Genomic DNA, 72,089 nt, shown 5'->3' with positions numbered 1-72,089 from the left:
CCCATACTTTGCTCCCGTAAAGCAAAGTTGGTCTGAAAACAGACCGATGTAAAGATAGTTTCCACCGGGGGTTGACTTCCTTCTTACAGAATACTGTTGATCGCAAGTGCGACTTCATTGAATTAGCTTTACTGCACCTAGCATCAATCTCACCTACTATACTACCATCCTGGCAGAACGCAAATCCTAAATACTTGAAATTATTTACCTGCACCAGTTTTGTATTCCAAATCTGATATTCAGTTCCCTTTGCTTACTTATCTATTGGCATCAATTTAGTCTTCGAAAGGGTAATTTTCACACCATACTCATTGAACCTATTTTCAATTTCGTAGATATTAGACTGCAAGCCTTCGGCACAATCTGTCATTAAGACAAGTTCACCAACATAGGCCAGCCTACTTACTACATTTTCACCTAACTGAATCCCTCCATGCCACTTTATACATTTCAGTAGATGATCCATATAAACTACGAACAACAAAGGTGAAAGATTACACCCTAGCCTAATTGCTGTAAGTACCGTGAAGCAATAACTAATTCTACTGTCGATTCTCACTGCAGCCCAATTGTCATCATAAATGTATTTGATTGATTCTAATAATCTACTTGTAATCCCATAGTCCCCAAACACGGCGAATAACTTTTCCCTCGGTACTAAGTCAGTAGTATAATAAGCGGGTTCTGCCGCACCTCCGCCGCCGCACGCCTCCGCCCGCCTCCTCCTCCGCCGCCGCCTCCGCCTCCGCCGCCGCCGCCCGCGGGAAATTTGAATTTTGGCGGGAAATTTGAATTTTGGCGCGAGATTTGAATTTGTAAACAAAGCCACGTGCTTTTTGACAGCTATCATCGACAACAACGCATCGCTAACCTCACTGCTGCCATCTTGACGGGCCTAAACCTCACTAGTGCCAACTTAACCTAACTAGCGTGAGGTAAACAAAGCCACGTGTTTTTTGACAGCCACGTGCTTTTTGACAGACAACAACGCATCGCTAACCTCAGTACTGCCATCTTGACGGGCCTAAACCTCAGTAGTGCCAACTTAACCTAACTAGCGCGAGGTAAACAAAGCCACGTGCTTTTTGACAGCCACGTGCTTTTTGACAGATTTGTAAACAAAGCCACGTGCTTTTTGACAGACAACAACGCATCGCTAACCTCAGTACTGCCATCTTGACGGGCCTAAACCTTAGTGGTACCAACTTAACCTAACTAGCGCGTGGTAAACAAAGCCACGTGTTTTTTGACAGCCACGTGCTTTTTTGACAGCTGTCATCCGCCATTTTTTAGCACTGTGCTGCCCTCTATATCGCAGTAGCTGCAAAATTCGTCACCTGTCATCGGCAGTGCTGCCATCTTGACGGGTCTAAACCTTAATGCTACCAACTTAACCTAACTAGCGCGAGGTAAACAAAGCCACGTGCAGCTGTCATCCGCCATCTTTGAGCACAGTGCTGCCCTCTTTAGCTACTTACCTTTGAAATGTGGTGGCGGATAATTTGAAAAATGCTTTTTTGACAGCAGCCATCTTGCATCGCAAACCTCAGTGCTGCCCTCATTAGCTAGATACCTGTGGTGGCAGACAATTCCACGTGACAGCAGCCATCTTTAATCAAGAGAGCACCGTGCTGCCCTCTATGTGGTGGTGGTAAATTCTACGTGGTCTTGTTTGGAAACAAACTCACGTGCTTTTTTGACAGCCGTCATCCACCATCTTTAACCAACAGAGCACAGTGCTGCACTCTATGTGGTGGCGGCAATTTGAAAAAATCTATGTGCTCTTGTTGGGAAACAAAGCCACGTGCTTTTTTGACAGCTGTCATTCGCCATCTTTGAGCACTGTGCTGCGGGCAATTTCGTCAGCTGTCATCCGCCATCTTTGAGAACAGTGCTGCACTCTATGTGGTGGTGGCAAATTCCAAGTGCTTTACAAACCTATGCGCTTTTCTGACAGCCGTCATCCGCCATCTTTGAGAACAGTGCTGCCCTCTATGTAGCGGTGACAAATTCCAAGTGGTTTACAAACCTATGCGCTTTTCTGACAGCCGTCATCTGCCATCTTTGAGAACAGTGCTGCCCTCTATGTGGTGGTGGTAAATTCCACGTGCTTTACAAACCTATGCGCTTTTCTGACAGCTGTCATCCGCCATCTTTGAGAACAGTGCTGCCCTCTATGTAGCGGTGGCAAATTCCAAGTGCTTTACAAACCTATGTGCTTTTCTGACAGCTGTCATCCGCCATCTTTAATCACCGTGCTGCCGGGTGACGGCAAATTCCACGTGCTCTTGTTTGGAAACAAAGCCATGTGCTTTTTTGACAGCTGTCATACGCCATCTTTAATCACCGTGCTGCCCTCTATGTGGTGACGGCAAATTCTACGTGCTCTTGTTTGGAAACAAAGCCATGTGCTTTTTTGACAGCTGTCATCCGCCATCTTTAATCACCGTGCTGCCCTCTATGTGGTGACGGCAAATTCCATGTGCTTTACAAACCCATGTGCTTTTCTGACAGCCGTCATCCGCCATCTTTAAGCTGTAAATCCCCGATTCTCGTGTTAGAAGTTGTAAAACAGATTCTTAATCCGAGTTGTCAGGAAGGGCAACCGGTCGAAAACAATAGTGTATGACGTGAGAGGCTAGATACTGCTAGTTTTGCGTCAGGAAGGGTAACCCAACAAATTCATGCGATTTAAAAATCTTAGTCAGGAAGGGCATCCGGCGAGCATCTAGCTGTAAATCCTCTCCGATTCTCGACAGATTCTTAATCCGAGTTCTTTGACGTCAGGAAGGGCAACCGGTCGAAAACCATAGTGTATGAGGCTAGATACTGCCAGTTTTGCATCAGGAAGGGCGACTAGTCTTAAAACAAATTCTTGCGATTTAAAATCTTAGTCAGGAAGGGCATCCGGCCGTAAAACAATAGTTCGTGATTTAAAATCTAAGAAGTGCATCTAGCTGTAAATCCCCGATTCCCGTGTTAGACGTTGTAAAACAGATTCTTAATCCGAGTTGTCGGGAAGGGCAACCGGTTGAAAACTATAGTGTATGAGGTTAGATACTGCTAGTTATGCATCAGGAAGGACAACTCAACAAATTCATGTGATTTAAACACATTTTTATTCCCAAGAGAATCGAACCCGAGACTACTGGGTGAGAGGCATGCATACTGTAGGCTATAGATTTGTTCTACAGTCCTCGAAGTATCGGCACAGTCATTCTGAGCGAGTTGTGTGGAATGCATGTGTTAGCTGAAATTGTACACGTATCTTCCGGCTCAACCTTGAACGAGGACACGGCGTGCTTGTAACTCGCGAACGTCTTCTTAGCTGAGTAGCATGTAAGCTCTTAAAACACAGTACTAATTAAGGTTGTAAAATATTCTGAAATAGTCCTCCTCTGTAGTGCAGTAGTTAGTGTAATTAGCTGCTACCCTCGGAGGTCCGAGTTCGATTCCTGGCTCTGCCACGGAATGTGTATTATTTAGCCTATGTAAGTTCCTAACGTAAAATATCATGATTGTACGGAGAGGTTAAAACACACACAGTGCCTACTCCCATCGAAAGAACCTGCACGGTACCGGCATGTAGGCTTCTCCTGGTGAAGGAGCCTGCACATAGTTTAACGCCTCCTATCAACAGCCCTTACTTAATGCTGGCTTTTTTGCACACCCCGCCTCACACCATAGTTTTACGACCGGCTGCCCTTCCTGACTAGGATTTTAAATCGCAGTATACGCGATAAATTTGTTGTAGCGGGTTTTATAACTAGATATCCCGGTACCGACACATAGCCTACTCCTACCAAAGAAGCCTGCACAAGGCTTATTGCCTCCATCCGACAAATGAATCACCGTCAAGTCTTGTACTCAAAAAATCATTTTCGAGGGAGTCTGCACAAGGTTTAACGTCCTCACACCATAGTTTTATACGACCGGTTGCCCCTCCTGACTAGGATTTTAAATCGATATCCCGACATAGCCTACTCCTACCGAAGAAGCCAGCTTAACACCTCCATCCAACAAATGAATCACCCTCAAACACTCTTCAATCATTCTCGCTACTTCGGAAGATAGCGGGTTCGAACTGGAAGCCGTAAATGTTAGGCGAGGGACCTGTGCGATCGTCATAACATGATCTAGCTAGATGCCCTTCCCGACGGCATAAGTTACCAGGATTTGAATCGCGTACCCCGACTAGAAGAAGCCTGCACATAGCTTAACGCCTCCATCCGACAAATGAATCACCCTCAACATTCTTCAATCATTCTCGCTACTTCGGTAGATAGCGGGTTCGAACTAGAAGCCGTAAATGCTAGGCGAGGGGCCTGCGCGATCGTCATTACATGATCTAGCTTTAGCTCGATACCTACAGGTAAGGAATACCGCGTATGTACCCTCGAGAAGTCGAGGATCACACGCTAACTTTCCAAGGCTCGAACTCTTAAATTCTGACACCTCGGCATCAACAGGAGGTTCGAATACGTCAGCCTGCAGGACTATAGGTGGGAGCTCTTGTTGCATTCGTTCCGACTGTACCGCAGTTGCCAGCTCAGCGATTTTTCCACATCCGCTTGGTAACAAGCAGAATATTTAGCCGCTGCAGTCTGCGCGAAGTGCTCACAGTTCTCTGTATGCGTTTATTACGTACACACACATCTCCCGTCTGCTGTGAATATTATTCTTCAGCCTTTATCTTAAGGTAAGGTAGAACTGTTAGTTACTTTTTTATTTGCAAAGTAACTTCTACGCTGGACATCTACATTCATATATGTTTATTCTTTTTTAGGTATCGTTCGAAAGTACGCAATTTTATTCATCCCAGTAACAGCCTGCAGCACGTGCATTTTTTTTAAAGGTATGTTTTCGAACTTTGAGTTGTAAAGATAATTAGGTTAGATGATGCACCCTACACTACATTCATATATGTTTCTTCTTTTTTTTTAGGTACGACCAGAATATTATCATTCGAGTTTCAAGCTTGAACGCACGCATTTTATACATCCGAGTAACAGTTTGCAGCGCGAAGATTTTAAGGTACGTCTGACCTCTATTCGTTGAAACTTGGTTTCTTCTAAAACATCGTAACTTTAGTCTATTGATAAATAGTTGTTCTCTTTAATCCTCACGCGGGGTACGTACATAGCTATGTCTGCCCTCAACAGGTTGAAACTTGGTTTCTTCTAAAACATCATAACTTTAAGCAATTGATAAATAGTTGTTCTCTTCAACCCGCATACTATAGACGTGGTATAATTTCAAACACGTACACATAGCTATGTCTGACCTCAACGGGTTGAAACTTGGTTTCTTCTAAAACATCATAACTTTAGTCTATTGATAAATAGTTGTTCTCTTTAATCCTCGCGCTATAGACGTGGTATAATTTCAAACACATGCACATAGCTATGTCGGCCCTCAACAGGCTGAAACTTGGTTTCTTCTAAAACATCGTAACTTTAAGCTATTCATAAACAGTTGTTCTCTTCAACCCGCATACTATAGACGAGGAATAATTTCAAACACGCGCACATAGCTATGTCTGCCCTCAACAGGCTGAAACTTGGTTTCTTCTAAAACATCATAACTTTAAGCTATTCATAAATAGTTGTTCTCTTTAATCCTCGTGCTATAGACGTGGTATAATTTCAAACACACGCACATAGCTATGTCTGCCCTCAACGGGCTGAAACTTGGTTTCTTCCGAACATCGTAACTTTAGTCGTTCTCTTCAATCCTCATGCTATAGGCCTAACTCACAGCCATGTCCAACCTCTATACGCTGAAACTTGGTTTCTTCCGTAACTTTCACCTAATCTCTATCGGTCGTTCTCTTTTCAGATATTCCCCTGCTGCGAGGAATGTAATGTAACGTTTGCAAGGCGTGATAACTTCATGCGCCATATGAAATCAAAACACCCTAGCATAACATCTGCTTTATGTAAAGTTTGTAGTGTGTATTTCGCTAACGTAGAGCGATATGAGGATCACTTAGCAGAGGCACATCAAATATCTACTCGCCCTCAGGTAGTAGTAGGGAAAAAGCGTGCAGCTACTGATGTAGCCGTAGAAAGTACTAGTAGTAAAAAACCTAGAAAAAATCATGAACAGATGTCCCCCTGCTGAGAGGAATGTAATGTAACGTTTGCAAGGCGTGATAACTTCACGCGCCTTATGAAATCAAAACACCCTAGCATAACATCAGCTTTATGTAAAGTTTGTAGTGTGTATTTCGCTAACGTAGAGCGATATGAGGATCACTTAGCAGAGGTACATCAAATATCTACTTGCCCTCAGGTAGTAGTAGGGGAAAAGCGTGCAGCTACTGATGTAGCTGTAGAAAGTACTAGTAGTAAAAAACCTAGAAAAAATCATGAACTTCAAACTATTCACTGCGAGCACTGTAACACTGATGTACCATCTTCGCATTTTCAGGGGCACTTACGGAGTAATGCGCATAAAAATAATGCGTGTAGAAGTGGTAGTAACGCAAACATCGAAGAAATTAATACAGCATTTAAAAGTAGGATTGCTAGTTACCGAATTCGCATCAGTCAAAAGTTTCAGAGCACTTCAAACTTTTTAAATTGCGTTCAACCGGATGTACAACAGCTTCTTGCTAAATCTTTGTCCAATCATAATTTATTTAAAGTTAATTTTGAACTTTTCGCCTTGTACATTAAAAGCACGGATGAATCCGAAATAACAGACATTAAATCATTTAATACGAAGAATTTTGTCATAAGTCAGTCGACTAATTTTGGTGATGTACTTAGGGATGTCTCTAACATTTCAACTAAGAGCGAGGAATTTCAGGAAAAGGAATCAGGGTGGGCTTTAGTTGAAATAATGTATCTAGAAGTTAACATCAATAAGTACAATCCTATGCGTGGATCTTCGCACATTGAGCTGCCGACATGGATTCAGCAAAGAAAAGCTGTTGTAAACATCCGAAACAATGACGAAGCATGTTTTGCATGGGCGGTGATGTCAGCTTTAAATCCTGCTAAATCGAATGTAGCGTATAGAACATCATCCTATCCACACTATTCAACGCAGCTAAATTTCGATAGTATAGAATTTCCCGTACAGTTAAAAGATATTAAGCGCTTTGAGGAACTAAATAACATTAGTATTAATGTGTATGGTGTAGAGAAAAAGTCTGTAGTAGGTTCTCTGTATTATACATGTCATAAGAAGAGTACTCATGTTAATTTACTCTATATTGAAAACAGTGAGAATAGCCACTTTTGCTGGATTAAAAATCTGAGTAGACTTGTTGGCAGTCAGTTGTCAAAAGATAAGTGTAAAAAGTGGCTATGTGATGGATGCTTGCAGTATTTTAGAACTGAAGACCAGTTAACGAAGCATTCCAAGAATGACTGCAATCATGTACGTACAGAGATACCTACTACAGGCAATAATGTTTTAAAATTTACAAATTTTCACAAGCAGATGTGGGTACCGTTCGTGATTTATGCAGACTTTGAAGCCATCCTCACGCCATGCAACACATGCTCACCTAATCCTGACAACTCTTTCACTAATACTACGCACATGCATGTCCCGTATAGCTTCGCGTATTACATCAAGTGTAGTTACGATAGTACGCTTAACAAGTTAGAGCTGTATCGAGGACATGATGCTGCTAAAGTATTTTTAGAAAGACTTGAAAGTGATGCAGTTCGTCTCGGTCGTATTCTGAATAGTAATATTCCTATGAAGCCACTCACCGACATTCAGTTAAATGATCATGAACGTGCTACAAAGTGTAGCATTTGTGATGGGGAATTTTCCGAAAATGACCCTAAAGTTTTTGATCATGATCATTTAACTGGTTTCTACAGATGTGCCGCTCATTATAGCTGTAATCGTAAGTATAGAGTTCCTAAATTCATCCCTGTAATTTTTCATAACTTATCTGGTTACGACTCTCATTTCATCATTTCACAATTTGGAGCTTCAGATGAAAAAGTAGATATAATCCCTCAGAATAAAGAGCGGTACATTGCGTTTGCAAAGTCTGTAAAAGTAGATGCTGAGCATTCTATAAAACTGAGATTCCTTGACTCGTTTCGCTTTATGGCGAGTAGCCTCGATAAACTTTCTAGTCATTTACAGCCTGAACAATTTACGGAAATTCGACGCGTTTTCCCCGAAGAAGCGCAGTTTAATTTACTTCGGCGTAAGGGTGTTTTTTGTTACGAATATCTCGACTGCTTAGACCACCTCGAAGAACGTGCCTTACCATCGAAACAATCCTTTTACAGCTCGCTGAATTCAGCAGATATTAGTGATGATGACTATTTACATGCACAACATATCTGGGAGCAGTTCCACATTCAAACGCTGGGTGAATACTCCGATTTATATTTAAAGACAGATGTACTTTTGTTAGCTGATGTTTTTGAAAATTTTCGCTGTGTTTGCATGAACACCTACAGCCTTGACCCATGTCAGTATTTTACTGCACCTGGGTTAAGTTGGGACGCGATGTTAAAATACACGCGTGTGAATTTGGAACTGCTAACCGATATCGATATGGTGCACTTTATAAAAGCATCCATTCGAGGCGGTCTGAGTCAGTGCAGCGGACGATATTCGATGGCTAATAATAAGTACATGCCGAGTTTCGATTCTAGTCAGGAATCTCAGTATATCGTTTATCTGGATGCTAATAATCAGTATGGGTGGGCGATGAGTCAGCATCTACCGGCGAGTGGTTTCCGCTGGCTGACGCAGTGCGAAATTGATGCTTTACAGCTACACGCCCTAGGCGATGAAGCTGATAAAGGTTATTTCCTCGAAGTTGACTTACAGTATCCTAAAGAGTTACACACTTCTCATAATGACCTACCGTTCTGCCCTGAAAATATGAAGTCCCCGTACATTGCATCAACGACGAAAATGCTCATTGCTAATTTATGCGATAAATCTAAGTATATCATTCATTACCGAAATTTAAAACAGTGTTTGCAGCATGGTTTGAAGTTATCCAAAATTCATCGTGTACTAGAATTTAATCAGTCACCGTGGCTAAAGCCATATATCGATCTGAACAATAATTTAAGAACGAATGCGGTTAACGAGTTTGAAAAAGATTTCTACAAGCTCATGAATAACAGTGTGTTTGGTAAGACTATGGAGAATGTTGACAAACGCGTTGATGTAAAATTGATTACAAACTGGGATAATATTAAGAAAAGGTATGGTGCTAACTATTTAATAAGTAAACCAAATTTCCACAGCTGCACCATCATACATGAGAATTTAGTTATTATACAGATGAATCGTGTCAAGGTTAAGTATGACAAACCTACCTACGTCGGCTTTGCAGTACTTGAATTGGCTAAAACACTCATGTATGAATTCCATTATGATTATATGATGAAGAAGTACGCGCATAATGCGCAATTGCTCTACACAGATACCGATTCGTTTATTTATCAAATCAAAACTGATGACTATTACAATGATATAAAGCCTGACTTGGGTAGGTTTGATACAAGTAACTATCCTGCAGATAATCAATATCATCTACCGCTAGTGAACAAAAAGGTTCTAGGTAAAATGAAAGATGAATGTGCTGGGAATATTATCGATTCATTTGTAGGTACTAAATCCAAGTCATATTGCATAAAACTCTTAAATGAATTACAAATAAAGAGATTGAAGGGGGTTAAAAAGAATGTCGTTCAGAATCAGCTAAGTTTTGAAAACTATAACAATTGCATTAAAAGTAATCCACCTGTTTTGCATAAGCAAATGTCTGTCATTAGAAGCAAGAAGCACCAGTTGTACACACATTTAATTAGTAAGGTAGCCCTTAATAGCGATGATTGTAAGCGGTTTGTCATTCCAAATTCTAACAACACGCTAGCCTGGGGGCATAGTAGTATTGATAAGTACTACTTTACATAAACATTATGCTAGAGGTGTGTGTACTTACGTTACGCTGAGAGTGTAGTACGGCAAGTCTAAACTTGTACATTCAAGAATTGCATCGAGAAGTACGCAAAACATCACTAGGGTAAAATGATTCGAGATAAAACTTGTACATACAAGCTGTAAATAAATAATGTAGAATTGGCATATTCTTTTATTTTAGGTTAGGTATTACCTTCCTCCCACTCCTTATTTGCAAGATAGAGTTTTTGTTTATTACTCATAGAAGAAGAAAGAAGGTGATGAGCAGTTTCGTAAGTATAGTTCGGTAAGTATCTCGAGAGCAGAATTTTTTTTTGTCAAAAAAGCACATAGCTTTGTAAAGCACGTGGAATTTGCCGCTACCGGGGCAGCACTGTTCTCTCTGGATTAAAAGCTTTGTTTCCAAACAAGAGCACGTGGAATTTGCCGTCACCCGGCAGCACGGTGATTAAAGATGGCGGATGACAGCTGTCAGAAAAGCACATAGGTTTGTAAAGCACTTGGAATTTGCCACCGCTACATAGAGGGCAGCACTGTTCTCAAAGATGGCGGATGACAGCTGTCAGAAAAGCACATAGGTTTGTAAAGCACTTGGAATTTGCCACCGCTACATAGAGGGCAGCACTGTTCTCAAAGATGGCGGATGACAGCTGTCAGAAAAGCGCATAGGTTTGTAAAGCACGTGGAATTTACCACCACCACATAGAGGGCAGCACTGTTCTCAAAGATGGCGGATGACGGCTGTCAGAAAAGCGCATAGGTTTGTAAACCACTTGGAATTTGCCACCGCTACATAGAGGGCAGCACTGTTCTCAAAGATGGCGGATGACGGCTGTCAGAAAAGCGCATAGGTTTGTAAACCACTTGGAATTTGTCACCGCTACATAGAGGGCAGCACTGTTCTCAAAGATGGCGGATGACGGCTGTCAGAAAAGCGCATAGGTTTGTAAAGCACTTGGAATTTGCCATCACCACATAGAGTGCAGCACTGTTCTCAAAGATGGCGGACGACAGCTGACGAAATTGCCCGCAGCACAGTGCTCAAAGATGGCGAATGACAGCTGTCAAAAAAGCACGTGGCTTTGTTTCCCAACAAGAGCACATAGATTTTTTCAAATTGCCGCCACCACATAGAGTGCAGCACTGTGCTCTGTTGATTAAAGATGGTGGATGACGGCTGTCAAAAAAGCACGTGAGTTTGTTTCCAAACAAGACCACGTGGAATTTACCACCACCACATAGAGGGCAGCACGGTGCTCTCTTGATTAAAGATGGCTGCTGTCACGTGGAATTGTCTGCCACCACAGGTATCTAGCTAAAGAGGGCAGCACTGAGGTTTGCGATGCAAGATGGATGCTGTCAAAAAAGCATTTTTCAAATTATCCGCCACCACATTTCAAAGGTAAGTAGCTAAAGAGGGCAGCACTGTGCTCAAAGATGGCGGATGACAGCTGCACGTGGCTTTGTTTACCTCGCGCTAGTTAGGTTAAGTTGGTAGCATTAAGGTTTAGACCCGTCAAGATGGCAGCACTGCCGATGACAGGTGACGAATTTTGCAGCTACTGCGATATAGAGGGCAGCACAGTGCTAAAAAATGGCGGATGACAGCTGTCAAAAAAGCACGTGGCTGTCAAAAAACACGTGGCTTTGTTTACCACGCGCTAGTTAGGTTAAGTTGGTACCACTAAGGTTTAGGCCCGTCAAGATGGCAGTACTGAGGTTAGCGATGCGTTGTTGTCTGTCAAAAAGCACGTGGCTTTGTTTACAAATCTGTCAAAAAGCACGTGGCTGTCAAAAAGCACGTGGCTTTGTTTACCTCGCGCTAGTTAGGTTAAGTTGGCACTACTGAGGTTTAGGCCCGTCAAGATGGCAGTACTGAGGTTAGCGATGCATTGTTGTCTGTCAAAAAGCACGTGGCTGTCAAAAAACACGTGGCTTTGTTTACCTCACGCTAGTTAGGTTAAGTTGGCACTAGTGAGGTTTAGGCCCGTCAAGATGGCAGCAGTGAGGTTAGCGATGCGTTGTTGTCGATGACAGCTGTCAAAAAGCACGTGGCTTTGTTTACAAATTCAAATCTCGCGCCAAAATTCAAATTTCCCGCCAAAATTCAAATTTCCCGCAGGCGGCGGCGGCGGAGGCGGAGCCGGCGGCGGAGGAGGAGGCGGGCGGAGGCGGAGCCGGCGGCGGAGGAGGAGGCGGGCGGAGGCGTGCGGCGGCGGAGGTGCGGCAGAACCCGCTTATTATACTACTTAAGTCATATGCCTTCTCCAGATCTACCATACGTAGCAATTTACAATTACCTGGCGCATACTGAAAGTCTGATCCTCACAGCCCCTCTGTGGTCTGCAAACACACTGGTTTTCATCAAACTTCCTTTCAACCACTGATCGCACCCTCCCTTCAAAGATGACAGTGTACACTTTGCCTTGTATACTGATTAATGGGATACCTCAAGAGTTGTTGCAATCTTTCATGTTCGCTAGCCTTCATATAGGTGCATTTACTCATGTTTTCCAGTCTGAAGGTAAATTACTAACACTTCATGCTAATCTTATTAATCTGTGAAGCTATTCTATCCCTGCCTTCCCAATATACTTCGCCATTTCAGGTCTAATTTTATCTATTCCTGCTGATTTATGACATTGAATTTTATTTAACATCCTTTGCACTTCACCAAGTGTAATTTCTCCAATATAATTGTCCTCCTCCCAATGAGCTAAGCTGTTTGCGATATCATAAGGGAGATACTCTTTCACGTTGAGAAAATTTTCAAAATAATCCATCCACCTCTCCAGTGATTCCGTGCGATCTATTATGAGGTCGCCTGGTTTACCCAAAACACTATTCATTTCTTTCTTCCCTCCCTTCATAAGATCTTTTGTTACTGTCTAGATAGGTTTCATCGCTTCTTGACCTGGCGTTTCCAAGTTACCTATTACAAAAATCTCCCCACGACTTCTTCTTGGATTCAACAATTACTTTTGTTTCACTCTGTTTATTTACTCTACGTCTGCATCAGTCCTTCTTTGGTGCCATTTCTGATACACCTTATTTTTACGTTTACAAGCTGCTCTCAGTTTATCATTCCCCCAAGATGTTCGTGTTTCCCCATCCTTACGTACCCAGATACCCCCTTGCTGTTTCTACTACAACATCCCTGTATGCCATTCATTCTCTTTCTATATCCTGAACCCGCTTACTGTCTATTATTCGGAACTTTTTACTAATCATATGCATGTACTTCTGTCTAATTTCCTCGTTCTGAAGATTTTCTACCCTTATCCGTCTACAGACAGATTTCACTTTTCGCCATAGGACCTATCTGTGTCGGTGCGACGTAAAGCCCCTAGCAAAAAAAAAAGATACCACTTTCTCTATCGTAGGCCTAGGGATACTTAGTTCACTATAGATCTGATAGTGGTCTGTATCATCAAAAATTCTTGGTCAAAATACCATCATATTCTTGACAGATTTTCTCAATTCTAAGTCCGTAAAAATGTCGTCTATTTTGGACTTGGTCCCACAACCCTCACATGGGCAGCGGTGAATAGCCTTATGCTTGAAGAATGTATTTGTAACTACTAATCCCATACTTGCACAGAAGTCCACCAAACGCTTCCCATTCCTATTAGCTTCCATATCTTCAGTTCGATTTCCAACTCTAGTATTTAAATCACCCATTAGCGCTACTCTATCCTTGCTGTTGACTCTGACTACTATGTCACCCATTGATTCATAGAACTTGTCAACTTCATCCTCACCTGCAACCTCACGTGGTGAATACACTAAGAAAATTCTCGTCCTAATTCGTCCGACCGCCAAATCTACCCACATCATCCGTTAAATTACATACCCAACACGAATTATGTTTCGTGCAATAGTATTCCTGATGAACAGTCATATCCCACACTATTCCTCTTCCCTTTTTAACACCCATCAAGTGCTTTTATAATATCCTATCTGTTCCTAGTTAATCCGAATATCATCAACTCCTAACTAATCCAGACTCATCCAGCTCTACTTTACTTCTTCCATAAGCCCCATTAATATCGATAGCTCCCCATTGAATTCCATTTCGTTCGCCAAGTTGTTTCCAAGGAATACCTCGCCTATAAAATGGGAGTGGGATTCCGTTATTTCCATATGCCCGAGGCTTGCTAAAAATATTCTGAGCGTGCTCTATGAAAATTATGTGAAGCAGGATGCTACCATTACTTACAATAGTCCCAGTGAGGATCTCTCCTCTAACGGGTTAGAGACCACGGGTGGATTGTATAGTTGAGCACAAGGAGGACCATGATTCAGAATATGTCCAAGATGCTCACTCCCATTCCATAAAACTGGTTTCGCGACTCTCAGGACCACTTACTAGGCCACTCAGCGGAGCAAAATGTGGTTATTTAATGCTTACAACTTTTAATCACGCTGCATATCACACTTTAATTATATAACATTCATATTCAAATTTCCTTACCTACAACAACATTGAAGTCAGATTCAGAACATTTTCCAACATTGTCCGTATTGGATTACTTACTAGTTGTAGTGCCCGGCGTTGTCCAAATAGTTTTAGAACGTTTGAATGTTTGTATTTTTTTAAAGTATGTGTGAAGTAAATTTCTGTAGAACTCCTTATTGAGACATCGATTTATATTTTACAATCAAATTGATTATATAATGATACAACAACAGTACAGAAACTGCCTAAAGAATGCTAAATGTTACCCAGGAGCAGACATTTATTCTGACCATATATTAGTTGTAGCAGAGGTAATGATTAAATTGAAAATAGTATGGAAAGGAAAGAAGAGAGAAGAAATTAATATTGAGAAACTGAAAGATAAAGACAAGTGTAGAGAACTAGAGGATGAGTATTGTAACAATAATACATTAGGAAATGAAACAGAAAATGTAGAAAGGAGATGGGAAACTTTTAAAAATGGGATAAAAGAAGCAGCTAAGAAAACGCTTGGAGTCAAGGAGAGGAAAAGGGCAAAGAAGGAATGGATAACATCAGAAATGATAAGTAAAATGGAGGAACGCAGGAAATGGAAAACAGTAAATACAGAAGAAGGAAAGCGTAACTACAGGAAGTTAAATAATGAATTAAGAAGAGAAACAGAAAAGGCAAAGAAGAAATGGTTAACAGAAAAGTGTGATGAGATAGAGCAACTGGAGAAAGAAGGGAAATATGACTTGATGTACAAAGAAGCAACAAATATAGTATTCAGAGAAAAGAGAAGGAACAACAGCAACAAGGAAATAGAGGCTACAGATGGCACAATGATATATGAACCCTAAGAAATAATGAAAAGATGGGAAGAATACATAGAATGACTATATGAGCGGGACAATCGACCAAATGAAGAAGAACTTGAATTAGAGGAGGAAGATATGGTTAAAGAGGATGATAAAGGGGAAACCATACTGAGAAGAGAGATCGAAGCATCACTGAACGAGATGAAAAATAGAAAAGCAATGGGAATAGATGAGATTCCTGTTGAACTGTTAAAAGCGTTAAATAATGAAGGGAGAAAGGAGTTGATTGGATTATATAATCAAATATACATGACAGGAAAATGGCCAAAGGACTTCAGTGAAATCATCTTAATCCCTATGGAAAAGAAAAAGAACAGCAAAAATGTGAAGAACATAGGACATTGAGTCTAATTTCACACGCAGCCAAAGTCTTACTGCGGACGCTCAACAGAAGGATATATGGGAAGCTGAATAATTTTATAGGTGAAGAACAGTTCGGTTTCAGAAGAGGAGTTGGAACAAGAGACGCCATTGGACTTCTGAGGGTGATAGGAGAGGAAAACAGGAAGGTTTATGCTGTATTTATTGACCTTGAGAAGGCTTTTGACTGTGTCAGATGGGACAAATTGATGACAATCCTGAAGAAACATGGAGTTGATTGGAGGGATAGAAGGCTAATAAAGAATTTGTATATAAACCAGAGAGCAAGAGTGAGAATAGGAGATGAGTTGAGTGAAGAAATTGAATTAGGAAGAGGTGTAAGACAGGGCTGCTCTTTATCACCAACACTGTTCAACATCTATCTCGAAGAAATAATCAATGAAAGTTTTAATGGAAATAGTGGAGTTTGTGTTGGAGGTAGGAGAGTAGAATGTATAAGATTTGCAGATGATATGGTTGTGATGGGAGAAAGCGAGCGTGAAATGATACAAATGTTAGACAAACTCAACATGAAACTAGAAGAATATGGAATGAGAATTAATAAGAAGAAGACCAAAAGTATGATAATTGGAGGAAAAGGTAGAAGTTGTCATATTAGTATAGGAGGAGAAGAAATAGAGCAAGTCAGTAACTTCAAGTATTTGGGAAGTATGATCAGAGATGATATGTACTGCACAACAGAAATTAAGAAAAGAATTGCCATAGCAAAAGAAGGCTTTAGGAAAAAATCAAAATTATTTTGTGGACCACTAAACAAAGATTTGAGGAAAAGACTTGCTAAGTGTTACATTTGGAGCATAGCGCTCTATGGCGCAGAGACATGGACATTGAGAAAGAAAGATGAGAGAAGATTGGAGGAACTAGAGATGTGGGTATGGAGGAGAATAGAACGAGTGAAATGGGAAGACCGGGTAAGAAATGAGGAGGTATTACGAAGAGTTGGAGAAGAACGAAGTATGTTACAAACCATTAGAAGGAGAAAAATGAACTGGATCGGACATTGTTTGAGGAGGGACTGTTTACTGAAAGAAGGAATGGTGAAAGGCAAACGAGGAAGAGGAAGGAGAAAATATCAAATGTTGGACAATATCTAAGGAAATAAATATTCGGACATGAAAAACTTGGCGCAGGACAGGCAACAGTGGAAGAGGTTCATCCCATGACAAGACCTGCCATAAGGCAGAATACCTAGATAGATACAGATGTTGTTTTAGTGATTTGCATGTGTTAGATTTGAAGTTTTAGATTTTTTCATTTCCGAACAAAAATTCATCTGTATGGAAACTCGAACTGATTGTGAAAATGTGAAATAGAGTGGTAATTGTATGTATTTTCTCGACGCGATCTTGACATGGTGTACACGAATCCATCTGGCATTAAGACTGTTACCACCCAGCCTTGCGAAACCAAAATCTGTGGATTAAACACTAATGTCGGTCGTTGTATACTATCTCCTTCTCACCCGTTCTCAGTCCCCCGTCCCATAAGGGGCTGAACACTTATTTAAACTGTATCCATAATTCATTTCAGTGACACAAAAACAATGGATTTGACATTAATATCTGTCATTTTCCATTATTTTTACTCGCTTTTGCAGTGCCTCTTTCTAAGATGGTACATGTATAGAAAGCAGACACATTTATATGTACGAAAGAAATGGAAGTCAATGATATTTTGTGTAATAAATTAAATTCGAAAATGTTTATTCAATTGCTTTGGGATGCACAACGTACAATTGACCAAATGAAAAGCATAGATTTTTCCACATTTAATCCACGCACTTCAAACAATGGACCTTGTGCTTTGTTGATGGTCATTGAGAATGAAAGACGAACGGCGAACTGCAGTCTTTTGAAATAAAATGACATGTCGGTGGGAATGATGGGGATACGTGGCTCCTAATCGCTTTTTATTTAGTGCTAGGCTGGTAGATCTATCAATTGATGTGCGTTTGGGAGACATGATTATTCAGACGGAGAAAGCAACAGCACTCAAGCAAAGGAAACATATTTTTAACTTTATAATTTTAAATGTAATAGAGCACAGTTTACAATCTATGAACAAATAAATTACGTAACATTTAAGTTTATAAATAGTGCTCCACTGTTAGATCTAAAAACTGCAATCACGAGAACCACGAACGAGATGTGCTTTCCATGTTCTATTCACAACATTGCCTAGGACCTTACTGCCAACCATCTTTAAGACGGGCAATGCTGCAATTATTTGTTTTAAAGTATATTTTTAAATATTACAATCTACATATTGCACACGCTCACCTCCTGAGTCCCAGACTAGCATTTATCTCAGGGGTGATCAGTTCGAAAACGATAAAAAAATTTATATAAAGAAATTCAAAAAAATATATATCGGCGCATCAAATGAACACAGGGATGAACGGGGCATGCAAATTTAAAGTTACGGGGGACGACTCATTCATGGATACAAATTTTTGACTCCACAATAGGACTGGGAAGTGACAACTTAAATTCCATGGGCATACTGGACTAACTACAATGAAAAGATATGGAAACTGTTTCCTATTTAAATTGCAATGAGGAGCAATTTATTCACTTATTTTGCATACTACACATGATGACAATTTTACATTGGGGCACTTTAATCCTGAAAAATAAATGACATAATACTTGGATTTTACCTCACTACTCTGGTAGTGTAAAACATCTGGTGAATTCGCCCCAATTGGTTACTGGGGATTGAATTCACATCCGTATGATTGGACGTTTCACCGCTGGAGATCTTCTTTCGGAGACGAAGGCACGACAGTAACTTTTTACTGTCGTCTCCTCGTTCCGTTTGGACATGAGACACTTCCGGTATGTACATTCTGGTGAGCCGGACACCCACCTTGGAAAATGTTATCGCCTCGGAAAAAAACGGGAATTTATAATACGGACAAACTCTAGCCTATTATTTCCAGATTCACAAACACGCCAGGTAGAGTTCATTAACTCAAAAGCTACTTTAATATTTACACTTGTCAATACGACAAGACGTACGGAAAGGTTCATTACTATGCTCTGACCATGAAAACATGTGCCGTCCGTGGGTTATTTACGTATCTACTGCTAATAATCTCCCCGTGAAAACCCAACATCTGGTTCGGAGCGGTTCGACACAGGATGACTGTCCCTATCATATCCTCCTATGATTATTAAATAATATCATTACCATTCTTTATCTGATCATTATCATATTCTTTGACTACCATCAATTAATTTTATTATTATCATTAATTTCAATTATAATCCTGTATTTGATTATTATCATTTGTCATCCGGGATGATTATATGCCAACCCTTGCCGACGTTTCAAACGAAGGGTCGTTCTTCCTCCTAATTTATCCGCACAATATAATGATCAGCTTCCTCATAAATATTTTTATTATTATTATTATTATTAGTATTATTACTATTATATTCGTAACAATGAATCATCGCCCATTAAATATCTTAATTTCCTTTCATCATAAGTATCATTCTCAAATGACTATTGCAAGTTCTTTATCTTCTGCTCCTTCAACTTTTCATTATTATTATTATTATTATTATTATTATTGGAAATCGTGATTATCGTAACCCGTAATCATCCTCGCTATAATACTTCAACTTCTCGCTCTTATTATTTTCATCAAAAAAATAAAAATAAAAAAAGTAGCTTCATTGGTTATTCTTCTTCTCCTTCTTCAAATATTTTATTTATTATTATTATTAGTTAAAAATCTCAAATCTTCCATTTCAACTCCCAACATCATTATTATGTCCAAAATATAAAAAAGTAAATTCTTCAAAAAAAAGTAGCTTAGTTTTTATTTATTATTATTATTATTATTATTATTAAAAATGGAAAGATGATATTTTAATTTCCACTCTTTAGAATTTAGTCACATATGTTAAATCCCGTTATGAACCACTAAGATCTGCTTTATATCGGTCGGGACAACACGGTATTCGGGACCGTACCTTCACTTTCGTACTGCCGTTAATTTTATATGGGGACACCTGTCCTCCCAAGACACATCTCACAACCTATGGCACATCGCGGCTGGGCAAATACCTCCAATGCCGGCGATTGCTAAACTATTCCTTCAAATTTGAAGTCCATTTCCTTTCATCGGAACTCTTCAAACATTTAATTCATAAAATAATCCTCGGTGCGTGGATTCTACCACTAATAACACCGGCATATGCATTTATATCATCTTAGGCCTTGAGACTCATCTATTTCATCATTACAAACAATACGGCTCAATTTATTTCACGCCGGATATTCGTCCCTCATGACTTCCAACTCTAAATATGGGCTCAAATCATTCTGGGCTTTTAACATATCGTGACCATTCTAATTCACGTGCCTATATCGCTTTTAAAAAATTGTAATGGTTAAATTAAAGTCCAAAAACGTAAAATCAAAAATTTACGTAAAATCAAACTGACTACGCGAATGAAAGTCTTTAACGCTACATGTCATCTCCACATTGATTATTATATTTGCACTGGCTAACTCACGAGGCACTGTCATTATTATTATTATTATACTTTAACTCGCAAACGCACAAATATTATTATTAATTTACTTTCCTTTGTCAACACACAAACATGATTATTATTAGTATTTTAATGACCTTCCGTACGCAACACAAATCTTACATACTCTGGCTCTTTCATAATCTGGCTGTCTAATAGAAATTATTCCTAATTAAATTACAAATGATCACCGCATTGATTGAAAATCAAATAAATGGGTTAGCACAATAAAAAGGAAATTAACACTTGAATTGAACTTAAGTCAAAGTATTACGAACAGCATGCATTAATTGAAAGAAATATATCCCATATTTACATTATATACAACAAACAAATGCTCAAATTAATTAATCTAACCCATTATTACGTTAATATAAATTAATTCGTCCGTCTAACAAAAAAATAAAATCATGGACTCGGGAAGCGGACCATGTTAAGTAACCATAATTAATTTACACTGAACCCCGTTTAGTCGCGATAACATCCCCCAATATCAAAATTGTGTACTCATTCCTATGTAGAATTCCATTGTCTCGTAGCGGATGAAATATAGGCCTTACGGCCCCATGGTGATCTACTCGTCCATCATGTCGCACAATACAAATTTAACACCATAAAACACTTCTGGGTGACTACCCATGATTAATACCTTATTACACTATTTTACACAAGAATACTAAATACAAAAAAAAACCCTTATAGGTGCTCCTAGACCCCTGACACTCGCACAATATAATCTTCATATACGCCCGAAACACACGTCGTGACACATTACGAAGAAATGTCGTTCATTTGAACCGGCGCGTATCGCGTCTTCAACCGGCACTTCCTGGTTTATTTCTAAGCTGTCTTGATAATCGCCTAGCTCCTATGGTTCCATGCTCGGATAGTTATTCACCGTCTACCTTGAGGTGTTTACTTCAGGCTCCGCACACTGCCTTCCAAAGGTACTATCGGCGTTCCGTTAGTTATTTATTATTTAATCACATGACATTGATTAAATTCAACATACAGTTGTACTGATTAGTTACACTCGGTACTATGGATAATTTCACTGTTCGTATTCATTCTCCTAATAATTCACGCACTTTCAGCTTTAACTGACTTCGAATGCGTCCCGAGGTACTGACTTACAGAGTCAACGTGTCAGAGTCTCAACTACTTCATACGACTGACACGACTGGTGACCGATAACGACTGGTGACTGGTAAGAACTGAGTGATGTGAGGTCCGCTTCTGGACTTTTATGGACGATATGATTTCCCGCCGGGGTCATCCGCGGTCAGTTCCTGGAGAGGGGGGTTGGTTATCCTAAATCGGCATATGCAGGCGGATTTGGATCTCTTGCTTTATCCTACTTAATACACTGGCGATACACATTCATGTGTCGTATTCTGAACTCCTATCGTTCGGTGATCATGGTAATATCACTTAATTTCTGTCCTCCACCTTTCGCGCGCTAACTCGGCGTCCCTGATGGCGTGCTCATCTCGACCAATGGCGAGATAGCGTGGGTCATTTCCACGAATTCATTACTTTAATTTATTACGATTACAATTAATCAACATGGGAACGATATCACAAAAATCCCCTCTATTCAATTATGTGGTTGGAATAATTTAATTATTGTTCTCGGAGAAGCTAACTGGAGTTCACTCTTAGTTTTTCTTATGTTGGTTTATCTGCGGGCCTGTGATAAATTTTCTCATTGGTCAACACCGCTTCGGTTAGTTTGAAATCTCTTCCTTGTAACGTTGACAACACCAAATGCCTCGGGCGTGGGGAAACTGGCACGTCACATTCTCGGTATTGGTGATACATCCGCTCGCCCTTGGTCCGAAATATATACTCTTTCACTTCCTCGAAGTCATTATTCTGTTGTTGTGAGCTCTAGATTTAATCCTCTTATCTTCTGGCCAAGAAACATTTTCCCCCTAATGACAAGCTTACTGTGTGGCGACGGACAGTCGCGATATGTCTAGCTATGTTGAAATTATCCCGTCCACACAAAACTGACACTGTATTCATTTAATATTCCTATTTATCAGTATTTCTCGTATCAAAATCAAATCATGATAGAGCCTATCTCATCAGGGTACAATATATATATAAAGTACGTACATTTTAACAGTTTTTAATTAGTTCTCCACTGGTAGATTTAATTACTTTTGCCGTCACTATCATGGATACCACGAAGAATATGTCACTCTACTTTCTATTCACGGCGTTGCCATAGTCACAGGTTTCACCTTTATTTGCACGGTCATGAACCTCCTAGCATGAAGCGTACTTTGTAAACCATGGCGACGTGTTCCCATTCTTCAATATGCAGCATTTCGTAGCTGACTAACATGATACAGAGTAAGTCGCTGTCACCTAGCGACAACCTCTATATAAGTCGATCCAATCTTGGTGCGGCTTTGCAATTAAATTAATTACATAAAATTACTCAGCTTAAAATATACACAACGTATTTCTTTCAAATAACTTCCTAAACATCCTCAGGAGTAACGAGAACAAATTGTGAAATTTTCAGCGAAATCGGTCCAATAGTTTTTGAGTCCAGTCGAGAAGAACAAACAAACATTCATTTTTGTATATTAGAAGTTTACAGCTACTCTTAGCAATAATGTGAAGAGAATGTCTTGTCATGGCTGATATTCAAGTTTCTCAAACATGTCCTTCTTATTACAAGTAGGGCAAGAGAAAAGCTTCGAAGTGCCAGTAAAACCATTACATTGAGGCGGACATGTATGCTTCTCTCTGCAATATGGGAATACATATCGTCGCTGTTCGCCAAAACGGCGAATGTTACAATGCTCTTCCTATCCATTATTTCCCTTAAGACTGGTCATGCCTTCTAGCCATATATTGATATGCGGTCCATCAGAACAATTTTAGTTGAGTTCATTTTCCTATGCGCGTGTGTAAAGGAAAATGAACCTTAAATACATCACACTCTAGGAGTGGGTAAATGTCATGCAAAGATACATTTCTTCAGTATGGTACAGTAAGGTTCATTTTCCTTTACACACGCACATAGGAAAATGAACTCAACGGAAATTGTTCTGATGGACCGAATTACAAATTGTGTCTGGAAGGCGTGACCAGTCTTAAGGGAAATAATGGATAGGAAGAGCATTGTATTATTTGCCGTTTTGGCAGAACAGGGACGATATAATTTTACCATACATGCATTAAACATGTTTTGACCGAAAATGGACAAGCGTGGTTTATCATATAACCGATTCAATAATTGTCAAGGTAGTGGTGAATCTTTTTTGAAGTCAGAAATGCTTGCAGTAGTCTACAGAAACTTACTTGTGGAGCAGATCACATTTTTCCTAACCGTTAGGATAACGGTCATCAGCTACATCATAAAATAATATGAAGTATCGGGTTTAGCCAACGAAGCAAATAATTACGTTTCGGATTCCTCTCGCACTTACCAACCATGATGTGACGACGCAGGCAGCCTCCTATTTTGTTAAAACCACTAATTGGTGATCCGTTACTTTCCATTAAAAATTTGTGTATTCTCGACGCATGCCTGTAGGAGATGAATCTTTCACTCTCTCATTACCGCAACTCATGCGTGCCGCGTTCTGATGCACGTCGGTGTTAGTATTGGATGACATGGACTGAAGATAACTTGAACGTAGTAAAAAGCTTGAGGATACAACTTTATTCCTACGAGAGGATATTCTTCATAATGTTCATTTCATTCTTCTTCTTTTTCTTCTTCTTCCGTTTACCCTCCAGGGTCAGTTTTTCCCTCGGACTCAGCGAGGGATCCCACGTCTACCGCCTCAAGGGCAGTGTCATGTAGCTTCAGGACGTGGGATACAACTGGGGAGGATGACCAGTACCTCGCCCACGCAGCCTCACCTGCTATGTTGAACAGGGGCCTTGCGGGGAGGTTGGAAGATTGGTATTGATAGACAAGGAAGAGGGAAGGAAGCGGCCGTGGCTTTAAGTTAGGTACCATCCCATCATTTGCCTAGAGGAGAAGTGGGAAACCACGGAAAATCACTTCGAGGAATGCTGAGGTAGGTATCGAACCCTCCTCTACTCACTTGACCTTCCGAGGCTGAGTGAACCCCGTTCCAGCCCTCTCACTACTTTTCAACTTTCGTGGCAGAGGCACGAATCGAACCCGGGCCTCCGGGTTTGGCAGATAATAACACTAACCACTTCACCACAGAGGGGGACGTTCATTTAATTACTGATTTTTTGTTCTGGTCGGGACCCTCGCCTGAATGGTCAGAATAGTGGAGTTCTGTTGGGAGAGTCTCAGGTTTGATTATGAGCTGCGTCGAGAAATTTAGCCCCTTGGATATTTGTGGATAGTGACAGGCAGCATGTAAGTAAGATCTATGTCATTTTGAATTTTCTAGTAATTTCTTCAATAATGTCTCTACTTGATGGTTTCAATTGATCTAAATGAACATATGAATGGAATGATTCTGACACTTCCCAATTGTACTAATTTCCTTTGTAGAACAACGCAGACTAGATACAACTTCGCTACGTGGTAAAAGATATGTTGTACGCGAACTGTTGATGATGGAACAAGGTGAATCGACAAGATCGTCTTCAAACCCGGCAGCAAAGGAAGGTTTCATTCTCGACCCCGCGGTCAGATTTGAAGAATATGCACAAATACTGTTGAAGGCGATGAAGAAGGAAAGGAGGAGATATTCACCAATCATACCCTCTGAAGGCATCGAGGTCATAGGGCTCATTCTGCTTGCAAGGGGCATCATTTCTAAACTACTGGTCACATACATACGACGCTTTGGCGCGCCGAATAAGACCACTGTGAGCTGTGGCATCATCTCTACGCTCCACCCACCTAATTAAATCAATTAAAGTAATTTATCTGCTTATTTATGACTAAGAATTGTTTTCTCTACTTTATCAATACATTCCGTTTTATTATTCTGTATTGTAATTAGATTAGCTACTAAATATGTATGTGTATGTTTAGTCTTCAGCCCTAAGGCTGGTTGGATCCTCAACAGTTCCGCCATTAGCTGTCATAGATGGCCTAGGCATCACTGAATAGGCGTACTAGGAAAATGAGGAGTGAGGTAGTTTCCCGTTGCTTTCCTCACCAAGCCAGAAGTTGCTATTACATACCAGTCCGCCAAGCCCACTGAAATGCATGTACCAACCGACCCTATGAGCAACATTTTCACACCATTCATAGCAGGGACTAGCTGCAGAAGGAATGGCATTACTAGCATCACTCATACCTCAGTCACTTTCATATTGTCAAAGCCAAGTACAAGACAGAGACAGATCAATGAAAGTAACAAAATTACTCTAGCCTATACCAGAAGACATCCAAACCAAACCAAACCAAACCCCATGGCACTACAGCCCTTGAAGGGCCTTGGCCTAACAAGCGACCGCTGCTCAGCCCGAAGGCCTGCAGATTACGAGGTGTCGTGTGGTCAGCACGACGAACCCTCTCGGCCGTTATTCTTGGCTTTCTAGACCGGGGCCGCCATCTCACCGTCAGATAGCTCCTCAATTCTAATCACGTAGGCTGAGTGGACCTCGAACCAGCCCTCAGGTCCAGGTAAAAATCCCTGACCTGGCCGGGAATCGAACCCGGGGCCTCCGGGTAAGAGGCAGGCACGCTACCCCTACACCACGGGGCCGGCACCAGAAGACATAGTGCACTGTAAACACTAGGTCCTGCCAGCAAAGGCATATTGTATGATATTATTTCGATTGCCTAGATTGAATACCTCGTATCTCAAAAAGTTCTTCCTATCCATTATTTCCCTTAAGACTGTTCACGCCTCCCAGCCACACATGAATATGCAGTCCATCAGAACAATGCTCGTTGGGTTTATTTTCCTATGCTGACGCGTAAAGGAAAATGAACCTTATAGAAATTATACTCTAGGAGTTAGTAAATACGTCGCGCAGATATACTTTCCTATACTACGGTACGGTAAGGTTCATTTTCCTTAAGACGTTGGCATAGGAATAAAGAACACAACGAACATTGTTCTGATGGACTGCATATTCATGTGTGGCTGGTAGGCGTAACCAGTCTTAAGGGAAATAATGGATCGGAAGAACTTTGTGAGATACGAGGTTTTCATTCCAGGCCATCGATTTGTCGGTTTGGCAAATTAAGTAATTTGAGGAAGAATAAAGATCTTTATCATTCAAAAAGACGAATCTAATTCAGTGAGAGGCCATTTCCTTTCACCGCAACATGCCTCCGGTTGGGAACTTTAAACTTTTGTTCTAAATTCAGTTGGTCCATTTTGTTGATATTGAGTCTATTTTTTTAATATGTTCTTCAGCTTGTATTTCTGTTCATTGTTATTAACATCTGATAATCGAAGGCAAATTAGAATTGTAGAATAATTTTAACACTATTGGAACTTATAAATGTGCATCAACATAAAAACTGTTAAACGTGCCACACTTTCCTAGGACATATATGGTAGAGTATATATGACGAAAAGTAAGAACATTTCAAAGTAATCATATTCTAGTTGCTCATGCTCATCTCTTTGCAAAACTTGTTCTGAAAGGAGATGAGAACGCCTAAGTTTGTCATAACAATCCTAGTTCTTCAGTTGGCTTCATTCAGATAATGTCGCGCAGCTGTGAGCTTGCGTCCGGGAGATAGTTGGTTCGAATCCCACTGTCGGCAGCCCTGATGAAGGCTTTCCGTTGTTTCCCATTTTCCCACCAGGTAAATGCTGGGGCTGTTCCTTAATTAAGTCCACGGCCGCTTCCTTCCCGCTCCTAGGCATTTCCTGTCCCATCGTCGCCACAAGACCTCTCTGTGTCGGTGCGACTTAAAGCTAATAGCAAAAATATATTCAGATAATATTCAACTCTACATTGTGTAATTGTTGTAAAGATTAGGGTTTTCGCCAGTCTAGTTGTAATATTTCCGCAGTGTCAAGAATTAACTTAAATAACCATTATCGGCTTGCATAATTGGGACACGGCGTATAAACGATCAGTCCTTTCCCACTGACCTATTTGGAATCTGATGAAACTTAGCAATTAAAAATAATTTCGAAACCAATATACTCGTTTTCTTTTATTGAATGTACCGGGAGGTACACCTCAACCTCGCACATTTAAAAGAAGCGCCTCAAGGAACGCTACCTCTGGACACAGATAGTGCATGAAGTTGGGGACATTAATCGGAAGATGTCACTCATAAATAACAGAGTATTGTGTTATTTTAATACCGAGCTCGATAGCTGCAGTCGCTTAATTGCGGCCAGTATCCAGTATTCGGGAGATCGTGGGTTCGAACCCCACTGTCGGCAGCCCTGAAGATGGTTTTCCGTGGTTTCCCATTTTCACGCCAGGCAAATGCTGGGGCTGTACCTTAATTAAGGCCACGGCCGCTTCCTCCCCGCTCCTAGCCCTTCCCTGTCCCATCGTCGCCATAAGACCTATCTGTGTCGGTGCGACGTAAAGCAAAATAACAAAAAAAAAGTGTTATTTTAATGTTTCCTAAACTGATTGGATTTATTTATTTTGTTTTCGTGTACAGCAAGAAGTTCGAAATTTTCTCCATAGATGTCCTTACAAAAACTGTGGTCATGCACTCTGGTGCACGGTGGAAGAACTAGTGATTTAAAGAAGTTTTGTGTTCTTATGTTTTCTCAACTAAATTAATTGTGTTGTTTCAAGGTTTTCAACACTTCCGTCTCGTCCCGCCAGCTTTGGCTCTAGCCAATGGGAAATTTTCTCAAATTATTTTTCAGCCAATAATAGGCTTCTTGTACCTTTTGAATTATCCAATAAAAGTGAGAGAATGTGTCTGGATTTAGTCCAGAGCCTTCTCGAAACATCCCCACGGGTATATAAGCTGCGGCTTTTCAAGCTACCTTGTCTTACTGATCGTCGTCTTACTGAGTGTGTGTTGAGAGAGGAGGCGGGTCGCTTAATTCTTCGGCAAGCAGTACAGCATCCCAGGTAATGGCCACCTGTTTTATCTCTCTGTAGCTATCTCCGATGTCTTACCCGAGGTGAAGTTCTAATTACTAACTCTGTAATCATCCATTTCTTAAAAAATATAAACTACTTCTTGCTAATGTAAAACTTCATAAAAGCCTTTAACTGTAAATCGGGGATAGAGAGTGCGTTACCCTCTCGAGTTTCCTTCAAGTTATCTTGAGGTGACTACGATTTTGTAACTGTTTCTCTTTCTGTAAAGCATTAATTAACCTTCTTTCTAGTCACCTCAGTAGCTTGGGATTAGCCTCTGTATCACGAGCCGAAGTAGGGTTTTAAAAACTGAGTTTTCAAGGAGCACTAGTGTACGCCTCCATACATTTTGTGTTTTGGCCAGTAATTTAACCTGTTCTTCTTTTCCACGAAGGCCCAGTAGTTAGGGCAATATATACCCCTGTGTAGCAAAATTGTTACTTGTAGGTTGAGCCTAGAGAGGCCGAGTAATGTAAATCTATACTTTATGTAAACTTAAGGGTGGAGCTTGTAAGCTCTCTCATTGTTTTGTAAGAAATTGCTGTAACATTGAGGTTTGCCTCTGGAAGGCTGTAAAATTTGTATCAGTTGGAGCTAGATGCTCTTTCTTGGGAGAATTCTCTCCTTGTCTATGTAAACGCTACATTGGCGATATTGTAAATTTGGAAATTAGGGGCTTGAAGCCGAAATGTTTTTATTCCCTATTCTGGGATTTTCTATTTTTTATATCAAATACCTGATACACTGATGTTAAGTTTGATTTTCTGGAAAGAAATATAACTTTTACTTCAAATTTTTAAAAGAATCTTTGATATTGTAGATAGACCCATTCAAGTCCACACCATCTTTCACCTCTCTGTAATCCACGAAACCCCTGTAACAGATTAATTTGTCCCGAAAGCTTTGAGCTGATAAATGTCTTGAATCTGTATGTGGGGATGGGAATTCGTTCACTTTCGTAATACCTTCAGTACGGATCGTTTTTGAAACCACATCAACTGCAAAGTGCACGATAAAATTTTCTAACAATTTCTCGTAATTTATTATTATGTAGTAAGATTTTATTACAATTTGTTTTACGCCGTACCGTCACAGATAGGTCTTATGGCGACGATGCGATGTGAAAGGCCTAGGATTTTGAAGAAAGCAGCCGTGCAGTTAATTAAGGTACAGCCCCAGCATTTTCCTGGTGTAAAATTGGAAACCAAAGAAAACCACCCCAAGGGCTGCCAACAGTGGGGTTCAAACCCACAATCTCCTGGATCCAATCTCTCAAATGTGCACCCCTAGCCGCACGCCCAACTCCCCCGGTTGATGACGTAACTTTGAAATTCATTTTAATTATTGAGTTTTTTCATTTTATTTGAGAGATAGTGAAATTTTAAAATTCTCAGGGACATATAATTACAACCTCAAGGAAATTTCCTGTTTGTACATTCAACTCTCCTGTCTATTCCCGACAAGTTTCGTTCCATAACGCAATGTGTAATTATGGTTTTATAACATTGAGAACTTTTTCACTACCACCATTAACGTCCATCAAAGTGCTCATCTGTTGATTTTAAAGTACAAAGTGTTTAAGCCGGAAATATTCCATTTTTTGTCTTGAAAATTGACTTTATATCGCACCGACATAGACAGTGCATCAGACCCCAACTTCGATCACAGCTCAGTCCGGCAGTATTTGAAGGAGCCCTGATATGTCAGCCCCGTGTCGCCAGATTTAGTGGAACGTAAGAGAACTCCTACGGGAATAAATTCAGGCACCCTGGCGTCTCCGAAAAACCGTAAAAATAGTTATTGTGACATAACGCTAATAAGATTATTATTATTATTATTATTATTATTATTATTATTATTATTATTATTATTATTGCGACGATTCAGTAAAATTGATCCTAACAGTTGTATGCTTCGTTTCTGGACTACGAAGCATGTTGCACAGCGTCATATTTTCACCAAACAATCTTTCACAACATATGAATGGGTGAAAACCATAACGGTATAAGTAGCACTTTGGTCATTCAGAGAAAAAAACATTTAAACATCTTCAACACTCATATAAAGCATGGTATTTGTAGTTATACCACCCATCACTAGAGCGCAGAATATTACCGCTATCACTTGTATCTCTTTGTTGCGAAAGGATACATCCTCCTGGAGTTACATCCTGCCCTTAACTAATTTTTTTAAAAAATGTCACTTATACCGTTATGGTTTTCACCCATTCATATATAGTAGTCTGAGGATGGTGTCCATATTTTGTAAATGCAAGGTGTCCGAATTTAACTGGAACGAACCCGAACACCGGAAATAGCCAGTGGCACCTTTCCGTTTCGTTAAAAATTCATTCTCTTTATTTATTAAATGCGGTAACATGTAACTACGCATCAAATGATATCGCTTTGTATGAAAGCTAAATTGAAAGTAAACACAGACGAGGAAAGAAGTAACATATCTGTCCTTGTAATTGTCCTTATCTGTTTTGTGGATAAATGTAAGTCTATATAAATTATCCAAAATCATATCCATGGTAATATTCATAATACAATAGAACTATAACGAGAACCGAGCTCGATAGCTGCAGTCGCTTAAGTGCGGCCATTATTCAGTATTTGGGAGATAGTGGGTTCGAACCCCACTGTCGGCAGCCCTGAAGATGGTTTTCCGTTGTTTCCTGTTTCCACACTAGGCAAATGCTGGGACTGTACCCCTTAATTAACACCACGGCCGCTTCCTTCCAACTCCTATCCCTGTCCTTTCCCATCGTCTCCATAAGGCTTATCTGTGTCGGTGCGACGTAAAGCAACTTGTAAAAAAAAAAAAAAAAAAAAAAAAAAAAAAAAAAAAAAAAAAAAAACTATGACGAGAATTTGATATCATATTAAAACGAACATGGTATTTGACATGTTTCTACAGTTAAGCATTTTTCTGACTCAAAAGTAAGTTACAATACGTTGCACATTGGTCGTAAATACAGTGAGGTGATAAAACTCCTGGTTCACGAAATTTCTCATTTTAACCCCAGAGGAAGTCTGAATTTCATTTAGACATCGTTAATATTATAAGCTATTATTCACAATTTTTTGAACTTGATATTACTTTGAAAATTTTATTTTAGATTCTTCAGTTTTTAAGTCTCAATCTGTTGTTGTACGTGTGCGAGTTTTAGAATGGCACAGACTGCTCAATGAACTACATTATGAGTCAGCTGATCTGAGACATTGAGAATACAATTTGTGAAATCAAAAGACTTACGATTGCTTTGTTTGTTTCATTTAAGAAATATTTATTCACAAAACGATCAACTGTTTAATTTTTCCTTTTCTGTAATTGACACTAAGTGTGTCCAATGAACTCATTAGGAACCTACATTACATAGTTTCTCCAAAGAAAACTTCTTTTAATACAAGGAATATATAATCAATCATGCCGTTGTCACTGTTTTCGTTCTCTTGTCCTTATTTTTGTTACCTGAGTTTGGGCGCCGATAGTGTATACAAAGGAACATGCCATGGGTAAAGAAAGTTATGGTAGTTGGTAATGTCCTCAGATTTTGCGGCAGTCAGACTGTCGTACATTTGAGAAGATGGATGGATTAACGACTTAACTGCAGAAACATGGTTCTGAGATATTGAGGTTCAGAGATTTCCTGTGAGGAACAACTGCTTGAGAGCGGGTACAATGTATAAATTCATAAAACTCATTCTATAGGGGAGGTATTAAATGAATACTTTCTAAGTCGACAAACAGGACACGCGGGATATTATTTGCGCAATAATAGGAAGAATTCCCTAGCTAAGTTAAGTCATTATTCTATCCCGCTCCTCAGTTTTCGCATATTATGTTCAAGACAGAATTCCTTAAGTCTTACGTGATTGAACTGGATACATGTTGGCTTGAGCAGCCGAAGCGGAAGGGGTAGGAGTTCTCGGAATCTGTAGACGCTCACATAAATAAAGGAGAGCCGTTGAGTTCCTCCTTCGTACTTCCAGTCACAACACCCAAAAATTTCGCTCTATTATTAATGCTCATTTTCAAAGGGAATGACGCGTAACTAAAATAAAATTCACTCACATTACCTTCTAGATGGCTGATAATTAATTTAAAGCAATGTATATTGTATTTTCGTTCCATGTTGAGTTTGCTTTTCACAGCACCTCATATGGAAAAGGGTGCAGTGTGACACTAAGTGCTGCTTGCGCATGACGTTACCAGGAGTCACTAATTTACTGTCAATGAGAAAATGATATATTGTACTGGACTGGAAGCATTCAACAATTTCAAATATTTCTAAGGGCCTTTGTAGTAACAGCATTTCTTCATTTATCAGTGTATCATTATACCCTCGTTTTTGTGAGGATTGTTTCGTCTTCTTGTACATCTTCTTCTCCATAGCCTTTCCTCAATTACCTGGGGTTGGTACTTTGTATGGATTTAGAGCTAATTTACGGCCCTTTGTGTGTTCGTTTGTTAGGGATGGATTCACTATTACTTGGTTTTTGGTGGTTTGTAGTATGATGTCTTGTAGGAAATGAAGATGTGTATTACGTTAAGACAGTTATCTAGCCCCAGATGTAAAGGAATTAACTGGAAAAAGTAGGCAAAGTATATTTGTCTCCTCGCCCCGAGGTGTACCAGCTATTTAGACGTACGCCCCCAATGGAGGTGGCCTGCATGAACCACATACCAGCCCTCCCGTCGTTCTTTAATTTCTGGCAGTATCGCGAATTGAACACGAGCCCCCCGAGGACGGCAGCTAATACTGATAACCGGAGGTGGACGTTGGAATAAGTGAAAAATCACCGACACGTTCCGGAATCGAACCCAGGGTTTTGTAAAACGAAGACCACTACACTGACCGTTGAGCCAGAGTTCCAGACCACTGTTTGCATGTACATTTCCAATACTGATGACGTTGATTTGTACTCTCCCCTAGCGCACTGTTGTAGGAATCACTCTTACTGTCTCGTCTGTCAGTAAATTAATTGTTCAATTGTTACTGGGGTACTTTAGGGGGGTCTAATCAATGCTGGCAACATTGTTCAATGTGCAACACCATCGGAGGGACGTCATTCTAGACCTAAACCGTACATGTCAGTTGTGTTCTCTGAGTACTTTTAAACTATATCCGCAGACAGTGTCTCCCTCTTTCTCTTTCTTTACCCTTCCATATGTTTGTCTCTTGCTTACTTTTAATGTCGAAAACGTTTCGTAGCAGACAAAGTAGGGGTCCCATACTACGAAAAACATAAAAAAAATCCTCAATTAAGCCGAAAGTTGAAGGGCTAAAGGGCCATAAAATGTTTCAAATTCTGAATTTAAGATAGCTCTATCTAAAACAGAACAAATTTCGAAAAATTACTTACGCCCTAAGTTCAGTTCCTGAAAAAGAGCATAAAATCGCTTGTTTAATTACACGTTTTCTTTTTGATTCAAATCCTAGCGAGAGGAACATATTTACAAAATTCTTTCTGCAATGTGTTCCTTGGTTCAATACCCTCGGGTAGTTTCTGACTTGTGACACCGAATGTAGTTATATGGGCTTAAGTCAAACTCTACATAGATTCACATTAGATTCATATTTTTTCTAACACGATGGTATAGGAAAGGCCTAGGAGTGGAAAAATCGGCCGTGGTCTCAATTAAGACACATCACCAGCATTTGCCTGCTGTGAAAATGGGAAACCACGTGAAGGCATCTTCAGGGCTGCCGACAGTGGAGTTCCTACCCACTATCTTCCGGATGTAATCTCACAGTTGCGCGCCCTTAACCGCACGGCCAACTCATCCGGTCTATTGTTTTTGGGCTGCTCTCTACCGGATGGATTCTATTTATTTCAAAGGCAATTATTTGATGTTATACAAGTGGTTTTGTATAATTTTGAGAGAAGCTTTCAAGGAATTAATTGACATACTTTCAAAATATTCGTATGTAATCCTTAACAGAAAGCAAAGTCCAGGATAAAGATGTCTATAGATATCCGAAAACTATTCTCTCCAGCGATGAAGTCGTTTCGTGTAAGACAAGTGGGACTATCATACCGCTTACCGGCAAAATGCAGCTACGACGAACTTCTGACAAAGGGAAGAAGAAAATGCAGCGAGATGAAAGTTGACTTCAAAGTCACGGAAGTTATGTTCAGTCAAAACTCGAAGAACCCAGAACAATAGCAGAGACATGTGCTAATTCGTTTCCCAACGCGTGGCTTCCGCCGTAAAATTAAATGAAAACCTCGATTCCTCCGACCAGCGGAAGATTCCTCTCTGTTCCTTGAGCGAGAGCAAATGAAGGCAATAGCACTTGGGGTTCTGCACTAGAAGAGCAAAAATCATGATTCTGTATAGCACAGAAGATTCACATTAACACTTCTACATATCCAGTATGTGTGCGTTTCTACATAGTTTATAAAATAACGTAATAATTCTTTCATTAATGAACGTGTTGAAAATGCAAGAAACGTGTACATTCAACTGGTACTCACTAACACTGAGTCGTTAAAAGAAGACATAACCTATTGTTTCCATGACTGTATTTGTAACGTCCGTTGATTTCCTCTGCGACCTTGTCTAAAATTCTCTGTCCATCGAAATGGAATGGTGATAAAAATAATTCCATTTATAACATGTTATCTCACCACTTCCCTCTTTGGTTCAAAGAGCACGTTTCACGCCAATGCACTGTCAAGCGCGGAGACGAAAGATAAAGACACTTCACACATTCTGAAGCACTAGTTTGTTGGAACTTAATGGTCGATGACATACAAATGCAGCCTGATCTGATGCAACCCACAGCTCACATTACACAAAGTGACGTGAAAATCTCAGTGTTAGGACACTTTGATTTTAATTCTGGCTGCCTTAGGTAAGATAACCCTTCAATTGTCCGGCTCCATGAATAAATGGTTAGCGTGCTGGCCTTCGGTCAAACTGGGACCCGGGTTCGATTCGTGCCTGGATCGGGGTTTTTAACCTTAATTCCGATGCCTCCTTGCTCAAATATGTTCATGTATTTGTAAAATAAATCTTCAGCTTCAGACTAGAAAATGAAGAATGAGGTACGTCAAATATATCTAAATGTATTACAAAAGACAAAATGTATGTTTCTCCAGGTAAAAGTAGTTTGGTGACCCAGGTAGGGAAATCTTCGTGACCGGGTGACACTCACAGGTCTAAAATAATATGAATCCATGTAAACTGTGTAATTCGATCTATATTTCCCGAAGCATTTTGGAACACAGAGATTATTCTGTATTACTTCCTGCCTAAACGACCCTATTATTGTTCACCTTCCATCTCCGTCTGTTTTCTCCATGGGTTTTATTTTGCTGTGCCGGGCGCAATGTCTTTGACAGCCCAGTGTAGGATTCCTGAACACAGGTCGCCAGGTTCGTTGATGGCTTTGTCTGGTGATATTTGAAGATGTTACAAAAGTCCAGTTTTGTGTTGTTATATTTACCAGCACCTAAAATAACTCCTGAAGGCCAAGCCTGCCCTTCGTCACCTGTCAAAGCCATAAGAGTTGTCTGTAGAAAGTAACACCAATCATATCATCACTACTTCTTGAAGTCTGTGCTGTTTAGTTGTTCCAAACACTTTCTTCACCATGGGTATCAATGCGCAGAACAATCGCTGGTTATCAGTATGGTTCTGAAGCATATGAGCTAAAGAAGTACATACGTAATATGCAAGAAAATATGCCCAAAAAATCTAGCTAAATATGAGCTAAAAAGTTCAACTATTACGTTAGCATTTTAGGGATAGGTAGTTATTATTGGTGTGTTACTAACATTAAACGTGCCAAAAATGATAAGCGACACGTTTAACCATGCCCTAGAACTCCTCACGGGTTATCTCTCAGACTCACCATGTCATATGTTGTGCTGTTTACTCTTTCGTTTTCTTTGCAATAATTTCTCCTTCTTTTCATTTTCATAAATACTACGTTTTTATAAAATAATGGCTTCGTTCATTATTTTATTAGTCATTTTTCATTAGTATGCCCTTTATTTTCACATTTTTACGCTGACACCCAGGCTGAGTCTAATGCACTCGCTTGTATTGTCTGGCTCATCTGAAATATATCAGCAGTATTCTGTTGTGACAATGTGATTGTTTCTATAGTAACACTACTGTACTGTACTGGCTCTCACAAGTAACCGTTCGTTCAAAATGAGTAAGAGGAAGCTGACAGAATCTGAAGTCGGTGTGATTTTAGATTGTGACGATGATTCCAGTGAAGGGGTTTTCAGTGATGATGAAGCAGACTATATACCAGAAGGTGATGAATATGGCAGTGAGGAGGAGGATCATGTCAGCGTAGTGAGTGAAGTAAACGATATGAGTAAAGTTGTTGATACTTTTCTTATTGATACCGATAGTACACTTCAACAAACAGATAATGTGTATGTGAGGGGAATGGCTTTATTTGGAATGTGTACCTTCCAGAACAAAGCAAGTTAATAAAGCATAACATCCTAAAATCTCAGACTAGAGTTGTCAAGGTGCCACCTTTGCAAACAATTGAATCTTCTATAAACACTTTTGACTTATACTTCACATTAGACATACTTGAAACTATTGTCCTTCGCACCAACGAAATAGTTTGAAATTGAATAAATTCTGTGTGTTGTAGAAGTAACTCTTACTTATGCTACTGCATGATCAGTAGAACTGAATTTTACCAATCCTAAAATAATATGAGTCCGAGAGACTCCTCTTGGGAGTTAACGTTCCTAAAAGAGCTTAAGAGTTCTAGGGTTAACCATGCAAACTGACTGACAGAGTTACAGTAAGTAAATTAACACAGTCGCAGTTATTCTATTTAAAAAATAAACAAAATGAAGTTTTCTTTTTATTATTTACTTTACGTCTCACCAACACTGTTAGGTACTATGGTAACAATGGGATATTAGTGGGAAAGAAGCGGCCGTGGCCTTAATTGAGGTAACGCCACAGCATTTTCCTGGTGTGAAAATGGTAATCCACGCAAAAAACTATCTTCAGGGCTGCCAACAGTCGGTTTGGAATCCACCATCTCCCAAATGCCAAAAATGAAGTATTAGCATGCTTTCTGGTAACTGTCAGAGTACGTTCGTAGAACAACTTTTTTTAGGAATCATGTCTTCTAAACCTGCTACCTGTTTCTATAAAAGAAGAAAATTACATCTACTACAGAATTTTGAAATCATGTATTTTAAACACAGCATTCAAAATATAACCAAATATGACCATATATCAAGCCTCCGTGGCTCAGACGGCAGCACGTCGGCCTCTCACAGCTGGGTTCCATGGTTCAAATCCCGGTCACTCGATGTGAGTTTTGTGCTGGACTAAGTTGAGGCGGGACTATTTTTTCTCCGGGTACTCCGCTTTTCTCTGTCATATTTCATTCCAGCAACACTCTCCACTATCATTGCATTTCATTTGTCAGTCATTAATCATTGCCCCAGAGAAGTGCGACAGGCTTCGGCAGCCAGCACAATTCCTGTCCTCGCCGCACTAGGAATGCCTGACCCGGTCATTGGCTAGAAAAGAGGATATAGGTTTTCCTACCTGACCTTATATCATAAAATAGAGCAAAATATAGCCCAACCGAAACAATCAAAATGCCCGATATATACATGTATATGCATTTATGTGGAACGTAAAATTGCTTTAAAAGGGGTCAGGGACCCAACATTCAGAGTTATTTGTCAGATTTCGGGTAAAATGACCTCAGGAATGAATACACCATAGTGATCAGTATGTCCATCCCTTAAGCCCATTCTCTGATACCAGGTTGGGGATGAGGTTATATTAAATTATATTGCATGTTTTACGGCTGGATGCCCTTCCTGACTTCACCTTCATTTGAGAATCTAATGACTATGAAACGAATAATGCCGAATGAAATTGGGTAAGGATGTGGAAGGAATCGACCGTAGAGATCAGTGAGCCACTCATAATGGTGGTGGCGATAAGTGTTTAAAATTGGAAAAGCAATTGAGTCAGATAGTTTTAAGACCCGTAAGTCACATTTTTTGACAACTTCGTTTTATGTGACAAACTGAATGTTGAAGTGCAGATACATCATTTTATGTAGAACTCCCGTAAGTCTGCTGTATACAATGGCCGTGAAGGTATCGTCAATATTAGGTTCGGTTTTAAAACACCGTAAGTCGATGACTTACGGAGTTTCTCAAGGTAACAGTTTTTTACCACTAGAGTGTGCTGTCTGGAGCAGCTCTTGAACACACGAATTTCACTTATCTGGGAAGCACATTGTTTCGCGTTTGTTATAGAAGCGTTTCCGATTGTGGTGCAAGAATTTCTTTTTCAGACGATGTTAGTGTCAAAAAGAAAAACAATGAATTAAAATTACGCATTTATATAAGTGTAACATAATACTAAGTGCAAGAGTGAATCAAACTTCATATGTAGGCTACAATGACAAGGAAGTGATGCATAATTTAATTGAAATTAACTTCAACCGTTCTAATTTGTCTTCTGGAAACTGTTTATAACTGGAGCACCAATAAGGAGGAGTGAATGGGGAATTTTAATTTTAATTTCAGAAACATGTGTCATGTATCGTTATGCATTAAAATTTAAAATATTATATATTTTCTTGTACAGTTTGTGCAGAATTTATTGGTACTGTAAATATTTGAAGCTTTTTATGCATAAATAAAGCAGATATGCAAATCAGTAAATCGTATGAGTATTTATTTTGGGTTTTTGTTAAGTCAGTGTACTACAGTGTTGTTCAGTTGATCTTTAAATACGGTCAGTCACAGAGTTTTAAACTGATCTATAGGCAGAGTTAATAAAGAATAACAGTTCATGCCTTAATTCTATGATATTTTTCTGTAATTATTAATCCTCGGAGTCAGAAAATGTTACGCATGGTTTCTGGTTTATTCACCAGTCAGCTTTATCTGTTTTCCCACAAGTCTACATTTCGTAACTTACGGGGGTTCAAAAATAACCGATTCAATTGATGATCTATATTTTTTCTAGCAGCCCAGATCTGTTCGTGCGTATCGCGGACTTGAATGGTTCAAAGATCTGAGATTGATAACTGCACTGTGTTCCTGTTATGTCTTTACTTCAAAGCTACGTACAAACCCTAAATGTATGACGATGGCCAGTGGTCATACATATTGAATACACCGGTTCTCGTCCGCTCACTGCAGTTAAGGAACAATGGGCGAAGTCAGTACTTGTATGGGTGACTGCTTGGGAACACCAGGTGCCGTTGGTTCAATTCCCATTACCCGGTTTAGAAATCCAAGAATAACCTCACAACCCGCAGGCCTTCAGGCTGAGCAGCGGTCACTTGTTAAGGCCATGACCCTTGAGGCCACGGGGTTTGGTTTTGTTTGGTTTGGTATGACGATGACTATGATAGAAATTTGTTCTAGGATGTAGCTGTCTATAAATGGGTACTATATCGATCTACATGTTAGCTACCAGCATGAAATAACTTGAATATTGTATACATAAAAATTAATTGTAAATTGTTACACAGTTCAGCGTTTAGTTTGAAAGCCTCGGTGATTGAACAATACGCCACCACAATCCTGTTATTTCATCTAACAGCCTCATACACTAAATTGACCGGAAATTGGTTATTAACTATTAAGTCCTAAATTCTCCGTTCCTCTCTAGCTTTCATGACTGAGTTCACTATTCTCCTATCTAACCTATAATCTTTTGTATGACTTAAAATGGTAAATATGACCTTAAAATTACAATATTACTTAAGCATTTTATGGGCATGTATCAAGTATTAGAGTATTACTAACATCAGGCGTGTCAAAAAGCGATAATACAGCAGACATATTTAAGCATGCAAACCGACAGAGTTTCAGTATGTAAATTAACACTTTGTAAATTAATTCAGTATCTTAGCTCCGAGTCGCATTTATTTTGTATTTTCAAAAAAAAGAATAACCATTTTTTACTATTTGCTTTACTTTGCACTGCCACAGATAGGTCAAATGGCTACGCTGATATAGGAGTGGGAAGGAATCGGCCGTGGTCTAAATTAAGGTACCTCTCCAGCATTTTCCTGGTGTGGAAATGGAAAACCACGCAAAAAACCTTCTTCAAGGTTGCCGACAGTGTGGTGCGAACCCACTATGTCCCGATTGCCAGAAATGAAGTATTAGCATGTTTTTTGTTAACTGTCGGAGTACATATGTACAGCATCTCTTTCTCGGAATCATGTCTTCTAACCTGCCACCTAGTTGTTTCAGGAAAAGAAAGAAAATGACATGTACTGCAGTCTTTTCAAATCCTATGTTTTAAAATCGATGTGGATAACATGCACGTGGTTTTTTAAAATAATTATCTCAAAATCTAACCAAATATGACCTTATTACACTAAAATGAGCAATATAAAATTCCTTTAAACGGGGCCAGGGACCCGTTATTCACAGTCATTTCTCATATTTTGGGTAAAATGACCTCAGAAATTGAATATGACTTTTCATTAACATCCGAACTTTAGTGATCTATATGTCCACGCCTTGGTCCAGTTTTCTGATACGAGGTTGACGTTATGTGAAATTATATATCATATTTTACAGACGGAAGCCCTTCCTGACTCCAAAAAGGTTGAGAAGCTAACGAAGTGAAATCAAAGATGCTGAACGAAATCACGTAAGAAGGTGGAAGGAGTCAGCCTTGGTGATCAGTAAGCGTCTCATAATGGTGGAGGTGATAATATTGTTTAAAATGGGAGAAGAAATGAACGATCTCTGTTTTCTCCAGCAGCCCAGCACTGTTTGCTCGTATCGCGGACTTGAATGGTTCATGGAACTGAGATCGATAATTGCACTGTGTTCCTGTTATGTCTTTACTTCCAAGCTACGTATAACTCTTAATATATGACGATGACCAACGGCCATACAATATTGCATACACCGGTTTTCGTCCGATCACCACAGTTAAGCAACATTGGCCGTGGTCAGTACGTGGATGGATGACCGCTTGGGAAGAGCGCGTACCGTTGGATCAGTTCCCTTTTTCCGGTCACCGAGGGCTTTCCCGTTCTGATCACATGACATCTCATAATCTGCAGGCCTTTCGGCTGAGCAGCGGCCGCTTGGAGGCCATGGCCGTTCGGGGCTGTTGCACCATGTCGTTTTTGGTATGACGATGATGATGATGGAAATGTGTTCACGTATGTAGCTATCATGAAGTGGATCGAACTACATGTTAGTTACCAGAATGAAATATCTCATATATTGTATACATAAACCTTCATTATAAATTGTTACACATTTCAGCGTTTAATCGGGGACCATCGGTGATTGACCTATACGCCATCACAATGCTGTAATGGCATCTAACACTGTACTGTCATACATTACATTGACCGAAAATTGTTTAGTAACTATTTTGTCCTAAATTCCCTGTGTCGGTCTCACGTCCATGATAGAGATTATTATTCTCCTATCTAACCTGCAATAATTTTTACAAGACAATTTACCTCTCTTCATACACGGAGGTCATTTCTAACTTGCCACTCCATTGTGAGTGCACTCCTGCTATTGTCCTCACCTATTTGTAAATTATTCTGGTTACATTCACGTCTGTAACGTCTGATAACATATCCTGCGTTCACCTAGCTACAGTATCCGCTCAGCAAAGACGGTCGGAAATTTTCCCTGCTTTTTCTTGCTAGTGTTGTATTGTCGCAATAACATATCCAAGGATTTGAACTACAATAGGGTGGGAAAGGGGCTAAGTTAGGGAAGATAATGACCGTGGTCTCAACTAATGTACACCCGCAGAATTTGTCTGCTGTAAAAATGGGAAATAGTGGCGTGCTGTCGCTGGATTAGCAGGATTAGCCTAGTCACATGTGTGACTTAACTGACATAAAATTACATCAGCCAGAAATGCTAAAACATCACGACTGTGAACCTCCATGTGACCGCTCTATTAGCACACCTTAGCACACGTGTAGGTCTGGACTATTCCACTCTGTAGCCCACTTGTCTGAAGCGAGAGGTATTAGTTTCCAGGTCCTCTCTACGCACCCTACGCACCGGCTTTTTGTCGTAATAATTTTTAGCAGCTCCGTGCTCGTTAATAGTAATTCTTTAGCGACAAACATTTGTGGTGGATTATTAGGTAATTCCAGTTTATATTTTTAGTGCAGTGTAACAACGATTTCAACCAGTACTATGTGTTTCACGCTGTACGGTGGACAACGAAAGGGACTCGCTACGAGGATCTAGTCTCTCTTGCTTCCTACGTCATCGGCAACGGGGAGTGAGGGCTGCTGTACTCGGACAAACACACCAGTCATCCTTGCCCATAGTCAAAATATCCAACTACATCTTTTGGCCCATTGGGTTTTTAAAATAAGCAATAAATCGTAGTACAAGGCAGGCCCACTCCGAACGTTAATATAAGTACACAAATGAAGGCGAATGTTCGTCATTTTAAGACCGAATATTATGATACTTCAAAATGGCTAACTGCATGCCAGTCTCAAAGTAAATTATTTTGCTGGTCTTGTGTACTATTCGAAACAGATAGAGGAGTACGGAATAGTATCGGTTTCTGAGCCTTCAGTAACTTTTATAAAGCAGAGATCTGCAGTAAACCAGATGGAGTACTTTCGGCAAATCAAGAACAGACTTTCACTTCAAGGCGGATGTTTCCAAGCATTCTGCTTAAGTTTACTCCAACAGAGAAATAATTAAACGGTTAGTTGATCTAACTTGCTTATTAGCGAAACAAGAGCTGCCTTTGAGAGTTCACGATGAGCACAAGGAATCCCTTAATCGGGGAAACTGTTCTGAGTTCTTCGAATTACTGTCGAAAAATGATATCAATTTAGACAGATACTTACAAAAGGCAAAATTACTTAAGGGCGCGTTCAATCGAAACCAAAATGATATTACTGAAAATGTCAGTGGCGTAATCATAAACACACTGAAAAATGAAAACCTACAACCTGTTTTCCAGTCATTGACTGGGTCAGGGATGTAATGAATGAAACATATATAGGCTCTTATTACAATGGGGTCGCCACTCCCAAGATGATTTTTATTAATGAGTGATAAATGCTATGAAATGATAATGGAGAGTGTTGCTGGAATGAAAGATGACAGGGAAAACCGGAGTACCAGGAGAAAAACCTGTCCCGCCTCCTCTTTGTCCAGCACAAATCTCACATGGAGTGACCGGGATTTGAACCACGGTATCCAGCTGTGAGAGGCCGACGCGCTGCCGTCTGAGCCACGAAGGCTCAAATAAACACACTAAAACAAGAAATAAAAGATGCACCTTTCGTTGCAATAATGCTTGAGGGAACTACAGATGTTTCAAAATTATCGCAACGTTCCACTGTACATAATTTGTTATGTAAAATAGGGAGATACTGAGGAAAGAATTTTAGATTTCACTGACGTCAGAAAAAGTCGCTTTGCTGCTGCGTAAGTGAACAAGTCTTCAAAATTCTTTCCAAGTTTCATTGTGAGGTCAAGCTCGTAGCTCAAGGGGATGACGGGGATGCAATATTTTTGGACACTTAAATGGTCTATTGAGGAAAGCAATGGGAAAATACCTCACCATTCAGCATGCCTAGTACGCCTCATTTGGGCTCTGCAATTGGCTTTTGCGGTTTATCTATAACTGCATAGCCTGTGGTATGCTATTTGAGGATCCAACCAGCCTCTGGGCTGATAACCTAACAGAAAAATGGTCTGCAGGCAATAGTGAAGACATGATGCCCCTTATCACATTTCATGCATTGCTATGCACATCGGCTTAACTTAGTCTTGTTTCAGTTAATTTTGTAGATTAATGCAAGAATATTTTTTAAGACTTTGAATAGACTCGATGATTTATTTCCTCATTCTTCAAAGCGGATGCATGCATGTCGGGTAGTTCTCACTGAAAAATGTCACCGCACGCCACTGATCGGTTCCATTTCCATACCAGGCAAATTCTGGGGATATACATTAATTAAGGCAATAGCTGCTTCCTTGCCACTCCCAGGCCTGTCCTATTCCATTGCCGCCATAAGACCTACCTGTGTAGGTGCGACGTAAAGCAAAACAAATCGTAAAGATGAACTGTGAGGTACTTTTATGTTAATGCTCACCGAACTCGATAGCTGCAGTCGCTTAAGTGCGCCCAGTAACCAGTATTCGGGAAATAGTAGGTTCGAACCCCACTGTCGGCAGCCCTGAAAATGGTTTTCCGTGGTTTCCCATTTTCACACCAGGCAAATGCTGGGGCTGTACCTTAATTAAGGCCACGGCCGCTTCCTTCCCATTCCTAGCCTTTTCCTGTCCTGTCGTCGCTATAAAACCTATCTGTGTCGGTGCGAAGTAAAGAAGATGAACTATGGTATATTTTTCAGTTACTGATCATTTTTTCACCTCCGTCATACTCCAGTTACGAAAATAATAGGCATATCAATAAAGATTCCCGTGAAATTTACATTACTTAATGCATAAATTCGGTCCCAAGTTTCATTAAAATTCTGTGAATAGTTTTCGAAATAAAATTTGTCTATGTTATGAAAATTGTGAAATAGAGAGAAACCAGAAGAAAGAAGGGGACTAAAGTAATATAGAGGAACATGAAGTAAGAGCATATACATTTATGTGAGATATTCAAACTTTCCTCCGTGCGAATTTTGCACTGGCAAGTGTCCCTCGTTTGACACAGCCTAAAAACGCATCTCTCCCAGTGATCACGGAAAACAAACATAGATACGGATAGATGAACCAGACCGGGCGAGTTGGCCGTGCGCGTAGAGGCGCGCGGCTGTGAGCTTGCATCCGGGAGATAGTAGGTTCGAATCCCACTATCGGCAGCCCTGAAGATGGTTTTCCGTGGTTTCCCATTTTCACACCAGGCAAATGCTGGGGCTGTACATTAATTAAGGCCACGGCCGCTTCCTTCCAACTCCTAGGCCTTTCCTATCCCACCGTCGCCATAAGACCTATCTGTGTCGGTGCGACGTAAAGCCCCTAGCAAAAAAAAAAAAAAAAAAGATGAACCAGATGGATCTTGCCAGATACTGCCGAGCCAGCACAGCCAAATAAATATTTATTATTAGATGGCCAAACCTACCACCTCACCTGGAGCAGTGGCAGCAGTCCTCAGTATTTACGAATATATTTTCCTTCAAATCAAGGTCAAACTACATGCTCGGTGAAATATAATGGCGAATCTAGGGGACGAATTGATCGCACCACTTCAGAGAACATTACATGAACACTGTCAGTAGGCCCAGTGTTTCAAGTACAACCTAGACTTAACGAGAACGAACATTTCCTCTGTAACCGTACACCTACATTTCAGTGACACGAACCGAACTATATACCCCATAAAATAAACACATTCAGGACTTTTTTTTTTTGCTAGTTGTTTTACGTCGCACCGACACAGATAGGTCTTACGGCGACGATGGGACAGGAAAGAGCTAGGATTGGGAAGGAAGCGGCCGTGGCCTTAATTAAGGTACAGCCCCATCATTTGCCTGGTGTGAAAATGGGAAACCACGGAAAACCATTTTCAGGGCTGCCGACAGTGGGGTTCGAACCTACTATCTCCCGAATACTGGTTACTGGGCGCACTTAAGCGACTGCAGCTATCGAGCTCGGTACATTCAGGATTAGGATTTATTTTAAAATCACATGAATAAATGAAATGGAAGGTTTCACTATGCGAATCTTAATTTGTAAATTAGAAAATCACTGCAATAGCTGTGTATGAAAGAAAATAAGGAGGTCATATTTTTTCGAAGTTTCTGTAAACCTTTACGTTATTGGTACAATTACAGGTTTCATTTTGTTTTTCTATTATTTTCATTTTTCAATCGCACTGCTAAAGATTTTGAATAAATTTAGTTTTGCAATATAGTTCTCAACCATAATGCATATCGTCGTTGCCGGGACAGAACCTCCTATGTGAAATATTTTTTTTTGCTAGGGGCTTTACGTCGCACCGACACAGATAGGTCTTATGGCGACTATGGGATAGGAAAGGCCTAGGAGTTGGAAGGAAGCGGCCGTGGCCTTAATTAAGGTACAGCCCCAGCATTTGCCTGGTGTGAAAATGGGAAACCACGGAAAAACATTTTCAGGGCTGCCGATAGTGGGATTCGAACCTACTATCTCCCGGATGCAAGCCCACAGCCGCGCGCCTCTACGCGCACGGCCAACTCACCCGCTGTGAAATATTTTAGCTTAAAACTTTGGCCGGTAATGTTCTCTCATCTAAGGTGCAATATTGTGTGAATGTTGTCAAGGCATTCTCGCTCTTCATAATGTATGTGCTGCGGGTCAGTATATCTCCAAATATATTAATACATAGAAGGTTTCGTCCCGGCAACGACGATATAAATATATATATTGAATGTTTTCTCTTTCCCTACCTACTATATTGGGTTTTAGTTACATTTATCAAATTCAGAAATTTCACCTGGGGACACCCGATTTCTATCCTGGAATGAGCAGCTGGCGCCAATTTCATAGGAAAGAAGGGTATAATAAATTACCTTTAGATTTGGCCTGTACCTCTAATGTACTACAGTTTTGTAGTGTTATGTGACTTTCCCTGTTCACTAAATTTTTGAAAATGCTATTTAAAATGTACCAGACGTCTGATGATAATGGTGATGGAGTTTCAACACCAGTGCAGACATAGATATTTACTATCCAAGTATAAAGTACAACAATAATGTATATGCATCTACCAAATAGATATACTGTATAACTTCAAATAAATAACCTAACTGATATTATTCCCGGTAAGCATGATTGTATTGTTGATGAGTTTATCGGATAATGTAGCTCGATTGTTCTGGGCGATATACGACAAAAGAGTAGCCTTACAAAAGTGTTGCAAAGTTTCGGCTGGGAAGACTTGGGAGAAAGGGGGCGAGCTGCTCGACTAAGTGGTATGTTCCGAGCTATCATTGGAGAGATGGCGTGGGAGGACATCAGTAGACGAATATGTTTAAATGGTGTCTTTAAAAGTAGGAACGATCACAATATGAAGTTAAAGTTGGAATTGAAGAAGACAAATTGTGCAAATATTCGTTAAATGGGAAGGGGAGTTAGGGATTGGAATAACTTACCATGGGAGATGTTTAATAAATTTTCAATTTTTTTGCAGTCATTTAAGGAAAGGCTAGGAAAACAATAGATAGGGAATCTGCCACCTGGGCGACTGCCCTAATTGCAGATCGGGATTGATTGATTGATTGATTGATTGATTGATTGATTGATTGATTGATTGATTGATTGATTGATTGATTGATTGATTGATTGATTGATTGATTGATTGATTGATTGATTGATTGATTGATTGATTGATTGATTGATTTTAATGTAATCCCCAAGCAACCACAAGCCATAGCTTGTCCACCTTAACTTTGTGTTATATTAGAAATGATTGTAAAGTAGCTCTTGAAATATAATATTTGAAAATTGTAATTCATTATGTACACTACAAAAATATTTGAGGTTGTTGGCCTAATTTTTTGTTTGTATTCGGTCAAAATAAATAAACCGATTTGAATACCGTTAACTTATTTCTTATAAAATAAATTGAAAATGACGTGCATTTCTGCGCTCATTTTTTCATTATTCTGTGCCTCCCTTTCAAACTCCAGTAGCGCCGCAGTGATCGAGAGTGATTGCTAGAACTTCACTCAAACCTCACGGCCTGTGACGTAAGTACAACGTCACTGTGTCTGAATACCATCGCCTGCCTCCCCACGGGACAAAATGCCGAGCGTGAGCGCCTGTAATATACAGATCATTTCAGATTTCTCCATTACTTGTGGGAAAGTCCATGTCTAGGTTAGACGAACGACCGACCGGCACTCTTTGTGAACGGTGTCTTACTTTCTCTCTTTGAACAGTCCCTGTACCAATTAATGTTCTAGTATTGGTGTCTTGTTGACATTAAAGCGCGTGTTAGAGTGATGTGATTTCCTTTCATTTGAGTCTACAAACAGGAGGACTTGAATGGTTCAAAGATCTGATATTGATAACTGCACTGTGTTCCTGTTATGTCTTTACTTCAAAGCTACGTACAAACCCTAAATGTATGTCGATGGCCAATGGTCATACTTATTGAATAGACCTGCTCTCGTCCGCTCATCGCAGTTAAGCAACATTGGGCGAGGTCAGTACTTAGATGGGTGACGGCTTGGAAACACCAGGTGCCGTTGGTTCAATTCCCCTTACCCGGTTTAGAAATCCAAGAATAACCTCACAATCCGCAGGCCTTCAGGCTGAGCAGTGGTCGGTTGTTAAGGCTATGGCCCTTGAGGCCACGGGGTTTGGTTTCCTTTGGTTTGGTATGACGATGACTATGATAGAAATTTGTTCTAGGATGTAGCTCTCTAGAAATGGGTATTGTATCGAACTACATGTTAGATACCAGCATGAAATAACTTGAATATTGTATACATAAAAATTAATTGTAAATTGTTACACAGTTCAGCGTTTAGTTTGAAAGCCTCGGTGATTGAACAATACGCCACCACAATCCTGTTGTTTCATCTAATAGCCTCATACACTAAATTGACCGGAAATTGGTTATTAACTATTAAGTCCTAAATTCTCCGTTCCTCTCTAGCTTGCATGACTGAGTTCACTATTATCCTATCTAACCTATAATCTTTTGTATGACTTAAAATGGTAAATATGACCTTAAAATTACAATATTATTTAAGCATTTTATGGGCATGTATCAAGTATTAGAGTATTACTAACATCAGGCGTGTCAAAAAGCGATAATACAGCAGACATATTTAAGCATGCAAACCGACAGAGTTTCAGTATGTAAATTAACACTTTGTAAATTAATTCAGTATCTTAGCTCCGAGTCGCATTTATTTTGTATTTTCAAAAAAAAAGAATAACCATTTTTTACTATTTGCTTTACTTTGCACTGCCACAGATAGTTCATATGGCTACGCTGATATAGGAGTGGGAAGGAATCGGCCGTGATCTAAATAAAGGTACCTCTCCAGCATTTTCCTGGTGTGGAAATGGAAAACCTCGCAAAAAAACCTTCTTCAAGGTTGCCGACAGTGTGATTCGAACCCACTATGTCCCAATTGCCAGAAATGAAGTATTAGCATGTTTTTGTTAACTGTCGGAGTACATATGTACAGCATCTCTTTCTCGGAATCATGTCTTCTAACCTGCCACCTAGTTGTTTCAGGAAAAGAAAGAAAATGACATGTACTGCAGTCTTTTGAATTCCTATGTTCTAAAATCGATGTGGATAACATGCACGTGGTTTTTTAAAATAATTATCTCAAAATCTAACCAAATATGACCTTATTACACTAAAATGAGCAATATAAAATTGCTTTAAACGGGGCCAGGGACCCGTTATTCACAGTTATTTCTCATATTTTGGGTAAAATGACCTCAGGAATTAAATATGACTTTTTATTAACATCCGAACTTTAGTGATCTATATGTCCACGCCTTGATCCAGTTTTCTGATACGAGGTTGAGGTTATGTGAAATTATATATCATATTTTACAGACGGAAGCCCTTCCTGACTCCAAAAAGATTGAGAAGCTAACGAAGTGAAATCAAAGATGCTGAACGAAATCACGCAAGAAGGTGGAAGGAGTCAGCCTTGGTGATCAGTAAGCGTCTCACAATGGTGGAGGTGATAATATTGTTTAAAATGGGAGAAGAAATGAACGATCTCTGTTTTCTCCAGCAGCCCAACCCTGTTTGCTCGTATCGCGGACTTGAATGGTTCATGGAACTGAGATCGATAATTGCACTGTGTTCCTGTTATGTCTTTACTTCCAAGCTACGTATAACTCTTCATATATGACGATGACCAACGGCCATACAATATTGCATACACCGGTTTTCGTCCGATCACCACAGTTAAGCAACATTGGCCGTGGTCAGTACGTGGATGGATGACCGCTTGGGAAGAGCGCGTACCGTTGGATCAATTCCCTTTTCCCGGTCACCGAGGGCTTTCCCGTTCTGACCACATGACATCTCATAATCTGCAGGCCTTTCGGCTGAGCAGCGGCCGCTTGGAGGCCATGGCCGTTCGGGGCTGTTGCACCATGTCGTTTTTGGTATGACGATGATGATGATGGAAATGTGTTCACGTATGTAGCTATCATGAAGTGGATCGAACTACATGTTAGTTACCAGAATGAAATATCTCATATATTGAATACATAAACCTTCATTATAAATTGTTACACATTTCAGCGTTTAATCGGGAACCATCGGTGATTGACCTATACGCCATCACAATGCTGTAATGGCATCTAACACTGTAGACGGTCGGAAATTTTCCCTGCTTTTTCTTGCTAGTGTTGTATTGTCGCAATAACATATCCAAGGATTTGAACTACAATAGGGTGGGAAAGGGGCTAAGTTAGGGAAGGTAATGACCATGGCCTCAACTAATGTACACCCGCAGAATTTGTCTGCTGTAAAAATGGGAAATAGTGGCGTGCTGTCGCTGGATTAGCAGGATTAGCCTAGTCACATGTGTGACTTAACTGACATAAAATTACATCAGCCAGAAATGCTAAAACATCACGACTGTGAACCTCCATGTGACCGCTCTATTAGCACACCTTAGCACACGTGTAGGTCTGGACTATTCCACTCTGTAGCCCACTTGTCTGAAGCGAGAGGTATTAGTTTCCAGGTCCTCTCTACGCACCCTACGCACCGGCTTTCTGTTGTAATAATTTTTAGCAGCTCCGTGCTCGCTAATAGTAATTCTTTAGTGACAAACATTTGTGGTGGATTATTAGGTAATTCCAGTTTGTGTTTTTAGTGCAGTGTAACAACGATTTCAACCAGTACTATGTGTTTCACGCTGTACGGTGGACAATGAAAGAGACTCGGTACGAGGATCTAGTCTCTCTTGCCTCCTACGTCATCGGCAACGGGGAGTGAGGACTGCTGCACTCGGACAAACACACCAGTCATCCTTGCCCATAGTCAAAATATCCAACTACATCTTTTGGCCCATTGGATTTTTAAAATAAGCAATAAATCGTAGTACAAGGCAGGCCCACTCCGAACGTTAATATAAGTACACAAATGAAGGCGAATATTCGTCATTTCAAGACCGAATATTATGATTCTTCAAAATGGCTAACTGCATGCCAATCTCAAAGTAAACTATTTTGCTGGTCTTGTGTACTCTTCGAAACAGATAGAGGAGTACGGAATAGTAGCGGTTTCTGAGCCTTCAGTAACTTTCATGAAGCAAAGAACCGTTTGGAAAAGCTCAATCGCCTTTCTCTGCAGTAAACCAGATGGAATACTTTCGGCAAATCAAGAACAGACTTTCACTTCAAGGCGGATATTTCAAAGCATTATGCTTAAGTTTACTCCAACAGAGAAATAATTAAACAGTTAGTTGATCTAACTTGCCTATTAGCGAAACAAGAGCTGCCTTTGAGAGTTCACGATGAGCACAAGGAATCCCTTAATCGGGGAAACTGTTCTGAGTTCTTCGAATTACTGCCGAGAAATGGTATCAGTTTAAACAGACACTTACAAAAGGCAAACTTATTTAAAGGCACGTTCAATCGTAACCAAAGTGATATTACTGAAAATGTCAGTGACGTAATCATAAACACACTAAAACAAAAAATAAAAGATGCACCTTTCGTTGCAATAATGCTTGAGGGAACTACAGATGTTTCAAAATTATCGCAACGTTCCACTGTACATAATTTGTTATGTAAAATAGGGCGAAATTGAGGAAAGAATTTTAGATTTCACTGACGTCAGAAAAGGTTGCTTTGCTGCTGCGTAAGTGAACAAGTCTTCAAAATGCTTTCCGAGTTTCATTGTGAGGTCAAGCTCGTAGCTCAAGGGGATGACGGGGATGCAATATTTTTGGACACTTAAATGGTCTACTGAGGAAAGCAATGGGAAAATACCTCACTATTCAGCATGCCTAATATGCCTCATTTGGGCTCTGCCATTGGTTTTTGCGGTTTCCCTATAACTGCATAGCCTGAGGTGTGCAATTTGAGGATCCAACCAGCCTCTGGGCTGATAACCTAACAGAAAAATGGTCTGCAGGCAATAGTGATGACATGATGCCCCTTATCACATTTCGTGCATTGCTATGCACATCGGCTTAACTTAATCTTGTTTCAGTTAATTTTGTAGATTAATGCAAGAATATTTTTTAAGACTTTGAATTGATTCCAGGATTTATTTCCTCATTCTTCAAAGCGGATGCATGCATGTCGGGTAGTTCTCACTGAAAAATATCACCGTACGCCACTGATCGATTTACATTTTCAAGGTTGGCGACGGTGAGTTTAAAACTCACTATCACCGGAATGCAAGATCAGAGATAATAATAACAACAATAGTAATGTTAATAATAATAATAATAATAATAATAATAATAATAATAATAATAATAATAATAATAATAATAATAATAATAATAATAATAATAAAACACATGGATTTTATTCACGTCATCGTTTTCGGTCTCCCTGTGACATCTCTTGACCATACATTGAACTATTTCGGACTTACACATTGAGTAGAATAAATCGTAGATGTATATCTGCCACTTTTGTTTTATTCGTGGCCTTCTTTTATTTTTTGATTATGTTTCGAAACGTCGACTTTCTTTCTGCCGGTTCAGTCAATGATAAGATGGAGCGCTCGCGTAAAACAGTGTTAGGTGACTACGATATTTTGGAAGAGTTGTATGCCGACGATCGTTCGAACGGATATAGTGATTGTGAATCAGTTTAAACTGAATGTGAGAGTGATAGTGGGAAGTGATATTCAAGTCCCTACACGCCGTAATTTACATAGTATGCTCATTTATCCAAGTGACTCTGATAACGACAATGATGTAAACCTTGATGGTGTATTAGGAATTGACGATTAAAATGGTTTTATAAGGACAGCAAACCAACTTTAAAAATAAAATTTACCGGGCGAGTTGGCCGTGCGCCTAGAGGCGCGCGGCTGTGAGTTTGCATCCGGGAGATAGTAGGTTCGAATCCCACTATCGGCAGCCCTGAAGATAGTTATCCGTGGTTTCCCATTTTCACACCAGGCAAATGCTGTGGCTGTATCTTAATTAAGGCCACGGCCGCTTCCTTCCACCTCCTAGGCCTTTCCTGTCCCATCGTCGCCATAAGACCTATCTGTGTCGGTGCGACGTAAAGCCCCTAGCAAAAAAAGAATTTTGACCAGTTTAATATTTATATACATTTTTATAAGCATGTGTACTCTAGTGTGCTCAGTAGAAAAATGTCCGCTTTACAGGGTTATGTAACAAGCTCAAGCATACGCTCAGCAATGATTAATAATAAGATACGTCACAATGAAACGGTTCTTAAGTCAGTACTTATTTATGCATCCGAAACCCTATCCCTAAATGCCAATAAAGGACTCCTCGAAGAACTGCAGAATAAGGAACGCAGAATTATAGGAGAATTATGGGCTCCAACTACAAGAAAGGCATCCAACAAGAAAAGGTCCAATAAGGAAGTCTTTAATAAAGTAGAGAAAATTACAGACACAATCTGCAGAAAACGGGCTCGATTATACGGAACCTAAAACCGCTAAACTTGATTTTAGAAACACCAGAGAAGACATTCAAGTGCAATCGGAAGACGCCTTTGACATAAGACTTTCCCGAAAATAAAGTAGTGAAGATCGGGCTAAACTGAGATGAACAACCGGTGAGAAGACACGGAACAGAGGAACGCAAGCAGGCCCACTCAGAAGGAATAAGGGAATTCTGAGCTTAAGATCAAAGTTTACCGCCAAATGTAGCGAGACTTAACGCAGTCATCGATGGCCCCAAAGAATTAATAATAATAATAATAATAATAATAATAATAATAATAATAATAATAATAATAATAATAATAATAATAATAATAATAATAGCCGGGCTGAGTGACTTAGGCTATTAAGGAGCTAGCTTTGTGAGGCTTTGGTAAGTTCAATCCTGGTTCAGTCAGGTTGTATTTGAAGGTGTAAAAATACCTAAGGCTGTGTTGGTAGATTTACCGGCGCATAAAATAACGCCTGCGGTACAAAATTCCGGCACCTGGACGTCTCCGAAAACCGATTAATAATTTTTTGGGACGTAAAGCCAACGATATATTAATAATAAATGAAGTTCACAGAGCAAGCAAAGCAAAGTTATCTCCGTACAGACCATGAAAGTCCTTGGAAGGGTGGAAGGTAACGGCTTCCTCTATTCGCAACCTCGGCACTTTTGGTAAAGTGGTAAGCTCAACAGCTGGTCGCCCCCAGAAATAAAACTGGTACTCATTTTTGGTGGAGGCTGAATGAACCTCAGGACCATATGCACCTCCGGAAGTGGAAACATCTTTTCTTAAATTTGTTGGCTTCCTGGCGGGCAATCGAAACCACGTCCTTCCGGGTGAACCGAGCACGCCTTAACAGCCTGGGCCAGACAGCCTCTGAAGTTCCCAGAAGGAAACGATAATTTAATATTATCCGTTGTAATTGTTACAAACATTGATTTCTTTGGGCCTTTTGAGTTTGGAAATGTGTGGCAATCCAACTGAAAATCGTACTCTTAAACTGGGGCAGAGTGTGATAATTTCAGGATAGAAAATGCCTAGAGAGCTTGACTGCTTTTAATAGTATTGATATTTGATTTAAGTCCCACTATATATTTGTTGCGGTTTACGGATATACCGAAGTGTCGAAATTTTCCCGCCGTAATTATTTTACGTACTGGTAAATATACAGACAGGAGGCTAGTGTAAATGAGCACCAGCAGATATCAACGGAATTAGCCGAAATCCAACCCGCCAAGTTGGGTTCAGAAGGTCACTGCCTATACCAGCTGAACGACACTGCCCGTATTGGACGTTTTTTAGACTCCTAGCGAAAAAATTCTTATCGTAATGAAATACATTGCTTGATATACATCCCATTTCAGCGGTGGTAGTGGTGATTATTGTTTCAAGAGGATGTAAAACAAGGCAACCATCCCCTACATAACAGCAATCAGAGGAAAAAAGCTGAGGGTCCGAGATTTCAAAAAATGAAGGTATCGGCCAAAGAAAGACAAGAACCATGAAGGGCGTGAAAATGAAAGACTCCTTAGCCCTTGGAAACCTAATAGCGTCAGAGTTGGAAAAAAAAAACAAGAGTTGACCAAGCCAGGTCGGATAAGAGAGATGAATGTGAGGAGCCTTGTACAAGTATGTGGAAGCAATGCCAGGACTCAGCTAAGGGCCCGTGGTCGCGAGCCCATGCTCCAAAGTTCAGAGCCCTTGGGGGCTCTTTTAGTCGCCTCTTACGACAGGCAAGTGATACCGTGGGTGTTATTCTACCGCCCACACGCACAGGGGTATCCCATTTCACTCTGCCGGGCAGCAATAAGCAATCTTGGCGCAATAATGAACGGCATACGTACCCGATCTACTGGGATGAAAATACCAATTTTGGATCTCACGGTCAGATATGAATTGATCAGAATTCTAACCATGACCGGTTTGGTGAGAGGCTAACCAGAGCCATGAATTGCACTCGGTACAAGCATATTGGAAAAATGCTGAAAACAAGACAGCAAGTACTATTCCGTATTCATGCTGGTAGGAGGTAATCATTAGGTATACCATCCCCTGGAGTGAAGGGAGAGAAAGGAGATGTTGAGGGGAAAGGCGAGATATTCAGGGAGAGAGATTTGTAGAGAGTTTTGTAAATCAAATCAGTGAGGAGGGACGTGAGTCAATCGGAAGCGCGCCTGACCGATAGCCGCAGAGCATTCTTATCCTCTTGAGACCCAAGCTTCTGACTAGAATATCGTAAACTTGTACGTTTGACGTAGTAAAAGGTTTCTTTGTATTCCTGCTACGCTTCATCTGGATTTCATACTGCTTTCTATTCCCCTGAGAGCCTTGAAGTTGGAGATGCAAACGAGAAACTCCAAGATTGGCTGTTAGAGATTTGACTCTCTATTATTTTCCATCCGAATGCCTTGATTAAGAAATGCGTTATTCAATCTGACAATCCGTTAATTAATATTTTCCTCGTACTAACGCAATTTCATCCAGGGAAAATGTAAGAAATGTAAGGAATGCAGAGTGATTTAATAAGATCATCAAACTGAAATGTCTCCATATCCGTAAAAAATGTAGACATTTCGTTTCCATGGCCTGAATAACTGTGACATTTTGTACCTACCATGGATTTTGAAATATTTGAGACAATCCAACGAAATTGTGCAGCCTACTCGCGAAGAAATGAGGTGATACTTTTATAACATTTTTATTGACAGTGGAAAATTAGCCTACAATCAATTTTCGTTTTTTATTTATCATGCTGTGAGCATTTTCTTGAATTGCTGACTTACTTTTGAAACATATATAAAACTCTGCATTTAATTGAAAATCTGAATATCTGCATTTAAAATGGAAATTATAAAAATTAACATTCCTTAAATAAAATACACACACGTCGGACCTTGTACTCACACTTACTTGTTACCTGCTTACTTACACATACGTTATTTGAAGGGCGCCAGCTGTCACTCAGTACAGCAATAATAGAATGAGACTCTTGACCATATCTAGGGTGTGGGGTAATAAGCTTACTTTTGACAACATACCATATAAGTTCTGGGAAAAGGAGATTGGCGTTCGGTTTCCCCATTAATTTTGAGGTTAAGATATTTTACTGTCAATGAAATGAAACTCTGAATTCGTTTGATAGAACAAGATATATTCTTTAAATAATATATCAAAAAAAGTGAGTCTTGTTGCGATAAAACAGATGAGAATATGAAATTATGACATTGCAACTGACAGAAACTAGGCATGAATTTGAATTCTTCTTGACCGGACATTTAACAATTTATACGGAATATTTCCCTCACTGATTCACTTGACTGTACCTTTAACACTTTGAGTGTAATTACGACGTAATCCATTGCTCTGGTGTTTACTGTAGATGTGTCACGCCTAACGTGGTGATACATCCTTGCGACTGCTTCTTCTCCATATCATCTGACTTCTTTGTAAGTCAATATGGTATGACCTCTTGGTAGGTCCAGGGTTGCCCTCTCTGACTCCTTGGTAAGCCTTGCGTCCGCGTCTTCCACTAAGTGACGGACCAACCATTTGGTCTCACTCTCTCAATGACCAATAATGGCTCACTGAGTCTTCACCATCTCTCGTTCACACTGGTTGGCTGACCACTTAAGGTCTCTTGATCTAGTAGACTACTTCACTGTACTGCATCCGTATAAGTAATGACTGACGCTACAATATGGAGCTACCTTATATAGACGTTGGTTGACACAACTACGTAATCTCCAGAAATAACAATGACATACTCCCACCTACGCGACAGATATTACACACAGTGGTGAAATAGCCCCGCGGCGACTAAGTCGATGCGCGCATATCTAAATAAATACGATGACATAGCCAAGGCGCGGCGATGACTTGGCAGAATCGCCAACAATATTGCAATATAACAACGTCACTTCCAATCTCTGATATATACAACAATTCTCACTGTACAGGTATTGAGTGTTATACTACACATACGTATATATGTATAAATCTAAGTGCAATCTTGCAAGCAACAGGCAATTGCAAAATTGAATAAAACGGATAATTACAATAATAGTACAATATCACAGATAACATAATAATAATACTGACATAATAATAATAATAATAATAATAATAATAATAATAATAATAATAATAATAATAAAATACAGATAAAATCATACAATAATAAAAATACAGATATCATCTTGTAACGGGATTTGAACCGTTACAATGCCACTCAGGTTCAAAAATCATTTTTATAATTGGAGGAGATTTATGGCATCAGGTGCTTCATTCGCTAGAAAAAATTATTTAGACTGTATCTTGATTAGATGCAATATGATCGGGCGAGTTAGCCGTACGGTTAGGGGCGCACAGCTGTGAGCTTGCATGCGGAAGACAGTGGGTTCGAACCGCACTGTCGGCAGCCCTGGATATGGTTTTCTGTGGTTTCCCATTTTCATACGACGTAAAGCAAAACAAATCGTAAAAATGAACTGTGAGGTATTTTTATGTTAATGCTCACCGAGCTCGATAGCTGCAGTCGCTTAAGTGCGGCCAGTATCCAGTATTCGGGAGATAGTGAGTTTGAACCCCACTATCGGAAGCCCTGAAGATGGTTTTACGTGGTTTCCCATTTTCACACCAGGCAAATGCTGGGGATGAACATTAATTAAGGCCAGAGCCGCTTCCTTCCCATTCCTAGCCGTTTCCTGTTCTGTCGTCGCTATAAAACCTATCTGTGTCGGTGCGATGTAAAGAAGATGAACTATGGTATATTTTTCAGTTACTGTTCATTTTTTCACCTCCGTCAGACTCCAGTTACGAAAATAATAGGCATATCAAGTAAAGATTCCCGTGAAGTTTACATTTCAAGTTACAAGTTACAAGTTTCATTAAAATTCTGTGAATAGTTTTCGAAATAAAATGTGTCTCTGTTATGAAAATTGTGAAATAGAGAGAAACCAGAAGAAAGAAGGGGACTAAAGAAATATAGAGGAACATAAAGAAAGAGCATATACATTTATGTGAGATATTAAAACTTTCTTCCGTGCGAATTTTGCACTGGCAAGTGTCCCTCGTTTGACACAGCCTAAAAACGCATCTCTCCCAGTAATCACGGAAAACAAACAAAAAAACGGATTGATGAACCAGATGGATCTTGCCAGATACTGCCGAGCCAGCACAGCCAAATAAATATTTATTATTAGATGGCCAAACCTTCCACCTCACCTGGAGTTTACTTCCTCACGGTGGCAGCAGTCCTCAGTATTTACGAATATATTTTCCTTCAAATCAAGGTCAAACTACATGCTCGGTCAAATATAATGGCGAATCTAGGGGACGAATTGATCGCACCACTTCAGAGAACATTACATGAACACTGTCAGTAGGCCCAGTGTTTCAAGTACAACCTAGACTTAACGAGAACGAACATTTCCGCTGTAACCGTACACCTACATTTCAGTGACACGAACCGAACTATATACCCCACAAAATAAACACTTTCAGGATTAGGATTTATTTTAAAATCACATGAATAAATGAAATGGAAGGTTTCACTATGCGAATCTCAATTTGCAAATTAGAAAATCACTGCAATAGCTGTGTATGAAAGAAAATAAGGAGGTCATATTTTTTCGAAGTTTCTGTAAACCTTTACGTTATTGGTACAATTACAGGTTTCATTTTTTTTCTATTATTTTCATTTTTCAATCGCACTGCTGAAGATTTTGAATAAATTTAGTTTTGCAATATAGTTATTAACCATAATGCATATCGTCGTTGCCGGGACAAAACCTCCTATGTGAAATATTTTAGCTTAGAACTTTGGCCGGTAAGGTTCTCTCATCTAAGGTGCAATATTGTGTAAATATTGTCAAGGCATTCTCGCTCTTCATAATGTATGTGTTGCGGGTCAGTATATCTCCAAAAATATTAACACATAGGAGGTTTCGTCCCGGCAACGACGATATAAATATATATATTGAATGTTTACTCTTTCCCTACCTACTATATTGGGTTTTAGTTACATTTATCAAATTCGAAATTTCACCTGGGGACACCCGATTTCTTTCCTGGAATGAGCATCTGGTGCCAATTTCATAGGAAAGAAGGGTATAATAAATTACCTTAAGGTTTGGCCTGTACCTGTAATGTACTACAGTTTTGTAGTGTTATGTGACTTTCCCTGTTCACTAAATTTTTGGAAATGCTATTTAAAATGTACCAGACGTCTGATGATAATGGTGATGGAGTTTCATCACGAGTGCAGACATAGATATTTACCATCCATACAAAAATAATGTATATGCATCTACCAAATAGATATACTGTATAACTTCAAATAAATAACCTAACTGATATTATTCCCGGTAAGCATGATTGTATTGTTGATGAGTTTATCAGATAATGTAGCTCGATTGTTCTAAGCGATATACGACAAAAGAGTAGCCTTACAAAAATGTTGCAAAGTTTCGGCTGGGAAGACTTTGGAGAAAGGAGGCGAGCTGCTCGACTAAGTGGTATGTTCTGAGCTTTCAGTGGAGAGATGGCGTGGGAGGACATCAGTAGACGAATATGTTTAAGTGGTGTCTTTAAAAGTAGGAACGATCACAATATGAAGTTAAAGTTGGAATTGAAGAAGACAAATTGTGCAAATATTCGTTAATAGGAAGGGGAGTTAGGGATTGGAATAACTTACCAAGGGAGATGTTTAATAAATTTACAATTTCTTTGCAGTCATTTAAGGAAAGGCTAGGAAAACAATAGATAGGGAATCTGCCACCTGGGCGACTGCCCTAATTGCAGATCGGGATTGATTGATTGATTGATTGATTGATTGATTGATTGATTGATTGATTGATTGATTGATTGATTGATTGATTGATTGATTGATTGATTGATTGATTGATTGATTGATTGATTGATTGATTGATTGATTGATTGATTGATTGATTGATTGATTGATTTTAATGTAATCCCCAAGCAACCACAAGCCATAGCTTAACCACCTTAACTTTGTGTTATATTAGAAACTAGCAAGATACCCGTGCTTCGCTACGGTATTATACTGAAATTTATAATTGAATGCTTATTGTTTTAGATATATAATCCGCCGAAATTCGCGATCTGACTCGTTTTCTATTAGATTACGGCATGTTTCCTCCCATTTTTCAATCTTCCTTTCCAGCAATCGATTTCGTACTTCCCGGTCTAGGCTCAGGTATTCCTCCCGGTCAGTTGGGTCCGTAAATCTTTGCCATCTTTTCCTATAATCATTTTAATATGTATAAAATCCTTCAGGAGATCCGGCGTGGTGTCATATTGGGTGCTTTGGTGGCACTGAACCGGCCGGACTGCATTCTTAGTCATTACCCGTCCAGGAGCCGTTTCCAGCGCGGTCCGCACATTTGACGACGGTCCGGAACATTATTATTATTATTATTATTATTATTATTATTATTATTATTATTATTATGTGTTGCTGGAAGGGCTCATGACAGGGAAAACCGGAGTATCCGGAGAAAAACCTGTCCAGCCTCCGTTTTGTCCAGCACGAATGTCACATGGAGTGACCGGGATTTGAACCACGGAACCCAACTGTGAGAGGCCAGCGCGCTGCCGCCTGAGCAACGGAGGATACTTATAAGTACATTAATAACAGTAAAATCAATTGGTCTCACCTCCTTCTACACCCCACCGCCGTTAAGTTTATTTACCGCCTCCCCCGCCCCCCCCCCCAAAAAAAATTAAAATAAGGCTTGTTTCCTTATGTTTAAAGGAGATTCCAAACACCAATGTTCACGTCTATTGCCTTCAGTTTCGAGATATAAGTATCCCCATAAAAATAATTTACATTTTTCACTTTATTTCACACTACTCTCCCCCCCCCCCCAAGTGAATTTTCCCGCAAAAAATACTTGTTTCTTTAATAGTAAAAGATCTTCTAAATACCAATTATCACGACTCTAACTTCTTCAGTTTTTGATTTATGTCTCCCCATGAAAGGAATTCAACTCCTTTACACTCCCACCCTCCAAGATGGTTTCCCCACCAAAACGCGTTTTTCTTTGTTTTTAAAGGAGATCTAAATACGAATTTTCACGTCTGTAACAACTTTAGTTTTTATTAGATGTATGCATTCTCATACAATTAAGTCAATTAAATTTTCAATTCTTTCACCCCCCCCCCCCCCACTTCATTGGATTTTCCGAGAATACGTGTTTCTTTACTTTTAAAGCAGATTGCAAATATCAAATTTCACGTCTGTAACATCTTCATTTTTGAGATATCAGTAGCCTAATTAAAAGAATTCAACACCATTTTCAGTCACTTTTACCCACCCCCCACCTCCCAAGTGGTATTTCCGAAAACTAAAAATACACGATTCGTTTATGTTTAATAGAGATAAAAAATACCATTTTTCACTTCTGTAACATGTTAATTTTTTTTACATATACTGTAAAAATTCTCATTTTAAAATTTCACCCCTTCTGAGTTCCCCTTACGTGGAGTTTCCAAAAACAAATCACCTATGTTTCTTTACATTTACAGGAGATTCCAAAGACCCACTTTTTACGTCTGTAACATTTTACGTTTCCAAGATATTCTGTAGATATAGCCTTTCAAAAAATTCACCCCAATTTGTCACTCCTATTTAACCGCCATTAATTGGATTTTCCAAAAACAAAAAAATACGTGTTTCTTTGTTTTTAAAGGAGGTCCCATATACAAATTTTCAGTTCTGTAATATCTTCAGGTTCTGAAATATAAGTATCCTCATTAAAGGCATTCAACCCATTTTTCACCCTTTTACACCCCTCCTATTGGGATTTACAGGAAACAAAAAAATACGTGTTCCTTTATTTTTAGAGGAGATTCTAACTACCAGTTTTTACATCTGTAAATTTTAAAGTTTTAAGCTGCAGACACACTCATTTTAAAAAATTCACCCCCCTTTTCACCCCCCAATATTTGAATTTTCCAAAAACGAAAAAATACGTGTTTCTTTACTTTTAAAGTAGATCCCAAATACCAATTTTCAGGTCTGTAATATCTTCAGGTTCTGAAATATAAGTAGCCTCATTAAAGGCATTCAACCCATTATTCATCCTTTTACACCCTTCCTATAGGGATTTTCCGAAAACAAAAGAATACGTGTTTCTTTATTTTTAAAGGAGATTCTAAATACCAATTTTTATATCCATACACTAAAAGTTTTGAAATATAGATACACTCATTTTAAAAAATCACCCCCTTTTCACCCCCATTAATTGGATTTTCCAAAAACAAAAAAATACGTGTTTCTTTATTTTTAAAATAGATCCCAAACACCAACTTTCAGGTCTGTAATATCTTCAGGTTCTGAGATATAAGTAGCCTCATTAAAGGCATTCAACCGCTTTTTCACCCCTTTCCACGATTCCTATTGCGATTTTCCGAAAACAAAAAAATGCGTGTTTCTTTATTTTTAATGAAGATTCTAAATACCAATCTTTACATCTGCAAAATTCAAAATATTGGAGATATAGATTCACTCATTTTTAAAATTCACCCCCTTTTCACCCTCCCATTAATTGGATTTTCCATAAACAAAAAAATACTTGTTTCTTTATTTTTAAAAGAGATCAAAAGTACCAATTTTCAGGTCTGTAATATCTTCAGTTTCTGAGATATAAGCACCGGTATCCTGATTAGGCATTCAACCCCTTTTTCACCCTTTTTCACCCCTCCTATTGGGATTGTCTGAAAACAAAAAAATACGTGTTTCCTTATTTTTAAAGAAGATTCTAATTACCAATTTTCACATCTCTAAACTTTTAAAATTTTGAGATATAAACACACTCGTTTTAAAATTTCACCCCCATTTTCACCCCCTTAGCGACGGAATATCCAAAAATCCTCACTTAGCGAGCACCTGCATCTTAATATGAATATATCCCCAAAATTTCATTTCTTTATGTCCAGTAGTTTTGGCTCGGCGATGATGAATCAGTCAGTCAGTCAGTCAGTCAGTCAGTCAGTCAGTCAGGACAAGCTACTTTATATATATAGATGATTGTAAAGTAGCTCTTGAAATATAATATTTGAAAATTGTAATTCATTATGTACACTACAAAAAATATTTGAGGTTGTTGGCCTAATTTTTTGTTTGTATTCGGTCAAAATAAATAAACTGATTTGAATACCGTTAACTTATTTCTTATAAAATAAATTGAAAATGACGTGCATTTCTGCCCTCATTTTTTCATTATTCTGTGCCTCCCTTTCTAACTCCAGTAGCGCCGCAGTGATCGAGAGTGATTGCTAGAACTTCGCTCAAACCTCACGGCCTGTAACGTAAGTACAACGTCACTGTGTCTGAATACCACACGCTCATCGCCTGCCTCCCCACGGGACAAAATGCCCAGCGTGAGCGCCTCTAATATACAGATCATTTCAGATTTCTCCATTACTTGTGGGAAGGTCCATGTCTAGGTTAGACGAACGACCGACCGGCACTCTTCGTGAACGGTGTCTTACTTTCTCTCTTTGAACAGTCCCTGTACCAATTAATGTTCTAGTATTGGTGTCTTGTTGACATTAAAGCGCGTGTTAGAGTGATGTGATTACCTTTCATTTGAGTCTACAAACAGGAGGAGGCCTGCTTCCTGTCTGACGTTCTTGAGAGGTTTGATATAATACGAAGTGTGTGTTATACAGCTTCTGTGCGATTTCTTGTTTAATGAGGAAGTTAATGTTGTACTTTCAACTAATTTGAGAATTTCCAGAACGCTTGGTAAACATTTCTGCAGGTCTCTGGCATCAAGAAGGAAGACTAGGCACAAGCGTTACACTCCACATTTGTCATCAGGAGTAATCTCTTGAATTATCTACAAAGAAAACTGAAACCATTTGAATTGAGGAACAGTGCAGTCTTGTTCCTAATTAAACCACCCATTACCTTGTTTCTTAACTTAATTTTCACTACGTACTCCTCGTGCAATTTAATTACTCATTACTTCTGAAAAACGTTTCCTGGAGAACTTACAAGTTACCTATCAGGTTAATTTCTCCTACCAGATCTGCTTGTGTTCTTCAGGGCATTTGACTCTCAATGTTCAACATGAAATATCATGGCATGTTCGTATGAGGTTGGAAGACGTAAGAACCTGTATTATAACGAACAAAATCCGTTATGACACCGCAAAGCAGCACCGATGGCATGGACCACATCAAAGCAGCAAAGGCTTTATCGAAACCATTATACAGGATTTTACAACGTGGATGTAAGTTATCACATAATATTCGAAACCCAAAGGATAGACCACATCACTAACGGAGAGGTTCTGCGTCACGCCTGAAGTACTACACATCTCAAAATACCCGATTGTAGCCTATTTAAATCGTAGTTTCCGAAATTCAAGGCACTTGACAGGGTAGATAATGGGAGAATAATGGCAAAAATGAGTGCAATTGGACTAGACAAAAGATTAACTGAAAGTGTGAATATATTTCTAAATAATTTAACTCAGAGAATTAAAGTAGGTGAAGCATTATCCCATCCTGTAACCATTAATAGGGGAATTCTTTAAGGCAGTATTATTGGACCTTTATATCTTCTTTATGTATATAAATGATTTGCGTAAAGAGCGGGAATCACAGGTAAGGCTTTTTGCGAATGACGTTATAATGTAAATAAGTTACAAGATTGAGAGCAACTGCAAAAAGGCCTCGATAATATTGTGAGATGGAGAGCCGGCAATGCTATGATGATAAACGGGGTTAAATGTCAGGTTGCGTTTCACTAATAGGAAACGTCCTCCCAATTGTATTTACTGTGTTGATGGGGATCACTATAGGTACCTAGGTGTTAATATAAGGAAAGATTTAGATTGGGATAATCACATCAACGGTATTGTAAATAAAAGGTACCTTTTATAAGGTTATGAGGGTATTTAGGGGGTTTTAGTAAGGATTCAAAGGAACGGGCATATAAGTCTCTGATAATGGCCAAAACAGAGTATTATTCCAGTCAATGGGACTCTTACCAGGAATACATGATTCGATAACTGGAAAAATTCCAAGGAAGAACAGTTCGATTTGTTCTGGGTGATTTCCGACGAAAGAGTAGCGTTACGAAAATGTTGCAAAGTTTGGACTGGGAAGGCTTGGAATGAGGAGACGAGCAGCTCGACAATGTGGTATGTTCCAAGCCATCAGTGGGGAGATGGCGTGGAATTGGCATTACTAGACAGATATGTTTGCGTAGTGTTTTTAAATGTAGGGAAGATAAATTAGGAATTCAAAGGGCAAAGGTGGGGGCAAATACTTGTTTACAGGAAGGGAAGTTAGGCATTGGAATAATTTACCAAGGGAGATGTTCAATAATTTTACAAGTTATTTAAAAAAAGAGTAGGTTAAACAAAGGAGGGAATTTGCCACCCGGGCGGCTGCCCTAAATGAAGATCAGTGATTATTGATTGAAATTACAAAATAGAGTCTGATATAATTGATCTTACAAAATTACATAGATGTGGGCGGGAAATAATATCCTGGATGCATAAGTTATTTGTCCGCCCTGATACGTGAAGAACAAAAATTGTAATGTTACTCCATGTTTGTCACTAACATTCTGTGAGTACACACATGCACATAAATGGTGTCCTGACGTAAACAATCAACACTGCCTCACTTCAGTACTGAAAATGAGCGGAAGGGAGTGAACGGGTAGTGCTGAAGGCACAGTGTGTGTACTGCTATACATGCGCCACTATAGGCTACCCATTTCAATCTGAACAGTGCTCCACTTCGCTGCACGCGTATACAAGGAAAATAACAAGAACATCCGTACTTGTAAGTAGGACATCACTCGTTCCCCCAAGAAATATATGGGGTATTGTATTGAGAAATTCACTGTGTTTATTTTATGATAGTATTAATTATAATTAGTAAATAAGTATGTTAGTTCTTTTATTTAACGTCAATTCGATCGCAATAAATGTTAACAGACTGTCAGAATAAGGTTCCAAAATATTTATTTTAATTATCGGAAGCGAGTGTCACGAAGTTGTCAAATCACCCTCAAATATTGCTAACGAACTCAGGATCGAAAGCCCTGCCTTGAGAACAAAAGACTAACAGAAATGTCCCTTATATTCTTCCACCTTGGTGAGGTGCGAACTGCGCCGAACATGTGAACTTCGCCCTATTTTACAAATGGATGTCCTTCCTCCCAAGCCCTACGAGGAGGTATCTATTCACTGTTGGGTGTTTTTGAGCTTATTGATAGTGCTATGAATTGCGCACTCATGAGGAGGAGTGCCTTGATGCCCAGTCCCTGAGTCAAGGAAATTCAGCACACGGAATAAGTCCCCGACCCTGTCGAGAATCGAACTCGGGACACTTCTGAATCGAAGCCATCGACGTTGATCATTCAACCAAGTATTCGAACAGAATGTGTCACTCATAATTAGGGAAGTCATTTTTAGGCACTAATCAGGCGCAAGTGTTCTCTACCCGCACAGCGGATCTGCAGTAACATTTGCATAAGTACTACCTGTCTGAACTATCAGAGCCCCTGAAATATATGCAACTCACCTGATTCTAACGCATTGTCCAAATAAATGTGCCAATCTAACCTAGCACTGCTAAGGAATCCTTCCCCTACGTCATTATTATTGCGTCTATTAGGTGTAAGAGCCAAAAGTACACGCAAAAATGTCTAATTTTAAGGATATCATCAAGAAGAAAATATTATATACCATAATAATCCGTGTATACTGCTTAAATTAACTGAAATATAATGTTTAATCCTCCATACAAGCCTGTATAACATAGTGGCATTGGTGTGGAGCTGAGGTTAAATATTGCTTCAAGGGGAGTTATGACCGAAATTTTGCAACTTGTACAATTTACCACTTATTATAACCAAATTTCAAACAAAAGCATATATTGATAGGATAGGGCACCACAATAATTTGACGTTCATTACTTAACTTTTTGGAAGGTTATTAGCAAGTAATATTTAATTAAATATGTTGCAAGGAAAATCCTCCTTGTGGCAGACTTCTCATTATTCATGGGTTATAATTTGAGGGATTTGTCAACAATACTTTTATACTTAATAAGAAGTCCGTGTTTCGTACTCAGGTAAGAACTGTTGGAAATATTAGGTTTTGAATTTTTCATTATTCACGCAATAGGCAAAATTCTAGTTTGGAGCTATTTTAGGAAAATATATGAATTTGATCTTCATGTTATAATAAAATGCAGAATCCCTTTTAATTCCTGTACATTCTGAAACATTATCAGAAAATTTCAGGTGAATCTGGTAAAACAATTTCCGTAACGATCATTCTCTACATGGCAATGAGCTGGTAATATTTTAAACAAGAATAATGGAATCCAAAGTTTTAAGAAACACATTTGAATTAAAACTGCTTTGAACTGTAAGTTTCTCCCTCAAACTTCAGTCTACTCTTACACACAGCCTAGGCCTACTGCAAGGTAAATATATTACACTGGGATTATAGCAATTGTAGTATGAAAAACGTTTGAAGATAATATTGTCTGACATGGTGAGAGAAAGGGGCGTATTTCTGCTCTAAACGGCGTGCCGCTACCCTTTAAATCGGAAATTTAGAGCTTTAATAATGGCGTTAGATTTGGGGGTTTTTAAGGTCAAACTTTAAAAGTCAATTTTTGGTAAAAAATCGCAACATTTCTACCATGGCTCCCCTTAAGGGAAAGTAAACCAGAAACTATATCCTCTCAAATATAATCAAGGGAAAGGGGAGACGTTCACGAAATTTGATTGATTTTCCTACGTTATCTCTAATTCTGACTCTAAATAAGTTAGAATCATGAAAGTTTACACATTGATTCTAAATGAATTGTTCTTAGCTACAAATATTAATCAGTTAATTTAAGTAACATTTTTTGGAATAAATGATTTACCAAATTTGAATTTTGGTCATACTGATGTACCTTTTCATCAGCAATGGTGAGGTCTTGTACATTGTAATTTTTTTAGTGATTTCGAAGAGTTTTTAAATTCATGCCTATTTAAATTTTTTTATAAATTAACTTTTCAACCTAAAATGGTCACAAAAATACGTACATGTTAAACTCTGAAATTCATAACATGACATTCTTCGCAGTTCCCTTTCAGGAAAATGTGTGAAGCTGTTTATCCTGCCTGTCAATCAAGTTTCAAATTGATATATTTAATAGTTCCAGAGGAAAAGGTACATTTGTCATGGAAAAAAATGAAGTCCAGGAAATGACATTTAATTGAAAGTAACGACACGCAATTTCGGACTGTACCTGTCAAATCAAAACAAGCTTCACACTCTAACCTCAAAGTTTAACAAACCAAAAATAATGCTGTACAGCCTTCTTCAATACTCCTAGGTGTGATACCGTCAACTGCTTCACTAAACAGACGTAAGGAGTACGGCGGCCAAGATGTAAAAAAAGTAATGCATGAAAAAGGCGGTGCTGCACCGGTATCTGACCGACATGTGTTAGGAACTTTTATTTTAGGTGCACTTAAATATTGAATTCAACCAAATATTTTGAGATTAGATTCCCTACATAATCTCTCTCTTCAAGTCTAACCATTCGTAAGGGTGTAGTGGCATCAAGCGTCAATCCTTTCGGTGATCTACCTCCAGGAGTCTCCGTTTTTGGCATGGTAACTTGCTTGCTGTAAGCTCATCCTGGTCAAGTTCTTGATCTGGCCCATCAACCGCAACGCTGCCCGTCCTCTAGGTCTTCGGCCGCTCGACTTTTCCCTCTATGCTAAGTATTTCCATTGCCTCCTGTCTTCTTGCAATATGACCAAAATATCTGAGTTGCTTCTGGTTGATAAGAGTCTACAGTTTTTTCTGATGCCGAGCTGTTGTTGAATTTTTCGCAATCGCGATGACTTTACGGATTTCAGGTTCTCACTCTCCGGTATTTGTGACAATACTCGAAGCGACTGACAATCTCATAATCAGCAATCCTTTTAATGGCAGGTCTGTTGTTATTGAACGATATACAATCATCACTTTGGTATTCTATTGTTGTTTTCAAGACCATATTCTCTGCTTCGCTCGTATAACTTCCGCACGTTGTTTTGTAGTTCTTGATTACCTGTTGCAGTTATCACAGTGTCATCCACATATCTGAGGTTGTTTATTGTCCTGCCACCAACTGTGATGCCGTCACTTCAATCTTCGAGAATCTCTTTCAAAATTTACTCACTGTATACATTGAATACGGAGGGGGAGGGGAGAATGCAACTTTGTCGCACTCCAGCAGTAGTAAAACACATGTCTGAGGAAATGCTATTAAGTATTACTGTCGCAGTGTTCGAAGACTACAGTTGTTGAAGCAGGTACACTAAATGTATCGGCGTCAAAATCGCAATGAGTATAGCCCAGAGCATTGAACATTTCACCTTGCCGAAGGCTTTCTTGTAGTCCACGAAGCACAGGAAAATCTTGATATTGAACTCCCTTGTCTATACTAATATTATAAAGAAGAAAAATTTGTTTATTTGTAAAGAAAAGACTCAAAAACTACTTAACGGATTTTAAAAATTACTTCACCCATAGAAATCTACATTGCAATTGAGTAACATGGGCTGTATTTTATTTTCAAAACAATTCGAGGTGGGGGGCACGGGGGGGAGATATAAAAAAATAGGCTAATATAAGCAAAATATCGAATTTGTCGTATAAGGACGAGACAAATCTCAATTTAATCCTCTTGACGCAAAGAGCAAAACTCGGTACGCCTTACGGGCACGAAACCATGTTTTAAGGCCCTAAGACCAACCGTTGCGGAGATATTGGCACCACGCTACCCCTCCTCTAGGAATCCGATAAAGTAATGAACTGCCGTAAACATGGCAACGTCAGCTCTAGGATTCTACAGCAGGGAAATTATGTAATATATAAAGTTGTAGGGAGTCCGCTGTCTGTAATTTCGATGGTTTTGCCAATTTTTCAGATATTTATCCGTTTTAGGTAAAGTCAAGACCGATTCGGTGGTTTTTACTTTTCGTGTCTGCTTGTTTGTCTGTTTGTCTGTTTGTTTGTTTGTCTGTTCCACCATCACGGCAAAACGGCTAGATAGATTTCAACCAAACTTCATATTTGGAGTATACTCACCCCGAGGAAGGTTTCTATATGCATTTCGTTTAAAATATTTGATTAGACGGGGGTTTATAGGAAAACCAGAACGGTTTTCCTCCATTTTCTCTCATACTATTGATTTCCTGTAAACTCCGTGAACCGTATGTGAAACGTCTCTTCATTATAACCAACTTTCTTTACGTTCATAATTTACCATACTTATTATTAATTATCGTTCAGGCCATCTATGGACCACGTTTTACAGTCTTTACGTTATTTTTCACCAGTCCTGACTTCACATTCTGCCAGTACTTCTTCATCCTTGCACTGACTTCTTTCTTCTGTTCTTCTGTGTAGGTTCTCTTCTTCTTCTTCACAAGTTCTTCCCCAGTCTCCTGAAAACCCTTGAACTCCTTCACTTTTTGTCTAAATTTGTTTCTGTCCAGTACGTCCTCATTTTCTACTCCTATCCTGGCCAGGTCGGTCCTTACTTCCCGAAACCATTTTGGTTCCGTCTTCCTTAGGCTGAAGAAGCTGAAAATACTTTTTGTCAGACGGTTGGTGTCCATCCTCTGTAGATGTCCATAAAATTGAAGCCTTCGCTTTTTCATCAATACCACGACTTCCTCTGTCTTCTGGTATAGTTCTTTGTTGGGTCTAAGTCTCCTCTCCCCACCTTTCATTTTCGGGCCCAAGATCTTCCGGAGCATTTTCCTCTCTTTCTTTCTGATGTTCTCTAGATCTCCCTTTCCAATCATGTCCAATGTTTCTGCTGCGTATAAGCATTCAGGTCTGATGACTGTGTCCAGATGTCTTAATTTGGCTCCATATGACAAAGCTTTCTTGTTGTAGGTGTCTCTAGTGAGCTGATACGCTGTTTCCATTTTTTCGCTCGTTCTATCAGAGCTAGCTTCTCTGATCCATTCTCTTGAACTATTTCTCCAAGATACTTGAAGCTCTTTACTCTTTTGACTTTCCCCTCTTTCAACTTTAACATTTGGGGAGCCTCTTTGATGTTGGTCATAAATTCAGTCTTACTGTATGATATTTGCAGTCCAGTCATTTCTGCTATGCTATGGAGTTGTTCCACTCTTTTCTTTGCTATTTCTATGTCACTGGCAAAGACTGCGATATCATCAGCATATGCCAGGCAGTCTATCCGTATAGCACCTGCCCCTCTTCCAATACGGAATGCTTCTTTGTCTGGGATTCCTTCTTTCCATTTCCTTATCACC

The 72,089-nt window shown here is 39.5% G+C and overlaps 2 pseudogenes; both read left to right on the top strand.

Moving 5' to 3' along the window:
• Window positions 1-41,041: 41,041 nt before the first annotated feature.
• LOC136859413 (5S ribosomal RNA) lies at window positions 41,042-41,160 on the top strand (annotated as a pseudogene).
• An 8,843-nt stretch (window positions 41,161-50,003) lies between these two features.
• Window positions 50,004-50,122, top strand: LOC137497206 (5S ribosomal RNA; annotated as a pseudogene).
• The last annotated feature ends 21,967 nt before the right edge of the window (window positions 50,123-72,089 follow it).

This window comes from Anabrus simplex, chromosome 1, assembly GCF_040414725.1.
Source record: "Anabrus simplex isolate iqAnaSimp1 chromosome 1, ASM4041472v1, whole genome shotgun sequence".
Taxonomy (NCBI): Eukaryota; Metazoa; Arthropoda; class Insecta; order Orthoptera; family Tettigoniidae; genus Anabrus; species Anabrus simplex.
The sequence above is the reverse complement of the archived record's forward strand: the minus strand, read 5'-3'. Positions and strand labels throughout refer to the sequence as shown.